This window comes from Folsomia candida, unplaced genomic scaffold (assembly GCF_002217175.1).
Source record: "Folsomia candida strain VU population unplaced genomic scaffold, ASM221717v1 Fcan01_Sc011, whole genome shotgun sequence".
Taxonomy (NCBI): Eukaryota; Metazoa; Arthropoda; class Collembola; order Entomobryomorpha; family Isotomidae; genus Folsomia; species Folsomia candida.
Window position 1 is genome coordinate 4,704,814 of NW_019091203.1, and position 70,223 is coordinate 4,775,036.

Here is a 70,223-nt window from a genome sequence, read left to right on the forward strand (position 1 = left end):
TATGCATGTGTATATGCGTACGTCAAAGTTAGTTATCCAACTTATTTACTTTGAGCTTTGTTCCATAAGTAGAAATTTACTTGGGTATGTAGGCGTCTCATCCTGTAATTTAAATTCATAATATTGTTTGCGTCATATAGTATTAATTTAAACGCATGGAATATCTGTGAACGTTAGATGTAACTTGGGCTGGCTGGGCATGATTTAGCAAGCGGTTTAAGAATTTTAAGAAAATATCCGCAAAAAAATATGCAAAGTTTCCACTGACGTATTCACCAAGTAATCTATGCTTTTTTACAATGTATAAATTTATAGTTTCATATCAATTGATCTCCGTCTGATTGATCTTAGACAAATTAACATGCACTTATTGACAATGTCATACTGGGGTAAATCTGTCAATGGGTTAAGATATTATAGGATAAATTCGGTAAGGTCAATTTGACTGAGATGAATCCTTTATTCATGAATTATGACAAATCTTGGACTAAGCACAAACATAACTGAATCCAACTTACCCAGCACATGGAAATAACTTTTCTCAAAGTTTCCCGTCATATTCATCAAATCCACATACTTCATTGGAGCCCCCAGCAATGGTTGAGCTATGCAAATTCCTGTCGAGAAGCCAAGCACGAACGCGATTATCAGCGCCATTCTTGTCGAGGTGATACCCTTATGAGCAAAAATCATCGTGTGTACCCCATCCAGTAGGAGAATCGACACCGCCACCAATATCAGAATTGCTTTGGGATCGGCTCGTTTTGAATCTGGATACCGAACTACGAATTCACCTCGATTGGCGTCGTACCAAAACGGAATAAACCCTAGTATGGACAACAATCTTAAGTTTACAACAATTGGACTGATCACGGACTGGAACAACATTGCGAGAAATTAAGGAATCTGGATCAGGTCTGATAGCTTGTGCATGTAAAAAAGGATAAATTGAAATTACTAGACTGCGAAGTGTCTAATTAAATAGTGCTGTAGGGATTAAAATAAATTTCTATATTCACTTTCCCGTCGTTATGTAATTTTATTATTCTGCGAAAGGTCATCATGTATGTACAAGTTCGTCTGGGACATGCAATAACGCCGAAAACGTTTAAATAAATGATTATGCTAAGAAATCCTTTGATTAGTCATCCGGCTATGTCTGCCGGAGTTTTTGCCGTATTGGTGGTTTCGTGTTTCCGTGTGATGGCTGAGTACTACCGAGTTGGTGGTGGGTTATTTCCATCCGGTGATCATGCCATCACCAAGCGATAGCGTATGATTGATTGATTGATGCTTTATTCAGGTGTCTAACAAGTTCACAGTTACATACCATGCTCTTCTACAAGTGACACAAAAGATAGACAATTTAAAATATGACCACCATTCACAGTGTTCAAAGAGGCCATTTATTGGAAGTAATTCTCCGAGCACTTTTCTCTTAATATTTTTGCATTTTCCGAGCTCTGGGGGGTCAAAGACGTGCCCATAAAAAATTTGACGAGCCACACCCACTTTGGGTGTGGTTTTTTCCTAGTGGGTTTAGGGTCAATCGCCCAGTCCAAACTTGTGTGCTAAGCGATTCTACGCCTTCTAAAAAAATTTCATCAAAATCGGTGCATAAGCGAAAAAGTTATTGCAGGTCAAAGTTTGGCGAAAGGCAAAACACCCCTACTTTAGGGACGTGGTTCTCCGAAGAGTGCAAACTTCAAACTCTGAAAATGATTGTAAATGATGGCCCCCCTTGGTATGTACATATTCTGAAAAAATGGAGTTATGAAATTTGCACATTTCCATGAAACATGGCCGGGAACATTGATAAAAATCATGTCGAAATTGTCCAAAACAGGCGAAACTCAACATGACGAAAAGTAGTAAAAATCGATATCTAGCTTCAGCTAGGGCTAAGAAGTGCGTCGCAAGTGAAATTGACCCATGTCGTAAGGGAATGGCGTCGACTTGTCGAAATTTCGACATGATCCTATAAAGCTGAAATTTAAAACTAATACTCCCCCAGCATTCAAAATAAATATTCTAGCACTTTTGGCAATGTCGACAGTCAATTTCGCCGATTTTGAAATTTAGACATTTTAGGGTCGACATTCGGCGAAAGTGGCTGTATTATATATTATATTATATATTATTTATATTATATATTATATAGATATATTTATTCAATAAAGGTGTGGCTAATACATAGACTAATTTCTAATTAACGTAGGACTCGTTAAGTTGGATGCAAAGTCATCTCAAAATTGTCTAATTTTGAGTCTTAAATTCGTCTCATTTTGAGTCTCAAAATTGTCTCATTTTGAGTCTCAAAATTGTCTCATTTTGAGTCTCAAAATTGTCTCATTTTGAGTCTAAAAATTGTCTCATTTTGAGTCTCAAAATTGATGAGAATGGATTTAATTTTTTTCCTTGGGCGAAGTTGACCTACATATTTTTCTTCACAGTTTATCATATTTTGTTAATTTACGTATTTAAAATTTTAATATAAAATGGAGATAATTTTTGGATCTAGGAAACCGTTAATTTTAAATCCTTGCTTGTTTTTGGCAGGTTTTCAACCGAGGTGACATGCTCAAGATGGCTGCTGGGTGCTTGACAAAATCTGATGGCGAATTGACAAGCACATAACCATTTTAATAATGTTTAACTAACAATTTTCAGAATTACAGTCAATGGAACAAGTATTGGCAACACCCACGCAAGCTAAATAAAATTAGCTATAACTTTGGCATGCATTATCGAATTAGCATGAAAATTTGTACGCATTTAGTTAATTTAATGTTGTTTTCGATTATAATCATGTTTTACTGCTCAAAATTATATTAACGCAGTTTTTAAATAATTTGCTGGAAAATTTGCAAAATTAACCCGCAAAAAGTATTGGCACCCTCTAACTTAAAAAATCATAGAGCAAAGAAAGGCCAATTTTACTGCGACACACTGCTTCTAGTATTGCGTGGCACCTCCCCTCGACGCAATAAGAGCAGAAATAGGCCATGGAATTGATTCGACAAGGCTCTTTATAACGTTTTTCTATATGGTTGGCCACACTTGTTTCGAACTTTTGACAAGCTCGTTTTTCGTCGAGTGGTTTCCCACCGGTCTCTCTTCTCGCAGCCCAAACAATCAGAATGACATCAGGAGCCTGTGCAGCCAACGAAAGAAGCGTAACCTTTTCGGTCTACAAAAACTTGCATCGTTAATTGGGGTAGCTGTTTGGGTCAATGCATTTTTGGAATATAAAATTCCTCCCCAAGTCAGGTTTTTATCAAATAATTTCAAATTATCGTTTGGAATGATTAATTAGACCTCCCTGGTCATGATTTTGTCGATAATGACCAGGTAAACACGCCGCCACCTGGTCATTTAACCCCAAACCATAATCCATCCTCCTATGTGTTAAACTGCTATACGAACGTTTTCGTATTTCTGAGCCTTTTATGGCATCCGCCAGACTTGAACCAATTAATGAGCTCCGAATAAGTAAAATATGCCTATGTCGGACCAGTAGACTTTATTTCATTCATTGGAAGTCAATTGAGGCTTATATTTAGCCCATCCCAATTTATTGAGGTGGTTCGCTTTGGGGACTCTCTCGTCGGTCGGGCTACTGGAGCCTGAAACCCCAAGGCATAATTTTTTAGTGAAAACCAAATTGAATGATATGTTTGCCCCACAGTTGGTACTGCAATTCAACATGGATTTGGGGGCTAAAATCTTCCGATCTCGAGTAATTTGTTGCTTGATTCATCAGTAGATTTTGGGCGTAGGTGACCTTTTTCGACCGCATCGTCGAAAAGTAGAAACTGAGATCGTCATTTTATATTTCTTTGCTACGTTTTCAATAGTGAATATGGAAAAGTATGTTTTCTCTTTGATTTTTCGATAACAAAGCATTTTTATGGAAGAGGCATGAATATTTCTCGCCGCGCCAAATACAGCTGGTTTAGTGCCGCCATTTTGGCTCCAGACAACACAACTGTAGACTTAAAATGTCGCTAGCGTTATATTTTGTCACCTAATTACCTTACGTAAGGAAATGTGGAAGATGGTTAAGAAAATTGTGTCGAGTAACTAATTTAGCCACATGTTGCCAATACTTTTTGCAGGTTCGTACCTGACTCGTTAAGGTCAAAATCAGGATTGCGTTATGTTTACTAGATTTACATCGGAATCACGATTATAATCCAACACTACATTAGATTTATCAAATGTGTTCAAAGTTTCATGCCAATTTGATAACGCATGCCAAAGTTATAACCAATTTTATTTAGCTTGCGTGGGTATTGCCAATACTTTTTCCATTGACTGTATGTATGTATGTAAAACGACTTTCACTCATAAACTTAAATTTTGTATATATTTAGAAATACTCTGGATATTTGTGCTCGTCTTGTCTGCAGTATCTGGACATCCGAAACCTTTCGTCATGGTGAGACCTTCATTGAACTTTAACGTCCCAAAAATTGGAACTGGGATAAACGTTCGACAACCGCATATCCCTCCTACGTTTCACGTCCCAATTATCCACCGTCAAATCTTAGTTCCCTTCCCACAGTCAAATCCCCTCCCGGGGTCAAATCCCTTCCCGCAGTCAAATCCCTTCCCGCAGTCAAATCCCTTCCCGCACTCAAATCTGTTCCCGTACTCAAAGCCCTCCCAAAATGCGAATCCCCTCAACCGAACTAACCCCATCTGGCGATCCAACCCCTCCTTCCAGCCTAATCCCTTCCAGTAGATGAATCCCTCCCCAACTACCACGACCACCACCTCCCCAAATAATAACTCCTTCCCAATCACTACACCTAAACCCTGTCGAATTTTTGAGAGCTGCCCGGATCGCCCTACATTCCCACCTGGTCTATTTGTCCGGATTACTTTTCCCCCTGTTCCTAAGGCTGCCACCTTGGCTGATGATGAAACGCGGTCTAATAATCCTCGTATTTTGGATGAGGATGATTTTGCTTCCCAAAATCTGACCTCCGTTTCTAAGGGTGCCATCTGTGTGACCCGTTGGACACGATTCGCCGTGTTCTGGGCTGCATTGCATTGGGCAATGGGAACTTTTTCCATCTACTAAAATGCTACGCTACCAGATCCACTGGATAAGTATGGATTAATTAATTAGAATATTTATGTATGTATATACACTCTAAAAAATTCGGTTACGATTTAAACCAGAAAGAAAACATATATTTATGGATCTACCCCCATGTTTACAGATTTTTCACCGAGTGGTTATAAATTTATCACGACTGGTACTAAATTTGTTACTAGAGGTGATGAATATATTTATGACCAATAGGGGGCAAATTTATAACCATGTCGAAAGAATCAATGAATGTTTACTTTCTGGATATGATTGTAACTGCACTTTTTAAAGTTTATACATGTCGGGATGAATTGTTTTCTTAAGAATGGCATTATTTTTAAGGGTGTTGCTTATCATAGCTAAGGTTATCAAAAACTTGGGGCTTCCTACTTATCCATATATTTTCTTATCTACATACTCGCATGCAAAACTTGAGGAGCAAATAAATAACATTCCTCAAGAAATTTTTAGAGCTTGTGACGATGCAAATGATGCAAAAAACTTGGCAGAATCATAATTCCTAATTTAAAGTTGCTAAATAAAATTAATAATAACAATGAGTACTTAGCAAAATAAGCATTTCCAATTTCACGAGTTTAATGAGCTTACACAGGTGATGTGTTTATACTAAATATTTACTTAAGTTTGCCTTAATGGTACATCCTTTCATAGAATAATTAAAGTAAGGTTTGAAACTTATACTGGGATGCAAATTTGATGGACGGTAGAATGGCATAAATATTGATACAAAAAAAATTGATAATAAAATTTTGAATTTATTTATATATGTGTCAAATTTTGTGTCTTCAAACAATTTGTCAGGTTTTACAAATATATACATAATTTTGCAATGTTGGCATACTATTTTGCTGGATTCCTGAGTTAGTCAATAATGAGAAATTTCATACAATGGGGGTATTCATTACGATTTCGCATGTGCACGCACGGGAACATCATTGTAACAAAATTACAAGTCAAATACTAGCCTTAGAGTAAGTTCGAAAATTAATGTTCGAGCTAAAAAATTTTGCGAACTTGGCAACCCTATTTTTTGCTGAGGTGGTGATAGTCGTGATAAATACTATAATCGCTATAAAAATTTCGGTATGGCGACATATCCATTTCTAATTGCTCGTACCGGAATTTCTAATGAATCTCGGATTGAATAATTTAATATTCATTATTACGTGCATGCTAAAAGATATGAATCATAATTATTTGGTAATTTGCAAAGATCTGTACATATGAAATAAATTGACTAATTTTACTAATAAATCATCTCAACTTATCGACACAACTATGTAAAGTGGGTTGTTCTTATCTAAGCACCTTTACATACATATATCAAGATCACGTGATCTTTGGGCTGATACAAGGGTGCTTGGTGACTACATATATTTGTTTATATATGTATGTACCTAGTAGTCGCTAAAGTTATGTTATAAGAACCACTCGCAGTAGCGAACCCAGTTTATGGAATTTCGAAAAACTAATTAAATCACTGAAAAGCCCATGAAATTCTGTATAAGAAACATGATTCACTTTTTAAAGTGTCAATCTTATAACGCTAGGCGAGCCCGCAGTCTTCGTTTCCACCACTCGATCGAAGTACGCACGCGTTCCCGGGAAGATTGATCCCATATCCTGACGACAGAATTTTTTATGGATTCCAAACTTGTGTGAAGTTTAGCACATACATCCAGCTGAAGTTTGAAAAATGTATCATAGTTCAGCAGGATTAGGTTCGACAACAGTGAATTTTTTTCTTGATCCGAAATGGAGTCAGGAATTGAGGATTTTAACCACCGAATTGTTATCTTGACCATATGAACAGGACCTGAGCCCTTGTTGAATGTTACGTCGCTATTTTTGAATAGGTAGTAGTTCAGTGGTTCCACAATTCGCTCGAGAACTTGAAAACATAATTTTTGACACAAATTTTCACCCCCTTGCTAAGAAAAATCACTTTTTAGACCCAATCCGAGTTAAGTCCAATACAAAAATCATAAAAACAGGATGGTGGGCCCCATCAAAATTTTTGAAATTTTTATAAATAGCCTAGACCGGTGGGTTGAAAATGTGGTATTTTTTGCAATTTTATTTAGCCTCACCCATAAAGGTGGGCTCATTTTTTGAAAATATCGGTTTCCATTTTTCAAGCGCGTACCGCGTGATCAGCACCCGGGTTCTGATGGGTCTGTTTTCACTTGGCGTGTAGCTAACAAGCAGTTCTCCTCAAATTTTGAAGATATAAGTCTAAGGTTTACATTAAGGGCCCGGGACTTACTTTTACTTGATCCATTCATTTGTGAGGGAAATTTTCTTAGGGCTCGGCATGGATTCGGGCGAATCCAGTTTTTTCGCGCCTTCGTCAATTTTGGTGACCTTTTTAGCCGTTCACTTCCACGTCTTTTTCCGTCGTCGACACTGCCAGTGTCACTGCATCATTTTATGGTACGGTCGACCATCTTGCAATCAATTCCGATTTTTATTGAACAATTTAAAAGTGTCAATTTTTTACGTTCGCTAAAATGTTGCTGAAAAATTTAAATATGCCATGTTTGGCCATCTATCATTTTTTCACCTGGGGTCACAAAAGTTTTCGAAACATGGTTTCTGACGGTAAATTGCATGGAGATTTCAATAAAAAATAGTACAACCTCCTAAAAAATTGCCTTACCTGCTTAATTTACCCGGGAAATCTTATAACAGAACTTTTGCGAGTACTAGGTACATATTTATGTATGTATACAATTGGATTCTCCACCCGTTTTTATGATTGTACATACATACATCTCTCCGGCCAAAACGAGATCTTCTTCTTTCTCTCTCTTCGGGGCTTTCATTTAAAAAGATTACATTAGATGACTTGTAAATACATAAATACATGCATACCGTGTTACATAATGCGTAATATAATAAGAGTATGTTTATTTACTCGAACCCTCCAGCAACCACCCCGTCCCTACGTGTCTTCATTCCTGGAAGGAAAATGTATTCGGTGATGACTGATGATTCATCTCACCACCATTTTTAAGGCAGGGCAAAAGCTACATCCGTCATTGTACGTGGAGGATGCAAACTGTCTCCGTAAGTTCGTTAACTCAGGCAGCAAATTTTCCCCTGGAAATTGTCAAATAGTTATTTTGCAGCTTTGGAAAACGGTAATATTTACATATTTAAGTTATTTTTTTACTTTATTATTTGAAAATTTTAATTATTTAGAAGGTGAGATTAGTAAGGAATTAAGAAAGTAGAATTATGACACGATTCGAAAAACTTGCTTGAAAGTAAAGTCCGAAAATATAAATAAATTTGCAAGTTTTTACATTTAATAAAGGTTTGGCGAGTTTTTAGACTAATTTATAATTTATGTACCTACGTCTCATTTACTTGAGTCCAAAAGCGTGAAAATCATGTCAAAATTGTCTCATTTTGAGTAGCCCAGTTTCGATTAGTCTCAATTTTTATGAAGATTTTACTTCAACTTGAGATCTACTCCTGGAACAACTGCCAAAATCTGAATGTATACATTTGTTTTAATTGGCATCGATCTGCCATAAAAATTTTAAAATAGTCAGAATTTTAAAATAAAACCCGAAACCTCGGAAATTGTTACAAATTTTCAAATTACAAATTGTATTTTGCTATGTCAGTCAGTCCTATGTACATACGTCCAGATTTTAAATATGTTTCGCTTTTTTATGGCAAAACCTGTGTTTTGCATATTGCAAAAATGCATTTTCTAAATATATTCTAGCAACAATTGAACCTTTTTCCAAACTACGCCTGGATTCGTACAAGTCAAAAATGTGACAAATTTCACAGATCCTCCTAGTTTTTATGTCCAGTGGATGATACATAATTTACCCCAACGCTTCCCCACTTTGACCTCAATTTTCGTACCGGGAACTTTATATTTTTTTCGAAAAATTTCTCTCATTTCACGTAAGAATGTAGTACATTTTTACACGCATATTTTTTTTAAACTGTGGCAAAGTACAACAAAAATATTGACAAAATAATAATTTTAAACTGTTGGAATGAATGCTGCATTTTGTTATATGTAAGTACATATTTTCCATAAATTTTAAAGCATTAAAAACTTTTCGGCTTTCTTTCAAAAATATTTTGGAGAATTTTCCTTTCATAATGGTCATTTAGTATTTCTCTAAAATTATTTCGAACTAGTTTAATTTTCTTCCTTTGGGGGTAAATCTAATTTATATTTTTATTTGCGATAATTAAGGCACAGTGATTACGAAAATGGGGCCAGTTTTTATTTTGGAAAACCTTAATTAAATCCTCGCTTATTTTTTATAGGTTTTCAACCCAGGTCACACCCTTAAGATGGCTGCCGGGTGCGAGATGAAATCAGGTCGCGAATTGACAAGTAAATATTTCAAATAATTGTGTTTAATTAACAATTTTCAAAATTTTTTCAAAATCGCTTTCACTCATTGATTTGAATTGTATACTTATTTAGAGATAGTCTGGATATTTCTGCTTGTCTTGGCTGCGGTATCCGGACATCCGAGACCCTTCGGGATTATGCAGTCTCCATTTAATACCGGGGGTATTTCCATCGGACAGTCTCAGACCCCTATGTTTCAAACCCCATTTATGAACCATCCAAATACTAATCCGTTTATGCAATCAGATCCCTTCGGGCACACGGATCCCTTTCGGCACTCAGATCCCTTTCGGCACCCCGATCCCTTTCAGCCCCTGGATCCCTTTCGGCCCCTGGATCCCTTTCGGCACTCAGATCCCTTTCTGTCCTCTGACCCCTTCCGCCACTCGGATCCCTTTCGGCCCTCGGACCCCTTTCGGCATACTCAGGGCACCAAAGTCGTGCCGCGTGTGGACCCCTCCCCAAAACCTACGCCGGCCAACACCTCTACAACTACCACGCCCTCCCCAAACAAGAATAACTCCTTCCCAACCACTAAACCCGGGTGGGGTTTTAACCCCTGCCGAATTGGTGAACTTTGCCGACGTACTTTTACCTTCCCATCGTCTAAAGACTCCCCGGTTAAAAAACACCCCCTAGTTTCCGAACACATTCCAATAACTCTTCCCCCCACCCAGGAGGACGAACCATCCTTTGCGGACGAATTGTTGCAAGCGCTGTCTAATAATTCCCGTATTTTCGATGAGGATGATTTTACTTCACAGAATCTTACCTCGGTTTCGAACGGGGTTGGCTCAGGAGAGGTGACCGGATTTGCTGTGTTCTTGGGTGCCTTGCTCTGGGCAGTGGGAACCTTTTTTACCGACTAAGCAACCAGTTGCGCTGGAGATGTGTGTCATAATTAACTGATTAAAATATTTACGTGACAGAATCTATTGTTTGCAAGCTTTTCGAATTATTGCTTAGCCAAAATTTTCTAAAAATTTGGCTCGCTATATATGTACATATTTGCTTATTTGCATGCACGACTTGGGGAGGAAATTTGCACAAATCTTGGGGGAATTTTGAGAGTTTGAGAAGCTTCAAATCAACTTCAGAAAAACTTCCCAAATTACAGAATCAATTATTTGCAACTTGTTTGAATTATACATGGGTTAGCTAAAATCTTCTAAAAAGTAGGCTCGCTATGTATGGATGTACATATTTACTCACGTGCATGACCTGGAGAGCAAATATTTATTATTCTTCGAGGAATTTTTTGAGTTTGTGAACCTGCACAAAACCCAAAAAATTGACAAGCGGGGTTAACCAATAATATTTGATTAAATGCAATATGGAGTAATGCATGCAAGTGCAATTTTATAAGTTTAATGAGTTTACACAGGTGATTATTTATGTCAATAAAATAATTTACACGCTTTCATAGAATAATTATTAAAATAATGTTTGACTCTTTTACTTGGATGTAATTTTGATGGGTGGTGGAATTGCATGGACTTTTTTGTCATAAAGTTAAAAATTGATGAGATAATTTTGTATTGGTTATTTATTTAATTTTGTGTTTGCATGATTTTATGTCAATTTCGTGGTATCATTTACTACAATTACATAAATGTTAAATATGCCTGAAAATCTATAGTTTTTAAGGACCGTGCATAAAATATGGGATTAATTTGCCTAAAAAACGGTCAAATATTGCACTTCTTACCAGGTTAATTCCATATTTATACATGTTTGTGTATCTCGATTTGGTTATTTGGTAAAAATTCATGTCCTCCATGCACGTCCCCCTCAATTTAACTTTGTACATACATCGTAACTGCATACATGCATGCATCCTGACGGGGTTTATTTTATACATTCCGACGAAAATATATCTTATTCCGGCCAAAATTCATAATTTCGTCAATGGTGAAATTTGCGATGAGTTTAATTTTGCATTCATAAACCACAGTGCTCCGGATTCGATTCGATTCGAACTATCCTACTCGTGTTTAAGCTTTTTTTCAACTCGAGTAGGATAGTTCGAATCGAATCGAATTCGGAGCACTGATAAACCATACAATGGATTTGCAATTATTTGTTTGGTAAAATCGGAAATGACGAGTTACGATGCCCTACATAATCACATCGCTCCAGATACATATGAAATATTAAGTTGAGCTTTTCTCATCCATATGAAAATACCGTGATCAAGGGGTTGCTAAAACCGTGATTGCTGGCTGACATATATTTACAGGGTGGCTTAAATGTCACGCTACAATGGAAAATATTTCAGTGAGAAAAGCCCCTAAATCTCCATTACTTACATGATTTAGGATTGGGATTTTTATTAATTATTATTATCAAAACTGAAATTGAAAATAATCCTTTAATGTCAATAGATATCAGATTAACTATCTGATTCTCAATCCCTGACGGTCCTTCTCACCATGCATACCTCTGGTGATGAGTTGGATCTTCATTGGTCTGATGGACCACGGATGACAAAATTCTTAAAATATTCAATTTCAGAGAAAAAATTTTGGTAGCTAATGAAAATTTACGAATACACATTTTCTATTGAAAAATTTCAAATTGTAGAATGGCATTTAAATCACCCTGTATATGCGACATTTTTTCTGAGAACGTATGGAACAAGACAAACCATAATTAGGGACCGGGCTACAATTTTGGAATCTTGGTCACCATACACGTCTATTTACATATATTTACATACATTTATTGTTTATTTATTTTTATTTTCGGGGCTATAAATAGAGTATTTATGTACGGTATCATTATTTAGCCCAACGCTCCAGCTACCACCCCGTCCCTGCGTGTCTTCATTCCTAGAAGACAAATCTGTTCCGGTGATGACTCATCACTGATCAGTGATGATTCATCTCGCCACCATTTTTAAGGCTGGACAAAAGCTAAGCAAGGGTACGTGGAGGAAGTAAGTATCTAGTCTGTCTCCGTTAATTCAAGCAGCAAGTTCTCCCTGGAAATTTTACAATACTTATTTTGCAGTTTTGGAAAAAGGTAACAAGTTATTTTTTTACGTTATTATAATTTACGTATTTTAAATATATTGGTACCAAATTGTCGAAGCTAGGAGTAAAGACTTAAATAAAGTAAAATTATGACACGATTCATAAAACCCTTCTGTAAAGTAAAATCTATAAAAATTCAAACAAATATCTAAGTTTTTATATTTAATAAAAATGTGGCTAGTCTTTTAGACTAATTTATAATTAACGAACGTATCGTTAAAATCATTTCATTTTGAGTCTCAAAATTCTCAAAATCGTGGCTCCCCAGAAAGAATGATCTAAATCATTATTTTGTATTTATTAAATTGCTTTACAGAATTAAACAAAAAATGTGTAAAATTTTATCTATTTAATTACATTCCTACGCGAAATGAGGGAAATATTTTGAAAAAATATACACTGTCCATCTGAATGCTGATTTTTGTTATCTTTAAAATAAATTTTAAAACACGTATTTTAAGCTTTTAAGCTTTATTTTGACAAGTTTTATTTCATAATGATAATTTCGGATTTTTCTAAAATTAATTATAATGAATTTTATTTTTTCCATGCGAAAATTGTATGTATTTTTATTTTCTGTGCACGATATTTTGGGCACGGAGGTTAAGAAAATTGCGACAATTTTACCCTTTCGGAAAACGTTAATCAAATCCTGGCTTGTTTATTGTAGGTTTTCAACCGAGATCACATGCTCAAAATGGCTGCCCGATCCACGATAAAGTCAGATCGCGGAATGACAAGTAAAGTTTTAATAGTGTTTAATTAACAGTTCTTAGAATTATGCAAAACCATTTTCACTCATTAATCTGAACTGCATATTTATTTAGAAATACTCTGGATATTTCTGTTCGTCTTGTCTGCTGTGTCTGGGCATCCGAAACCCTTCGTGATTACGAGATCGTCATTCCCAAAAATTGGCACCGGTATAAATGTCCGACCACAGATCCCTACCTTTCACGGAACACTTATCAGCCATCAAAATACTAACCCATTTTTGCGTACTAATCCCTTCCCGCACTCAAATCCCTTCCCGCACTCAAATCCCTTCCCGCAGGCAAATCCCTTCCCATATTCAAATCGCTCCCCGCATTCAAATTCCTTCCGTCAGTCAAATCCCTTCCCGCAATCAAATCCCTTCCCACATGTAAATTCCTTCCCGAACTTAAATCCCTTCCAGCAAACTGATATCTTCCAGCGTACGACCCCCTCCCCAACAACTAAGCCGACCACCTCTACCACTACCACCACCACGCCCAAAAAATATCTCCTACCCAATTACTGAACCCGGCTGGCGTATTCTTAAACCCAGCCTGCATAATTTTACCCTCAGACCTGGTAAATTTTCCCGGGTTACTAAGCGCCCCCTTTTGACCAGCGAGACTCCAATAAGTCCTCCCACACTTGAGGACCATTCATCCTTTGCGGACTACTTGAGGCAAGCGCTGTCTAATAATTCCCATGTTTTTGATGAGAATAATTTTGCTTCCCAAAATTTCACCTCCGTTTCTAAGGGTGCCATCTCGGTGGCTGGTTGGACTCGATTTTACTTATTCTTAGGGGCACTCTATTGCGCAATGGGAACCTTGAGCACCGATTAAATAACTACACAACCAGTTCCACTGTAGCGATAAGTTTGCACTAATTGGCATATTAGAATATTTATGAGTCAATTGTTGGAATTATTTCTTAGCTAAAGTTTTCAAAAAATTATAATTACAAAAGGGGGCTTACGTAAGTGTAAACGTATTTGTCGTTGAATAACCCCGGAACGACTTGTCGTAGCGGGTCAAAATTTTGAAAAGACGAGCATGTTATCCTCAGGTAGTTGTGTGCAAAAATTCAACTCTCTACTTTCAAAAATGCCTCCCCACAGCCCCCAGAAGCTGAGACACCCATAAAAACTCTCCGTAAAATTTAAATAAAATTTAAATAAAATTTAAATAAAAATTTTCCGTAAGGTTGGGGTGTGTAAGCGTTGGGTGAAAGGAGAAATTTAGATTTTGAAGAAACGACGTCGTCGGAAAAGTCGTATGCATCAGCTGACCGAAAAGCAGAAAAAAATCGCGCCCGTGTTTACAAAAAAAATTATTCGAATTTTCTGTGAAGGAATCAGAGTGAGTTATTTGTGACATTTGACGAAGCAGTAATTTCTCTACAAAATACTAATTGGGTTCGAAGTGCTTACTACACGACCAATGTCGAAAACAATTCACGCAAGTTGGTGCTTCCCAGTAAGGAGAACTTTTTTAAACAGTTTATGGTGGAGGGTGCAATGTCCGGTCGTGGTGTCCTCTCACTTATCAAAGTCCCCCAAAAAGTGAAAATATCTGCAAAGTATTATGTGCACCGTCTATGCAAACCACTTTTAGAATAACATCTTCCTAAATTGTACGGTAAATAAACCGTTACAACGCATGTAACCAAGGGGTGAAAGGAGTGTCATACGTCAATGTGAATATCAAATTGTTCGAAAATTTGTTAAGATTGACACTTCTGACGTGTTTTCGACTTTTGTGTCTTATTTGTGTCAAATTTAACAGTTGATAACCCTTATGTGACCTTTATATGACCTCTGAGGTCAAAATGGAGGTCACCATTGAATTTGGGGTTAAATTTCAGTTGAAATTGAAATAGATATGTCCTATGACCTTTACATGACCTCTGAGGTCAAAATGGAGGTCACCATTGAATTTGGGGTTAAATTTCAGTTGAAATTGAAATAGATATGTCCTATGACCTTTATATGACCTCTGAGGTCAAAATGGAGGTCACCATTGAATTTGGGGTTAAATTTCAGTTGAAATTGAAATAGATATGTCCTATGACCTTTACATGACCTCTGAGGTCAAAATGGAGGTCACCATTGAATTTGACATTGAAAAATAGTTAAAACTGATGTGTCACATGTCAAAACTGACAAGTGACACTTTTTCGTCACTTTTCGTCACCGTGACGATGTCATCGTCACAGGTGACGTCCAACCGCAAAATGACATGAATTTTCGAATTCCTCATTGAAAAATAGTTAAAAATGATGTGTCACATGTCAAAACTGACACGTGACACTTTTTCGTCACTTTTCGTCACTGTGACGACGTCATCGTCACAGGTGACGATGTCACAGTGTCCATCTTCGAACTCGTCCTGTCCATTGACGTTAGGAGTTTACGTTCAAAATTTCAAGTGTCTATGTCTTTTCGTTCAAAAGTTATCGGAGCTACGGACAGACAGACGGACGGACGGACGGACGGACGGACAGACAGACGGACATAACGATCTTATAAAGGGCTTTCACCCCTTAATAAATAAGGTGATTTTTCATCATGATGCAGCGTCTTTCCAGACGGCAAAGTTGACCTAAGATTATGCAAAGGACCTTGGAGCTAGATTGGAGAGAAAAATCATTTCGAATAGTGAAATACCTGTACAATCCCCCAATGTAAGTCAAATTGACTTCGTTGGGTTCGTATACTTGAAACGAAAGTTTTTCTGCGCAGACCGAATTTTTTAGACGGAGTTTGGAAAGAGTTGAAATGACTGTTTCAACTTCTGGGGGCTGTGGGGGAGGCAATTTTGGAAGTAGAGAGTTGAATTTTTGCACACCCCCATCTGAGGATAACATGCTCCTCTGTTCAAAATTTTGACCCGCTACGACAAACCGTTCCGGGGTTATTCAAGGTCAAATTCGTTTACACCTACGTAAGCCCCCTTTTGTATTTATACACATATTTACATACATACTTGCGTGCACGACTTTAGGTAGCAAATATGTTCCATTTTTCGAGGAATTTTCAGAATTTGTGAAGCTGCAAATATTTAATAAAAAAATTAATCTATTAGTTAACCAATAATTTCCATAATATGTAAATAAATGCAATAAGGAGAAATGCAAGCAATTTTAATTTCCTAAGTTTAATTAGCTTACACACAACCCAGGTGATTTTTTGATATCAACAAAAGCATGCTTTCATAGAATAATTATTAAACTGACTTATTAGGAGTATTTTACTTAAATTTGATGTATGGTAGAATGACATGGATTTTTATATAATAAAAGTAAAACTTGGTGAGATAATTTTGTATTGATTTACTTATTTCATTTTGTGTTTGCGTGATGTTATGTAAATTTGTGGTATTTATCATTATCATTTACAACAACATGTTTGATCTGTATGAAAATCTGGGCACTTTTAAGGACCCCGCATAAAACATGGCGTTATTTTTTTTGCAAAAAACGTTAAATATTGTAATCCTTAACATGCTAATTAAATACATAAACATATTTATGTTTCCAGAGTTGGATATTTGACAAACAAATCCATAATGTCTTTCACGCACGTCCCCCTCAACTTTATATTGTTCATCTTAACTGCATACATGCATCCTGCCCAGTGATGGGCAACCTCACGAGGCCTCGGCCTCTCGAAAAATTTAATGAGGCCAACGACCTCACATGGCCTCGGCCTCGCTGAGAAAACTAGAGGCCTCGGCCTTTTAATTTCGACCTCGGCCTCACCTCGAAAATCTTAGGCCTCAGCGAGGTCGGCCTCGGCCTCTTCAATTTTCAAAGAGAAGGCCTCAGACCTCACTGGCCTCGGCCTCGTCAAGGAAGCTCCAGGCCTCGGCCTCGGCCTCACACCTTGAACCTCAGGCCTCAGCGAGGTCGGCCTCGGCCTCTCCATTTAAATATACACTGAGGCCTATGACCTCACACGGCCTCGGCTTCGGCCTCACCTCGAAAATCTTAGGCCTCAGCGAGGTCGGCCTCGGCCTCTTCAATTTTCAAAGAGAAGGCCTCAGACCTCACTGGCCTCGACCTCGCTGAAAAAGTTCCAGGCCTCGGCCTCATGATTTCGGCCTCGGCCTCACATCTTGACCCTCAGGCCTCAGCGAGGTCGGCCTCGGCCTCTCTAATTTTCAAAGAGTATGCCTCAGGCCTCACTGGCCTCGACCTCAAAGAGGCCGAGGCCGAGGCCTGAGGTCACAAAAAATGGCCTCAAAGAGGCCGAGGCCGCCCATCACTGATCCTGCCTGGGTTTATTTTATACCATCCAACGAAAATAAATTTTCCGCAAAATTGGCGATTTTTACCCATCCCTGCCCCAAGTTACGGGTTTCACTTCGTTTCTAACGTGTGGGGAGCTTTGTTCTGTAACGCAATACCCCGACCCCACCCTTCGTTACTTATTGCATGAACTATGAATTTTCCATCCGTTTTTATGTATGTGCATATCTGCCCAACAAAAGAATATCTCCTTACCCCGCTGTCTTCGGGGCTTCTTATTTAAGCAAAAGATGTATTAGACGATTTCTGAACACATGCATACATATTTACTTATCCTTCATATGCTATCTACATAAGAGTTTGTTTGATTGAACCTTCCAACAAACGCATCTCTTCCCTGCGTGCCTTCATTTACGTCATTTTAGAGAAGGAAGGTTTTCCAGGGATGATTGATGATTCATCTCGCCACCATTTTTGAGGCTGGACAAAAGTTACGCAATTGTACGTGGAGGACGGAAACGTTTCCATTTCTTTAGCGGAAGAAGTTCGCCTTGGAAATTATTGAAGTATAAATACTTATTTTGCAGTTTTAGAAAATAGTGGTAAGTAAATTCTTTTGTACTTTATTATAATTTGCATATTTTAATAGGAAATATTGAAGTAGTGGTAGATACGCAAACAAAATTTACTTGCAAACGGATTCACAAAAGTGAATTCAGAATTTTTAGTTCTCTTGGAAAAAATTGGCGAATTTTTATTTCATGCAGTTCTGCATGAAATAAACCATTCTAATGGTTATTTCGGATTTTTCTAAAATTAATGAGAACGAGCTTTTAGATTTCCTTTAAAATATTTTAGCTAATTTTTACGTCATTTAGAGGCTTTGTCTAAAATAATAGACATATAATTTCGCAATTTTGATTATATGCATACATCCATGGACTTATGCTATGTATATATGTACATACATACTTGTCCTTGTATTTATTAATTTCGCAAAAATGTGAGATAAAATTTTAGTCTAAAATTGTGTTACTTTGGGACATTAATAAATTATACGATTATTATAACATTAATAAATTATAGGCATAGAATAAAAGAAATCGCGAATTTCTAGACCCCCTCCTTCCACTAATATGGCTAACAGGCACCCTATCACCTGGAGAAGTACGCCCCCCTTTCACCTTTCGCACATGACAAAATTATTTATGTCCTTCTGCAATATTTTGAGAAAGAAATTTTTCAAAAAAAATATCAGTGTAATTATAGCTGCATAAAGTCGAAAATATCGATTTAAAATTAACAATACAATAGTAATTTTAATTTGAGAGGAAACCACAAGTTTGGATAGTTGTGTAAAAAATTAACGTGACAATGAACGGTATCGAGAGAGTGGGGATGTAACGCTATGCATAATGGGGACAATTTTTTTTAGAAACACGTTAATTATTTCCGTGCTTGTTTTGTGTATGATTTCAACCGTGGTCACATTGTCAAGATGGCTGCCCGGCGCTTGATGGAATCCAGTCACGCAGTTACAAGTAATCATTTTAATTGTGTCTGATATTTTCAGAATTATGCAAAATTGCTTCACTCGTTAATCTGAATTACATACATATGTACATGTTAAATATTTATTTAGAAATACTATGGATATTTCTACTCGTCGTGTCTGCCGTGTCTGGACATCCGAAACCGTTCCTCATCATGAAGTCGTCATTTGATAACTTACCCAAAATTGGCACCGGTATCAATGTCGGACAACCACGTTTCACGGCACACTGATCAAGGATCAAAACGCTAATCCCTACCCGGACTCAAATCCCCTCCTGTATCCGAACCCTGCCTGGCAACCCCGGGAGACTAATTTCTCCCTGACAACAACTACTAAACGCTCCCCACGTGCTAAACGCTTCGCAATTGGTAGGCCCTGCGTACGTAAGTTTCCCTTCCCAACTCCTAGACCATGTTGTCCGTCATCAATTTATAACTTCTGTCCTGAAATCTTGGCAGCCATGGCTGCAAGCGGCATTCCTACTCCTACAACTCCTCCCAAGCTTGGCCAAAACGTCGTGCAAAGGGCTTTGAACGATTCAAATAGTTCGAATGGTTTAGCGTCGCAAAAAGTCACCTCCCTTTCCAATGGCGCCATCTCGTTGACTGCATGGACAGGATTCTGCGTGTTCTTGGGGACATTGCTTTGGGCAATTGGAGCCTATCATCCACAAAGTACTGAGCAAGGGAATTGAAATGGCGGGAGGTGAAATGGCCGACCTCTCCATAAGCTATAACATGTAAAGTTTCAAAATTAATTGCACGGTGATTTCTTGATGGATTTTCAAAATGGCGCCCGTTTTGGAAACCTTGGACCTTGGGGAGAAATATATATTTTCAGATTTGTCAAATTCTGCTCCACCCCCTCGAAATCCAGGTCACAAGGTCAAAAAACAAGTAACACTTCTTTATCGGATTTTAAAATTTTACGACTGGATTCGACGGTCCTGAGGATAAACTCTTGGCGAAAATAGTCAGGTCATCATATTCAGCGACTAGTAGGCCGCACCCCCTGCTTTGGAGTCACTGTGGGGGTGGCCAAATGTCAAATCAACACACTTAATTTAGTAAAAAAATTTCCCCCACCGTAGTTTCCGAAATTCAACGTCGCCAATGCACGTAATCTTACCAAGGCCCCCTATGTGAACGACATTCCATTGTCGTAGACCCCATGGCGACAGGGGGTGTGGTTATCGGCGCTTCTGCCAATACCTTACCAATGCACGCCATGCGACATATCATTTTTTTCCGGCGGGTAAGGAGATTTCAGTGCCGTATTTCAAATTTTAATATGCCACACCCCATCTGGGTGTGGCTATTGGTATCCAATGGATTAATTTAAACCTGGTCATGTGACATATCAATTTTCTCAGCTCGCTAAGGGGATTTCAGTGACGTAGTTAAAATTTAGTAAGCCACACCCCCTGTGGGTGTGGCCGTTGGTATGCAGAGAATCAACTTAAACCTGGTCATACGACATATCAATCTTCTTGGGACGTTAGCTAGATTTCAATGGTATAGTTAAAATTTAAAAAGCCACACCCCTTGTGGGGGTGGTTATAAGTATTCGGTGAATCTAACTAAACCTGGTCATGTGACATCAATTTTCTCAACTCGCCTGGTGGAATATCACTGACGTAGTAAAAATTTAGTAAACCACACCGCCTGCGGGTGTGGTTTAAACCTGGTCATGCGATATATCAATCTTCTTAGTACGTTAAGCATATTTCATTGACGTAGTTTAAATTTAAAAAGCAACACTCTCTATGGGTATGGTTATAAGTATCCTGTGAATCTACTTAAACCGGGTCATGGGTCATCTCATGGCTGTATCTCAGCTCGCCAAGGCGACCACGGCGGAAGGCTTAATATATGCTAAGCCACGCCCCCTGTGGGTGTGGTTGTTGGCTTCCGGTGGATTTTGCGAAACAATGCCATGTGATCTGCAAATTTTCTCACCTCCTCAGGTGGATCAAAGTTACGTAATTCAAACTTAAAAAACCACGCCCAAAATGGGTGTGGTTTGAACACATGTGCAAATCTTGGAAACCAGATAATGCGAATTGCGAAATAATCAGTAGCATCGAATTCATCGCCACGGTAACCACCCAAACGACGACCACAACGACGACCACAACCCTTGGTGGTGTGGTTTCCATTTTAAGTTTTCTTGAAAGTGATGACCATCGAGGTATAAAAATGACGCTTTATTATGAGTCATCCGAAATGGTTTTGTCAATCTCGAAAAGTCGTTGCCGGCAAAACAAAGGGACGCAGTTCGCGAATTTTAATTATTCTGAAAAATGATGGAGATGCTGCATTAAATATTTAAAAAATGGCTTTTCACATCGGTTGGTTTTGTAAAACTTGAGCAGCCCAGCCAAATTGGAGGCGTGACTTTGGTTGAATTACATAACTTTGATCGCCGTAACGAGCTTGGAAAATTTACACGCGGCGTGATGACTTGTTTCGCCAACCTTGGTAAGCTGACAAGGGTAAGCTTGGTAAGGTATTGGCAGAAGCGCCGATAACCACACCCCCTGTCGCCATGGGGTCTACGACAATGGAATGTCGTTCACATAGGGGGCCTTGGTAAGATTACGTGCATTGGCGACGTTGAATTTCGGAAACTACGGTGGGGGAAATTTTTTTACTAAATTAAGTGTGTTGATTTGACATTTGGCCACCCCCACAGTGACTCCAAAGCAGGGGGTGCGGCCTACTAGTCGCTGAATATGATGACCTGACTATTTTCGCCAAGAGTTTATCCTCAGGACCGTCGAATCCAGTCGTAAAATTTTAAAATCCGATAAAGAAGTGTTACTTGTTTTTTGACCTTGTGACCTGGATTTCGAGGGGGTGGAGCAGAGTTTGACAAATCTGAAAATATGTATTTCTCCCCAAGGTCCAAGGTTTCCAAAACGGGCGCCATTTTGAAAATCCATCAAGAAATCACCGTGCAATTAATTTTGAAACTTTACATGTTATAGCTTATGGAGAGGTCGGCCATTTAGCCTTTTGGATTTATTAACATTGGCCGATGCTCAATACTTTTAAGATTTTTCATAGTTCACTGACAAAACAACCAGTGGGGCTTGATAAGGATGCACTAATTAATTAACGGCTTAGAATACTTTTATTGCTTACTTAGCTAAAACTTGCAAAAAGAAAGGCACTATTTACATACTTGCATGCATTCAAACCTTGGGAGCAAATAGCATTGGTCAGGAAATTTTTTGAAGTTTGTTCACTTGTACCAAGGAGGAAGCGAAGGAATCTTCGAAGTATTATGTGGACCTTGTACTGAAACCACTTTTAGAATACAATTTTCCTAATTTGCACGGTAAAATAATAATTAAGGTGATTTTTCATCATGACGGAGCGTCCTCCCAGACGGCAAAGTTGACCCAAGATTATGCAAATGACCTTGAACCTAGATTGGGGATAAAAATCATTTGGAATAGTGAAATACCTATACAATCCCCTGATATAAGTCAAATCGACTTGTTTGAGTTCGGATAGATGAAAAGAAAATCTTTCTGTGGGGACCGAATTTTTTAGACGGAGTTTGGAAAAAGTTGAAACGAGTGTCTCAACTTCTGGGGGCTGTGGGGGAGGCATTTTTGAAAGTAGAGAGTTGAATTTTTGCACACAACTATCTGAGGATAACATGCTCTTCTGTTCAAAATTTTGACCCGCTACGACGAACCGTTCCGGGGTTATTCAAGGCCAAATTCGTATCCACCAGGCTGCCCTCCCTTTAGTAATTTACATATGTAAATATGCAAAAAAATAGAAAATTAGTTGTTCAATTACATTATTAATAGGTATGTATGTAATACTTAGCAATGGGTAGTAAAGTATTTATGTATGTACCATTTCAAGAGTTTATTGAGCTTACACAGGTGATTTGCTTATGCATATTAAATATTTCTGTTTAACTTTACAATTCATGCGCTTTCATACTACAGAAAAATGATTAAATTATTGTTCAAATCGTTTATATATATTTATACAATAAATTTTTTAATCGAGGAAATAATTTTATATTTATGTACATACTTGCTAAATTTTATTTGTGCCCAAAATTTGCTAAGTTTTACTAATTGTAAGATTTAGTTGCACATTCTTCATGTCATCGGTATTTTTCGTGTGAATCGCGACACTGGTGTAAATATTCGTGAAAATGGAGTTCCAAGAATCAACAATAATTCGCATTTACAAAAGTATGTAAATATGTATGTAGGAGCAAGACAACCTCTTCTCCCAAAATTTTAATTTTTATACCTTCACTGCATGTAATTTCCAATAAAGTGCAAAATTTATTTCCCAAACAAAAATAAATACATATGTAAGAAGGTCGTGGAAGAAGGCTTGTCTTGGAAAAACTCGTGCCATGATTTTGTGTTATCATTTATGTACAACCACAGATTTGATTGGCATAAAAATCTGTCCTTTTAGGGACCGTGCATACATAAGGCATAGGATTTATATTTTTTGAGAGGTGTAAGATACAGTTTACATCCTTCGAATAAATTAAATTTTGACACGTGCGTATTTTACATGAAGGCCTTCGTGCAAAATACGCACGTGTCAAAATTTAAGGTTAGTCAAATATGTAAATACAGAAATATGTAAGAAGCCTTTACTCTAAATAATGTTAAAGCAGCTTTAATAAAGCTAAAATGATAACAAATTCTTTCATGTATGCAAACGTTATCGAATCGGTGACAGGTTGTGCATAGATAAACTCATGTTCTATATTACTCTTTCTTCCTTTGAAATGCGAAACTCATGTAAATATTCGCAAATCAACGTTACGGCTCATTTGCATATGTACTATATGGATGTATATTTTTATATATTTACGTACGTACATAGGTGACTACACTTCTATTCTCTCATAATTGTAACCTTTCACTCCAACTGATTTCCAATAAAGTGCATGGAAACTTTTCCACACAAAAATACATAAACAAGTCGTAGAAGTATGCATAATGATTTTGTTTACGACTACATGTTTGATCTGCATGAAAATGTGCAGACTTTTCGGGATGGTGCAGAAAACATGGGATTCATTTTTCCAAGAAACAACTGTCAGATGATGCAATGCTAACCACAGTTTGGTCAATAAATTCTAAAAAAAATCCTTCATGCACGACCCCCTCTACGGGATTTTGTTCATCGCAACTGCATCCTGACATGACGTTGAGGATTTTATAATTCGCATAACAAAAAGATCGCGTCAATGTTCAATTGGAAATTGATCGGCACATTAATTAGGGTACTGTGCATGAAGGGTGTGACGGATTTTGAGGACTATTGACTTCCAAATTAACTTCCGATCAATTAAAATATTCCGCCCGTTCTTCTTTTTAGGACCGATCACATTCTTATTGGATGACCCCTTCGCACAATTAATTACTTGTCACACAGTCTGATTTCGTAGAAAGATGATGTTTTCCTCGGGAAAGATGTAAATAATTCATATCATTTCGTGGTACAAGGTACCTCGTGATTCGTCCCGTTGTTGAACATGTTGAGATTCTTGGATATAAAAAGTAGCTCGGATTGAGTCAGTTTCAGAAACGATTTGACTTTACCAAAGTTTGAGAATACTTTTAATAAGGAAGGAAATAAACTCTTCTTTTTCAGTATAAAATCAGGTAAATTGAATAATTCATGTGAAAAGTATTGAAAATTTTTTAACTGAATATTTATTTTCAGAAATTTAGTTTCCACAATTTTTGAATATTGTGGATGGAGTGTGCCCCTATGTTTTTACAAATTCAAAATTATTGCTTTAAACAGTTGAATTTTTACCCAAATTAAGATTTTATACCCAAATTATGGGTGTCTGTTTAAAAAGCTGTGACTTTATTGAGATTTTTTTAACTGGATTAAAAAACTTCGAAAAATGCAACTTAAAAAAATTAGGATTACTTTAAACTGGAATTTTATAATGATATTGATCTCCTTTTTTTCAGAAAGATGGCGTCACCTCGATTCCTCTGCCTTTTCGCGGTTGTTGTTCTCGTGGCTGTCGTGTCTGAAACGGAGGGGCAAGTTGGGAGCACGGGGTGCAGTCGTAAATGGGCTCCGGCCGGGTGGTGTTGGCGTTACTGCTCGGGATCGTCGGGCAGTTGGTGTTACACGGGGCGGCAGGGGCCATGTGAGACGGCCTCTTGCACGGGAGGGTCCTGCTCAGGGATCAGTTGCCGAGGCGCGGCTGCCGGGTGTGTCGGGCACTGCTCGTAATTACTTCAGTGGGGAACATTAAAGAAAAAATTTATTTTTAAATACAGATTTTCACCTGATTAACAATTTATGTCTCGTTTTAACAGGATTGAAAAATAAAGATAAAAATAATCTGGAAAACTTTAGTCATTCCTTGTTAATAAATAAATACAGGGATACCGCATTGACTGCAGAGAATCTGCAGTCAATATACTGCATTGAGTCATCTATTCATTGCGTAAAAAAATAAAGTTAACGGCACAATTAAACACGTAAACCACGCATAATGTATGTAGAATGCAGAATAGTAAGATAATTGATTTTTGGAGTGAGTAATCTTTCTTCCCAAAAATTTTAATTGAGCATAATTCCTACTTTTGGAAATCTAACGTCATGTTCAAGACAAGATGTTCCTCGTATTAATTAAATTAATGGAGAAGTGAGCATGGCCTTAATTTAGGGTGCATAGTCATTGTCATAAATGTTACGACAGAACCATTTTTTATGAACTCTCCCATAAATAGGTTGCTCTCATCAATTAAAGATAGCACCATTCCTAAATATGGACTTAAATAAGTTAAAGGTACGGCAAATAAATAACATAACACCACTTTATTTAATGCTGAAAACTTTTACTTGAATCCGTGAAGATCAGATAATTTGTAACGTCTCACAAGACGATAAACTAACTGAATTATTATGTTCGACCCATTCTGAAAATGATTCGGGGGGAGATGAGGAAAGGTTTAAGACCCTTATTCATCTGCCGTAGGGCAGCTGCCATCCTCATCACTGCAAAAATTGCACCCCGGCGCCGCGCCCCATTTGTTCCCGTCGGAGAGACAGAGCGCGGTTCCGCAGCTCGACTGGTACTTGGCCGCCACGACCGTGCCGACTGCCCCACCACATTCGTAGATGCCACGATCCCTAGAAAATTACAAAGTCCAAATAAACCTTGTCATGGGCAGATAATTAAGAATCAAGTATTAATCTGAATGCATGCTTACTTGCATTTGACCCCACCCATCTCCTTGTTCAGCTTTCCTCCACAGATTAATTTGGATTCTTTGACCTTGGGCTTGCAATTGCAAGTGGTGTCGTTGGTCCCTCCGAAAACGAGGGGTGACGCCACCACCAGGATCATCATAATGGCGACGGAAAAATTTGCAAATGTTCCCATTGTATTTGCAAGTACCGTTTCGCCTTTGAAAAAATTGAGAATATTTATGGGGATGCGAAAGTAGGAATTTTGGAGATTATTTTTTCTAACTGGAACTGGAGAACTGAGAGTGGTAGAAAATTGTGATTTTGTATAACTTTTGTAAATCTAATTTTTTGCATTTTATGAGTCCATTGTTTATTTATAATGCGTCAATGAAGGGAAAGAGAGAGGACGTCAGCATATTTTGGAAGGCCGTACGTCATTACGTAAATAACTTAACGGGAGGGCTTGTGGGTTATAATTGACAAATATACAAAATATGCGAACTATGTATATGTAAAGTAGTTTATAAACCTGTCGAAATGCTGTCAAATCGGATTTTTTTAAATGGTGGACGAGAAGTGATTTCACATACTTGTATAGTCTGGTAATAATCTGGTAACAATTTTAGGAAGAGTGCAAAAATGACCCCACCTTATCCAACGGGGCCACCTTGGTTGGACACGATTCTTCGTGTTTTTTGGGGAGCAATGGTTTGGGCACGTGGAACCTCGTGCACTGACCAAAACAGCCAGTTAAACACGCTGGATACATAATTAATACATAATTAATACATAATTAATACATAATTAATACATACATTAATTAGAATATTTACGCGTGGGGAACAATACAAATTGCTAGAATTGTTACTTAGCTAAACATTTCAAAAAATGGAGCTTGCTAAATATGAGTATAAGTACTTACTTATCTGCATACAAGACTTTAGGAGAAAATATGTAGCATTGTAAAAAAGCTTTGACGCAAAAATCTTAGAAAATGCGTTGATCCATCATATGTATTTATTGATGTGATAACAATACGTGACAAATTATGTATGTATGTATTTATAACTTAATGTGTACAATAAGCTTACACAAGTGATTAGTTTATATTTACATAATATTATTATATTAATATTAATATTAATATTATGTATATGTATATATAACGGCGTTAATATTTGGAATAATTATTATTATACTATCCATGAATATAACTCTAATTGATGGTAGAACGACATGTATTTTTATATGTGCAATAAACTTATTTAAAATTGATACGATACATAATTTAGCATTTATTTATTTATTTATGCATTTAATTTTGTGTTTGCGAAGCGTTAATGAAGTTTTACAAGTATGTATGTACTGTGGTACATAGGCATATTACATGAAATTGTGTGCGATTCTTAACTTACTTAACTATGTATGAGATATTAGGAGTATTCATGTTTGCATTCTGGCATATGCAATGCATTAGAACGATGCAAGTACAAAGGGTGTCCCCGAATTTTTGAGCCACTCCATTTTATAGGTAGATTTTTTTAAATTCAAATTTAATGTCAAAATCGAGTAGTGAAACTCAAAATATAGTTAGTTAGTTGTGTGGATTTTTTGAAAACTTGTTGACGACACGACCCCCCCCCCCCCCCGTGAACATATGCATTTTTTCATGCATTTTTCTGCATGTGAATCTCTCCAGCCAAACACCATTTTCTTACTTACAATGCGATGACGCCAGCCGTCTCGCTCCGATTTTGACGAAACCACGATAATTATGTAACCTTAGACAAAAAATTAAACACGTATTTCGGGATTTTTCATAATGCTCAATATATTTAAACAAAGTTATGATTGTGTAAGTGGCCGAAAGTTTGCATTTTTCTCGTGAAATTTTTCTTTCTTTGTTTTTGAATGAGAAAAATTCGAATTTTCAGCTACATACTTACGCCACCATAACATTGTTTAGACTGAGCATTATGAAAAATCCCGAAACACGTGTTCAATTATTTACCTAGGGCTACATGATTATCGTGGTTTCATAAAAATCGGAGCGAGACTGCTGGCGTCATCGCATTGTTAGTCCGCTCTCTGTGGGGCTTCCCGTTTAAAAAGTTGCCTGATATGACTTCTAAATACATATTTACTTAACGTGTTAACAGCATGGTTAGTAGAATCCTCTAACAATCACGTTTCCTCACTACGTGGCTGCATTTGCAGAATTTTCTAGAAGTAAGATATATCCAGGTATAATTCATCTCGCCATCGTTGTTAAATCTGGAAAAAAGTTGAGCAATTGTAAGTGGAGGACGTAATCTTTTCAAGTTCCTGAATGGAGCCAATTTCCCGTGGAAATTATAAAATTAATTACACTTACATATTTTAGTAGTTTTGGAAAACGGTGGTAAGTAATTTTTTTACTTTGAAATAATTTGCATATTTTAATTAGAAAATGAGTAGTAGTGAAAATTTATTATTAGACAATTAAAGATGTATACTTGACATGATTCTCAAAAGTAATTACCCGCAAGAGCGAATGCTGAACTTGGTTAATATTTTTTTTACAAGCTTTACACTGTTAAAAACTTTATATGTTTTCTTAGAAATATTTTAGCGAATTTAAACTTTGTAGGATGTTTCTAAAATCAAAAATTTTTATAAAACGACTATTGTCGTCGTTACAGTTTAAAGGGTTAACAATAAAATCGAAATTTGTATTTGAGCGGAATCCACAAGTTTTGAAAAGCATGCAGAAAGTTGGAAGGTTACGACATATTGGGCACGATTATTACAGAAATGGGGACAATTTTTTTAAGAAAATGTAACTTAAATCCATGCATATTGCTTGTAGGTTTTCAACTGAGGTCAAATTTGAAATATTAAACATGGCTGAGTGCTGGATGGGGTCAAGTTGCAGAATGACAAGTAAGGATTTTAGCAGTGTTTAACTAACATTTTTAAGAATTATGAAAAATCCCTTCGACTTATTAATTTGAATTATATATTTATTTAGAAATACAATGGATAGTTCTTATCATTTTTCCTGCGGTATTTGGACATCCAAACCCTTACATCTTGATGCCCCCATTTAGAAACGTCCCAAAAATTCCCACCGTGGGGATGAATGTCCGACCAGCTCAGATTCCTGAAATTCTCAGATCACAATCTCAGACGTTTCACGGCCCAATTATAATCCCCCATACTTTCCCCATCTCACATAATAACCTTTCCTTGAATACCAACTACTCATTGAATAGCAACCCCTCTTTGAAAACCAACTACTCCCTGAATAGCAACTACTCATTGCATACCAACCCCTCCTTGAATAGCAACTACTCTTTGAATACCAACTACTCATTGAGTACCAACTACTCACTGAATGCCAACCCCTCCTTGGAAACCAACTACTCATTGCATACCAACCCCTCCTTGAATAGCAACTACTCTTTGAATACCAACTACTCATTGAGTACCAACTACTCACTGAATGCCAACCCCTCCTTGGAAACCAACTACTCATTGAATAGCAACCCCTTTTTGAATACCAACTACTCACTGAATGCCAACCCCTCCTTGGAAACCAACTATTCCTTGAATACCAACCCTAATAATTCCCGTATTTTCGATGAGAATGATTTTGCTTTCCAAAACCTAACCTCCTTTTCGAACGGTGACCGCTCTGTGACTGGATGGGCACGAGCCTTCTTTGTGTCCTGCATTGTATTGGGCAATTGACTGACTTCGTAACCAGTCACATTAAGAATGCAGTAATTATCCAGTTAAAATATCTACGTGTCAAAATAAATTGTTGGAATTATTGCTTGGCGAAAATTTTAAGAAAATTGGCTCATTATGTAAATATTTACTTCTTTGCGTGAAAGACTTTGACAGCAAAAAGTATCCCTCGAGAAACTTTTAAACTGTGCGGAACTGCAAATGATGCCAACAATTTGGAAAGTGAGAATTCCCTTAATCAATAACCGTACTCTAAAAACTGTACAAAATGTGCCCAAAGTTGAGAAAATAAGAGGAAGACACAACAATTATTTAATTAAAACTTTTCCAGCCATTATGTAAATTTTATCCAATTATTGGATCTACTCTACTTTGGGTAAATTTTGCACAACTTTGCTTAAAGTGCGCAACAAGTTGCAACGTACATGTGCAAGAGGAATTTCATGAGTTTAATGAGCTTGTGCAGGTACACTCTAAACAAAATTGAGTAAAAAAGAGGATGACACAACAGTCGAGGTAAAATTTGTCCAAAATTGAGTAAAATTTGCCCAACGTTGTGCGAACAAGGTGCATCATCATCATAATTTTACTCAATGTTGGACAAATTTTACCTCGACTGTTGTGTCATCCTCTTTTTTACTCAAGGTTGGGCAAATTTAGTACAACTTTTTTTAGAGTGTACATACATATTTGTTAATATATGAAATATTTATACATATGTTTAACATTACTGTAAATATTTACACATATATTTATAGCATGATTAATTATGTAAATTTGATGGATGCCAGAATGACGTGGATTTGAATGCAATAAACTTAAAATCCATTTGTATTTATTTATTCGTTGAATTTTGCGGTATAGTATATAGTATATGCGGTATGTAGATACTCCGCCTGGTAATAACTTAGGATTCCCGGAAGTTTGGGTATGGAAATTCGGGTCTCGGAAGTTTCCAAAAAGTTTCGGAGACTCAAATTTCCACACCCAAATTTCCGTACACAATAACTTATGTAGTTACCGGGTTTCTCAGAGTGAACGTTATCGAGTCGATGACAGATTGTACTTATTTTCCTATGAATACTCATTCATTCATAATGAACGTTGCTACGAATTTACATATTAATGTGGCTACATAAATATGTAAATTTCCATTCTTCCCAAATTTTAACCCTTTCACTCAACGTGATTTCCAATGAAGTGGAAAAATTTGCAAAATTTTCCAACCAAAAGTGAATAAATACATCGGTGCATAAACAAGTCTTGGAAATACACTTGTCTGGAATACTGATTTCATAGCTTTGTATATCATTTATGTACAACCACATGTTTGATTTGCATGAAAATCTGTAAACTTTTAAGGATCGTGCATATGCAAAAGGTGGGATTAGGAAAAAAACGTCAAATTGTGATCCTTTATCATGTTAATTGGATGTATCCCAAGTTAACAGAAATGTGTGATGTGGCGAAAATCTGTAAAATCCTTTATGCACGGCCCCCTCAACTTGACTTTATTCATAGCAACTGCATCCTGACGTGGGGAATTCATCGCAATTAATTCGCATAACAAAAAAGATCAGCGTCAATGTTCAATTGGAAATTAATCGGGATATGAATTACGATACTGTGCCTAAAGTGTGTTCGATTTTGAATTTTTCTTAAATTTTCGAACTATTTATTCCCACAAAAAAGAACACATTTCAATCAATCGAAATGTGTAGGATTTGCCACCCGTTATTTATTCCACTCCTTTGTTCAGGACAGGTCACATTTTTGCTGCATGTTCCCTTCGTGCCGATTTATTACTCGTCACACAGTCTGATTTCGTGGAAAGAAGATGTTTTCCTCGGGAAAGATGTAAATAATTCATTTCAGTTCGTGGTACCTCGTGATTCATTCCGTTATTCAACATGTTCGGATCTTTGATATAAAAAGTAGCTCAGATCGAGTCAGTTTCACAAGCAATTTGACTTTACCAAAGTTTACAAATATTTAAGTACCTTTTAATAAGGAAACAAGTCTTCTTTTGCACTTGTGCTACAAAATCAGGTAAATTAAATAATTCATACAGAAAGTGTCGTTATTTTTTAGCTGAAAATGTTCAGAAATTTAATTTCTAAATGCTATAAATATTGTGGGGCGAGTGTGCCCTAATTTTTTTTAGGAACGCAAACCCATATTATTTCTTTGAAAGATTTTAAGTTATTACAACCAAACTATCGTTGTCTCAAATGTTATAACTTTTTTTATATTTTTGGCCCGAATTAAAAAACTTTGAAATATGAAATTTAAAGAAAAGCAAGATTCATGTAAACTGGAATTTTATAATTATGTTAATCTCATTTTTTCAGAAAGATGGCGTCATCTCGATTCCTCTACCTTTTCGCGGTTGTTGTCCTCGTGGCTGTCGTGTCTGAAACGGAGGGGCAAGTTGGGAGCACGGGGTGCAGTCGTAAATGGGCTCCGGCCGGGTGGTGTTGGCGTTACTGCTCGGGATCGTCGGGCAGTTGGTGTTACACGGGGCGGCAGGGGCCATGTGAGACGGCCTCTTGCACGGGAGGGTCCTGTTCAGGGATAAGTTGCCGAGGGGCCGCTGCGGGCTGTGTCGGGCACTGTTCGTAATAAGTAAATTCAGTCGGATATGTTTCGCAGGAAGTAAAAAGTTTAAAATATGTATGTATATGTATAAAAAATTAATTTCAAAATTTGAATTTTATTCGATTTGTAACGTATTTATTTGAGATCACTCATAAAAATAAAATTTTGTCGCAATTTCCAGAGACTGAAAACTTTTACGTGTATATTTTAATGAAATTCAGGTCCAAACGTTCAATTTTATCTGATTCGAAATCGTCTCGCTTGAAACGAAATATGCGTAAATGCACGTTTTTATTCATTGGAGCTTATCATTTGACTTTTTGCATTTGACATTTAATTGGATTTTGTCTGATTTATATCAAATTTTGATTGGAAGTCTGTCATAACTACAACTTTTATAAATTTGCCTGGCTGACTTTCTACTTTCTCACGTGTCCAGCAAACAATTACATATCGTTTGGACACAGTGGATTTTTTGGAAAGTACAGTATTGGAGCACAAAAGTATGTACATAAATAGTAACAAAAACAGGAGATCGTTGACTTCAAAAATCGCTTCACGAAATACATATTCGTGACGGCGTTCAAGAAAAATGTTACAGATTTGAAATTGTAACGGACAATCTAATTATAGAGAACTGCCAACACCACAAAGTATTTTTCGGGAATATATAAGTAAATATGTCTTATACATTAGACATATGTATGAAGAGCCTTCGGTCACTTTACATAATTTCTGCTGCATAACTACCATTTTACATAATGGCCATTTTACATAGTTATCAATTATGTAAATCCAGATTTTGCATAATTACATATTGCATAATTATTACCAATGTGAGATGGTTATACTCTCAGAAATCCAGCATTAAAATACTACCAAGTGGTATTCATTCACTAAAATGACTCTACGCTACAAAGGTAGTAGTGATTACAGAATAGTAATACGTTGTAGTAATAGCTCCGTATTAAAGTTTTACTATATAGGTAGCAAATTTTTACGGTTCGGTACAATTTTAATATGAAGTGGTACTTTAATACGGTGTACCTTCCCTCGCCTCGTACAACTCTACTATAGTTCTGCGTAAAAAATAACTCAAAGGGTTCCATTGCCTGCTAAACTTGCAACAGACGGTATTGAGGATGTAGTGCTCGGCTAACTATATGGCGAGAAATGCAATTTTAAAGGTGCGTTACAACACCACCAGGGTTAGGAAACCCTGAAAACGAAGTTTGCAGAAATTATGAAATTAGAATCTTTTCTCTGCAGATTTAGAATTGTTTATTTCGAATTAAGTATTTACTTTACGCCGTTCAGGAAGTTTCCCCATGTCCAATTTCATCTTAATCTTTATTTCGAAACAATTATGCAATATATATTTATGTGATAAGGCTTATTATGTAAAATGACTTTTATGCAATAAAAATTAGGCAATATGACCGTTATGCAAAAGTACGTTATGTAAATTGACCTAGGACCGTATGAAGCTATTATACTTGAAGTGAGTTAGTTATGTGCTGTGCGAATGGAGCTAAACTCACGAGAAACCCTAGTCTCAGCACAAGGTACTTCAGGAGGCCGTAGGTTTAAGCTCCACCCGCACAGTACATAACTCGTTCACTTTATGTATAATATGGGGCCTATATCTGAGAATTGGACCTTTTTTCAAGCTGTGTGTATTGTCTGGCGAGTTACATATATTAAAAAATCAAGCCAAAAATTACACTAGTAAAAACCCGGTGTTAATCGTCAAAGGGTGGTGTGCATATGTGACTTCACCAAATGGTTATAATGTTTTTATCGCATAGTGACAAATCTTTCCGGTATGATGCCATATGGCTGGTATTATCAGTATTTTTCTCGCCATTAATTGAGAAACGATATCACCGCGCAGTGAAGTCATAGATATATGTAAATAAGTATGTACACATTTCGGTGACGATATGAACACCGGGTTTTTAAAAGTGTAGGACTCTCATGGCACTTGTCTTCCCCTTTGAAGAAAAAAATTGGGCGACAAAGTTCCCACGTGCGTCTTGGATTTCGCCACGTGGAGGAAAAAGCGAAAGATAATTCTGCCTTAGCGTTAATATTTTTCTCCAAAGGGGTCATTCAAAAGAAACATAAGTGCCATGTGATTCTCCATTTTTGACTCGATTTTTGGCTATAATTCGCTAGAAAATCCTGGTCTGTGTAGCTTGAAAACAATTCTATTGTAAAACTACACAATTCCATAAGTTCACCTTGTTACGTAAAATTTCGATTTTTTTCGTTTGAGTTATCAAGTGGTTTCTTTGTTGAGATGAGATAGTAGTACTTCACTGAACAACGGTACCTAGACAGGAGTCGTGGGGGATGTGATCGATCGAAGAGAAGATTTATAGCGTTATAAATGTATTTAGGCATATGCACGGAACGTACCTATCTATCAATAATTGGCTAATAACTACATATATGTAGGTATATACATTTCAAATTTTGCTTACAATGGAACCTTTTTTCAAGCTACACCTGGATCGACTAGCGAGTTATATCAAAAAATCAAGCCAAAAGTTATGAGTCACGTGACACTTCTCTTTCCATTGAATGGCCCCTTTGAAGAAAAATATTGGCAGTTAAGTTCAATTTTTTAGCAGATTTTCCCTTGGTTTTTCCTCCACGGGACAAAAACCAGGGAAAAGTTCGAACTTTGACCCTCAATATTTTTCTTCAAAGGAGCCATTCAACGGAAATATAAGTGTCATGTGACTCCTAATTTTTGGCTTGATTTTTTGACATAACTCGCTAGTTGATCCCCATGTAGCTTGAAAAAAGGTTCCATTGTTAGTTTAATGCAGTTAGATTTTTCAGCACTCTACAAAAGTACAAGCTCGTGGAAGGTAGAAAGTGACATTAAAATTCTGGGCAACCCTCAACATCGACGCTTGAAATCGTTTAACTTGATCATTTTGATTGTGTGGGGTGACCTTGGCCGCTTGCACGCAAAGGCCCTAGTCCGAGTCCGTACGACAACGCCATCTTTGGCCTGTCGAAGCAAAAGTGTTCAAGTAATTAGAACATGTTTATGACATCAATTTGATGTAGTGAGGACTAAATAAATATGTATGAGTTGATTTAAAATGTGCAGTACTGACTGACCGTCGTGGGTATGCTACCCCGGGTTTTGGACGTTAATCCGCGTGGTGAAGACAAGAGCCAGCCAAAAAAGCAGGTCTTAATTAATTTGGATCGCGGGAAAAATATTTTCCTTTGATAAAATCATGAAAACCATATATTCTGACAGTTTATTCGTAAAACCATTACTTTTTGACTTACTGTGGGCTTAACGTCGACTGCCGTTTTGTTGTGGGTGTAACGCCCCTGAAAATACTAACCGTAAGAAGTACGGAGCTTAAAATATTGTATTTTTTAAACTACAAAATATTTTGCGCAGTCCTGTAGGTCAGCCAGAATTGCATATAGCATACACGGTTGAACTTTACAGAAATTTGGAATTCTAAGAAACTCCACGACTATTTACGAGTCTCGAATTTTCAACGGAGAGTGGCCTGGTTTCTCAAAATTTTCAATTTCTGTAAAAGCTTCATCCTGTGTGAATACAGAGTACGTTCGTAAGTATTTTAACTCACAACTTTCTCCGTCCTCCTTGCGCTAAGAGTTAAAATGATAAACTTCGAGATCAAATTTCTGCTCCAAATCGCCCGCGTATCTCGACGTGAACCGGGACACTGACTTTTTTTCCAAACATTGGACCTCGCTGGCAATACAATTTTAAAATTATACAGTTGAACTTTATAGAAATTTGGAATTCGGAGAAACGCTGCCACCAACAGTCTTAAAGTTCCCTTTGAGCATTAGTTTAGTGAATTTTCGGCTGATAGTGGCGTGGTTTCTCAGAATTTCTAAGTTCTGTAAAAGCTTCATTCTGTGTGAATACAGGTTCCGTAAGGTCTTCTAACTCACAACAGTTTCCATTTTCCTTGAGTGAAAAGTTAATATGATAAAGTTGCTGAATCATTTTCTTCTCCTAATCGCCCGCGAATCTCGACGTCAACTGAATCACTGACTTCTTCCCAAATATTGAAACTCCTCTCCACGAATGTAAGGTCTTGACTGTGGGGCGTGATCAGCCGGAAGGGTTTCTTAAGTATCAGGTCGTACTCTGCCCAAAAACAGTGCAGAATTACGTAGGATTAGTACCTTTAGTAATTTACTTCATTAAATTACTACCTGCCGATGAGGGCACTACTCCAGAGCATCGTACATACATACATATTTGGCTAGCGTAAGTAGCGCAAATGGATGATAATTACTGTATACATCAAGAAATAGTAATCATCAATAGTGAAATTAAATGAGTTTGAAAGAAAATGGCTGACAAGGGACACTCACGACCTGTCGTTCGAGTCCAGGGTACCCACTATGTTTTTCAGAATCTACTAGAACCCCAGATGAAGGATCCATTCATATTTCCGTGTAAAACTCATATTTGGCGCCATGGCGTGGCGCCAAACTTAAAGATTTTCATTTTCGACCAATTTCAAACCCCCATAACTTTTGCAGTTTATGTCGGATTTTCAAAATTTTATGCTTAAAATGATCACAAAAGTCGAACTTTTAGAGAAAAACATAAAAATACAAAAATTATAATTTTAGATATATTTAGCATTTTTTCGACGAACCCCCATTTCAAAGAAAATTACGAAATTTTGCGAAAAGTTAAAAGCGACAACTTTTCGAAAAATTTGATTGGATACGAAAGTTTAACTCCTTGTCATGATTTTTGCCAAATATTTTGAAAATCCGTCCAGGATTACAAAAGTTATAGCGGTTTCAAAAATAAAAACATTCAAATTTGACGACTTTGGCGCCACGGCACGACGCCAAATATGAGTTTTACACGGAAATATGAATGGATCCTTCATCTGGGGTCCTAGTAGATTCTAAAAAACATAGTGGGTACCCTGGACTCAAACGACAGGTCGTGAGTGTCCCTTGTGAGTGTGAATGAAAATCTTCAGTCAAAAATCGGGATAAATGAATGAAGAAAGTTTTTTTTGAACAGGTATGGTTTCACTTAAAATCTTGAAGGACATAAATAGATTTTGAATATTATTTACTTGCTTCATTCTAGTCCAGCTTGTCCTACAGTGAAAGTCGAACTGACTTGAACTCGCCAAAAATAAAGTTACTCTTGAGGGATGGAAATAAGTAATGAAGGAGAAAGCTCGATATCTTGTTTATGATGCAGTAAACTTGGCAGTTATGGCTTGATTGAAAGGAAATATAAATAAGATGGGAAAAAGGAGAAATTTTGCAATGTGGACGTAGATAAGCCATGTTCAACCCAGATTATTTTTGACCAGCTCAGTCAACCCTGTAGAAACATCATTTTATTGCGAAAATTGTGCAGAGGCGCAAAATTGAGACTGTAATGGCTGCCACAAATTCTCGAAAACTTTCAGGTTTCGAGCGGAATCTTGCGGCAGCAGGTGCACAAACTTGGAGCATTTAAATCTGGCCAAAATTTCTGCAAGGGCCGAACTACATAAATATTGTGACTAAAGAGTTACCCCTTCAAGGCAACATGGTCAGCAAATAATCTGGTTTGCGTCCTCATTGTATGTATTTAATTACCAAGGAACTTATATTTTTATGACTTTAAGGCAACAGCTCAGCCTTATGTTACATTAATTCGTCAAGAAAACTACTTTCGCGAACTTTCGGCACCCGGAATTGAATATCCATGCATACAAGTTCCGCACTAAATGCTGTTTTTAAAGAGTTGGTCTTTAAAACTGCGGTGGTCAAAAATAATCTGGGTGGAACATGATTTGCGACCCCATTATCGATATGCATGTTTACCGCTGATTACCAAGCTTTAAGCATTTTAATTGCCCAATGCGAGCTCAATAAAGTGCATGCAAATATTTTATAAAATCTGGAAAACACGCTTATTTTGATTCCTACCATCCACATTCTACGAAGAATTTCTTAGCACCCAGTATACATAGTCTATATGCCTTAATTGGTCATAAAAATCGATCGATTATTCCTCCATGATACATAATGTCAGATGCATACATACGTTCAAATTGTGTGGCACACATTGTCTGTTTGGTTGATTTTCTGCGAATGGATCTACATAGTTCGTCGAACCTTGTCTTTAAAAAATTATGATAATTGAATGATAAATTGGGTTAAAATATCTCGCCTGGAAAGCAATTAACCTCTTTCACACCATTTATTTTTTATTACAATTTCCCTTGGGTATGATTTAAATTTCATAATTACGCTTGACGGCAACCAATTAAACTTTTACCGTATTGATATCGAATTTGTAATGTGTTTTTACAAAAAAAACACCTTTTAACATTTGTTTGCAGAGGAAAATTTCCAGAATTTGAGAATAAAAATATTCAGTTTGGTCCACTCCACTGGAATCCATTTTATGCATTCCAAGTAAGTTTCACACATTAATGCATGTATGTACATAAATGCAATTTCTGTAGTTTCTTTAATTTGAATTTTTCACTAATTAAGCCGCAAAATAAACTACACGAAATCGATTTTCTTTGGTACATACGTATGTACATATATAGGGTTGTTTAAATTTCACTCCACAATGGAAAATTTGATAGTGGGAAAAGCCCCTAAAACTCCATTAGTTACACAATTTTGGATAGAGATTTGTATTAAATAATTTATTATAAAAACTGATGACAAAATTCTTAAGATGTTGAATTTTTCAAATACAAAATTTCGGTAACTCAAGGAAATTTGCGAATTTTTCCTACTAAAAAATTGTCCATTTTAGCGTGACATTTAGACAACCTTGTATAAAGTACTGTTTGGGTTAATGTACCCATCGCACCATCAGATCGATTCATTGCGCAGTTAATTTATCGACTCGAGAAGCAGGAGACGAACCAGAAAGGAACAAATAAAAACATGCAATCAATATGTACAAATTGGTTGGGTTGAATAATACCTATTGGCAAATATTGGAAGTTGAGCCTTTCCTGGCCATATAAGTGGAGTAGGTTTTGCGTTATCAGACGATTATCAGGACCACATAAAGATAACGATTTGTCTACGTCGGACATAATTAATCAATCACAGAGTCGTCATTTCTCCGACAGACCTCATAATCATTTGAACTATTATTATTGTGAATTATTTTTCGAAAAATTTCATAACGTAAAATATACACTCTTAAAAATTGTGTTGTCCTTTTGAAAAGTAGATTCACTCTGAATTCTAAATTAAGCAAGCTTTACTACACTGTTAAAAATGTTGTGAAGTCAGAAATACTCTCCATGCCGGTATAGATTTGGGAATAAATTCCTCCCTGATTGGTAATAATTTTTTTCTGAGTGGTAAACTTTCATTACCACGCCCGATAATGCCAATTGTTGGTGAAGTCATACATATTCTACTCCTGTCGGTAATGATTCAACGCCACTTTGCTAAAGGGTATAAATCCAGAGTAACGTTACCTTGAATATAGAGCAACGTTTAGTCTAGATGTCGTATACTTAACTTAATTTTGAATTCAGGGTGCATTTATAATTCAAAAGAATAACATTATTTTTAAGAGTGCGCTTAACCACTTCGCCCCTATAACGACTATGTGGCGTATTTGACCTTTACGCCGAGTACGACCATGTGGCGTAAGTTCCCTTGGCACCGGAATACGACGATGTGTCGTATTGACCCTTGACAACGGATACGACTATGTGGCGTATTTTCCGTTCACACCGGCCTACGACTATGTGTCGTATCCGGAAAAAATTAGGTCATTGCCTCTCCAAGCAAAGCAAAGCAGGAGTTATGAGTCAACAACCCGCCCTTTAGGCGGGAAGATAAATTGTCTCTTAGGAAATAACATTGGAAAGGGATGCAAAATAAATTTATAGCCAAGTGGCTATATCTAGCCAACACGCCGAGTTGTGAAAACTGTTTTTTGCAAGGAAATTTCGACACCGATTTATTTCAACAACGCTTTACGATAAGATTAGAGAAATTGTTTTGCTCGCATGTAGCACAAACGGGCGTTTTGGGCGAGAAAACTAAAAGTTTGATGAATTGCATCATCGCATGGATTTAATTATATATCACAAATAATCTTGCCGGTAGGGTAAACTACTTCAAAATTAATGACTACGTATCGGGTGCCGCTGAAATATCTTTTGGGCGGGAAAATTAAAAATTGAGAGATTGCCAGGAATTAGTAGAATTTAATTTTCCCGCTTAAAATTGATTTCTATTCACCAGATGCGCCATAGTCTAGTTTCGAGCAATTTCCTCTCACGGGATAATTATTCATTGTCATTGCTGTGTATTTAAAGTCATTGTAAGGATTTTTGGTTTTCCCGCCCAAAATCGGCTCCTAAGGCGCTTTAGGCGCTATAATCAATATTTGCAAGTTTACGTAGTAATATGCAAGTATTACTACATGCTTGTCTAACTTTTCATGTAATTACAATCATTTTTAAAATTCGGCGTGTTGGCTATTTTCGGCTATAAACATTGGTGGCTCGCCACAACTCAAAAATGCAAATTACAACTCAAAATCCCTTCTTGAAAGGTTATTCACATCAATTTTCATAAAAAAGTGTCCAGAATAATTCCGGTGGGAACACCATTTTTTAATTCATGGCCCAGGAATTAACGTCATGCAGTAGATAAAAATTTCGGGGTCAAGGGAGGTAAAAATTCGCGGTTACTAGGGGTGAATGGTATGAAAAAACTCGTCTCCTAGGGTTGAAGTGGTTAACATACAATTAGTATCAAGCTATTAAGGATGGGAGACTACACGGGAAACAGTTTTAATCTAAATGTTCCCGCGAACACGACGGTGCCTCCACAATTTCTGAGGTGCGAAATAACATTGGAAAAATCAGTATTGGTGCAGGCTCCTCCGTAACAGACTGCTTCAGCAACTTGGGGCTAATTGATGTCGAAAATGCGGTAACGTTGGAAAGAATGAGAGCAAACAAGGGGACCATTAGTGTTGGGACGGGGTCAAAAATTTCTCGCCTTTTTGACAACACGGGTACAATTTTTGTCTCGAGTGGGGGGCAAGTAGAAAATATTCGGGGGAACTGTAAAGAAATTCATTTCGGACCGAATTGCACGGTCGAATTGATTGAGGGGAACACGGGGACGATTATTTTTGGGGAGGGGGGAATTGTGAGGAATGTGTCCAGTAATTCTGGGACTGTTTTTATCGAGGGGCACGTCGTCCATGGGAAAAATTGTGAAGCGGTGAAATCCCCCCCGCCAACTTCTGTAGCGTCGATTCCTAGTCCTTCATTGGCGACTAATAAGAAAGGTCACATAATACCAAATTCGGAGTAGAAAATTCGATCGTTTTTACGCAACTGAAGAGAATAAAGCTTTAATAAAAGTATTTTCACATTGCCAAAATTATGCAAATATAAAATTTTGCAAAATACTCATTTATACAGAGTTGTATTTACGCCCAACCCTGACAACCTTGACAAAACCGGTCACTCGGGACATAAACAAACTCAAAGCTGCAATGTTGACAACCCTTCCACTCGAAGAAAAGTTCCCTTCGACAGCCAGCAAGTTGGGAATGGTAAGAAAAATTTCCGAATTAAAGTGACCATCCTGTTTTCCCAGCATTACATATGTAACGTCAGAAATTGTACTTAACAAATTTGCACCCGTTTAGAAATCCAGTTCTTAAATGACACCATGTAGTATTCAATATTGAAGGTAGCAAAACGGTACTTATAAGGAATTTGGTGGTAGTAATTATAAGATTTCACACATCGGTAGTGAATTTTTAGTAGGAGCGGTATAATTTTAACACCAAGCGGAGGCAACTTTAATACCGAGAAATCAATACCTGCGGGGATTTCTAGTTAACAGTGCAAACATACATAAATCTAATCTATCTCTGTTATTCTCCAGACTCCAAGCACTCCTGGACCGCAAGAAGATAAGGCATCGTTTCTTAAGAAGAATAACCTGCCCTCGTCTAAAAACATCTTTACCTGCACAAGCCAAACCGACGGTGAGAAATTGTTGGTTAACAAATTTGGTGGAATTGATCTTTCTGCTGAGCACAATCCTTCCGCTCCTCCGGAAGATCAGATCTATGACAAGTTTCAAGACTCATCCAGGATGACATTCTACTTTGCCCCATTTGCATGGTCCACCCAAAAAATATGGCCTTCCAGTGTGGACACCTTTGCTGTTCGGATTGCTCTCTTGGACTGCTAAATTGCCACTTTTGCCGTAAAGAAATTACACAAAGGATGAAAATTTTTATTTAGTGGATATCCATAAATATGTACATAGTCTGCAAAAGATATGTTTAACTTTTAAATTTACAAATTTACGTAAATCGTACACTTTTCGTTTCAAATTTCTGCTAAAAGCAGTTTGTGCAAAATTTGTAAAATGTATTTATACAGTGTATCAACTTTGATACATATTATCTTTACGAAAATGATAAAAAATCGAATATAAACGAATACATATGTATGTAAAAATGTTAAATTCATATTTTGATAGTTTAGACTGCATATTTCCATATAAAAATAGAAGTTCCACATTTTAACAATTATCTGTACAAAGCTGTCTGAAATGCATATATGTATCAAGCCATGCATCCCCTAAACATTAACATGTGCAACACCAAACATTTAACACTTCGCAATATTTACAAGCACAATATAAATATATCTATAGTGTTCATTAAAAATATATATGTAGGTATTAATATTTATTTGCAAAAATGCATATTTTCATAAATGTAATTAGCATGAAGTACGTATTTGATAACCATTTCATTTCTCTGAAACAGGGAAAACTTACATTTCACTCATTCGTAGAATATTTCATATGCATTTCCGCTTTAAGTTTTCAACAGTAAACACAAATCGAGGCATAATGCGTGTGTTAATATGTAAATACTTACACACATGTACACGAACAGACGTAATCAAACTGCTGATTATAAATATGTAATTTTGGGGCCGTACGTAAAGAATGGGCTTGACTATCTGAGAGTTTTGACCCCTATTAGTGGTCATCCTTGGAGTTACTAATTAATATAATAGCATGGTTTGACCCCTACCCCCTCTAAATCGATCACATCCCTTTCGCACAGTCCCTTAAGAGTCTCAAGTTTTCCATCTAAACTACAACCGGTCAACCCTTGTAAATCCAGCAAAACAGATCAACCCTCATCGCGAATGGACATTCAAGCTTTGTATGTTAGGTTAAGTATCGTTCATAAAGGGTGTGCTTTTTTAAGAGTTACATACATATTTACCCTTTTGAGAGCAGTATGAATTTTTTGCCCTTGAAGTACTAATTGTAAGAAGGACTTTCTCCTCCCCGGAAAGAAATGGGTGACATTCCTTGTGCACGGTAATTCTTTCCCCTCGTTCATTAAGGAAGTGAGAAATGCACGTGGAAAAGTCAACCCTCCGTGAAAGTTTGCACCAGATAAATCTCTGTTTACATTGAACGGGTTGATTAATTTGGGAGCGAAGGGTTCAATGCCCTCATCGATACCTTCGGACCTTTATCCATTCCCCCTGTTTGCACACTTCTACCTGGTATGAAAAATCCCAGGTGCGTGTTAACCATCTTGTTGCGAGGGTGGGTTTGTAATAAAATTCGTGCAATCTAAATATCCATCTAATAAATATTATGCGGATTTGCATTGTGCGTACATACTCAAAAACAGAACTACATAGACATCGATGTCGTGAATGACTAATGCCAAGTTTAAATTAAAATCTGTACATAAACTGAATAAATTAGACGGGAAAATGAAAATTCGCGTGACACGACGAAGGTGATTAAAGTAAGATACGAATCGCCACAGTTTCAAATCCCGAATCCACACACCCCCAGCGTTCAATCTTCTACCCCACAAGTCCCTGGTAACAAAGGGACCATCCATAAAAAATGTCATAAAATTGGGACAGTTCATGGTAAAATACAAGATTAAATTGAGGTAATTTGACCAATTGAAAAGTGTCCATAATCAGCTTAAAATAGGACCTAAAAAGGTGACAATCTTTATGAATGTTCCCATTTGAAGTACAAAATCGACGCTACTTTCCCACTCTTCCGCATTTCGTGGTCTGTCCACTTTCTCCTGTACTCCTGGACGGTCGTCATTTTTGAGTCGTGTCCCAAAAATGGGCCCTGTTTTTTCTCTTGTATTTATAGTTTTACGCTGTCTGGCTTAATTTTTTGAGAAAATGACCACCCTTAACCCAACCACTATCGGTATCCAACTTTTGATTAAAATGCGACAGGTTTGTGCTTCAAAATTTTCCAGAAATATCACTACCGGAAACAATATATTTCTTCTTTGGAAAGTAAGTACAATATTTGCAGACTTATTGCAAAATGTAGTTTAGGAAATTATTCGAAAATTTCATTTTTTGCGGTACAATTCACATGGTAAAATATGGAAAAGGATGGCTGAAAAATGAATAATTAGCAAACTTCTGTGTTGGATAAATTCAGTCTCAAATTTTTTTTGAGGATATTTTTCAGCTAATAAACGGTGGAGAAAGTTAATTCAAAGTTTGAATTGTTTATTCCAAATTTAAGATTATATTATTTACATATCCAAACAATGTCAGTTATCAAGTAAAAAAAATATTGCACACATTTTTTTGTAATTAGTTTACTTTCAAAATAATTGGTTCTGTACGTTTACGGATAAAAACTGAATTGATAACGTTCTAAATGGATAATTACAAATAGAAATTTAAATCTTTTAGATAAACCCGACATGGTGAAGTTGTACAAGAACCCATCCAGCACTTTGGCACTAGATTGTCATCAGTTTTGTAATTTATGGTACGTTTTAAAACTTAAAGTGGGAAGTAATTAGTTATTAAAATTCAGGTACAGATTGTCTTGTTGAATAGGAAGGAATCCAAATTCAACTGGACTTCCAATATACACAAATGGATACTCACAAAAAAATTGGCACATTTCAACCTCGACAAAATGATCGCCTTCAAATTCTACATTTCTTCAACATCAACTTTGTTACATACTGAGCCTTGCCCGCTGCTTGGAACACATCTGACTATTTAGCTAAAAAGGTCAAACCCTGTAAATCTAAATGTGATTGGATATCAATATTAATTATGAGTTCTCATCGTTTGAAAAAAGTTATATAGTTCTAAAAAATTGGATTGAAAGGTCATTTGCGGCTTTTTTAGTATTTTTATTGCAATTTTTTTTAAAATTATTTTGTAAAATTAACATTGAACTCGTAATGAATACCCCCATTACTTAAGTAGGTCTAGCACATTTACTCTAGTATCCTTAGCTGGATGTTTTATATTCAACCTGATTCCTTACCATTGACGTGTCCAAATAATGAGATGAGGTACTATATAATACTTAACTATCTATTTTCTAGCTTGTTCACAAGGTATATACTTGAACAGGTGAATGTGAGTTTTAAATAATTCGTCAGATGTACTATAAGATCCTATAACTTTTGTTCGTCAAAACGTGAATTTGCTGCAAAAAAAGGTGCAAGACGTAACTCACTTTTTCTTACCTTCTTCTTGATGAATGAGGAATAGTGCTGTAGCGGTGGGCGACACTCATTATGCGGTCAACTTTTATTGTACATATGCTGTCTAAAAATCTTCCAACTTGTAAACTGCTGCTACTAGATGTCTGATTATGAGACTACGTATGTATGATGTATACTGATGTATATGATGGCATATGTGTATATGTAAGGTGAGAAGGAATCGCGTGCTGCATTCTCAATTGCTGTAATTATTGAGCAGTAGCCAGCGCCAGGCGCAATTGACGTTACTGGACTTGAAAAAAAACTTGAGAAACACTCAGGGTCGATGACTAAATTTACCTGTCAGGTGATGATGGGGTTGCAACAGATTCAAAGAAATTGTGCTCGGCAATGAACCAATCATTCCAATAGATTTTGAATAGGCACTAGTAGAGTATCTCAAATTTTTGCAGCAGAATTTACAATCATCGTCTCTACCAGCAGCCAGCAAGAAGACGCTCCTATCCATGTACTACGCGGTTATTCGAAAAATGAATAGGATCGAACGCATTGGACCAATCAAATAATCCGCTGTTACGCGAAGGATATGACCGATTGGACAATTAAAATGAGAGAATTGTAAGCAGATGTCAGCGGCACCAATATTTGAGACGAACTAAAGTATCTAAAGAATAATCGGTACACGACCGTAGACGACTTAAGCAGTGAGTACTTGTGGTATAAGTCATTCACTGTAAAGGATTATAAATTGCTCATTTATCGAACTGATATACATAATTCCTGTAATATCTAAGAATTTCACGTCTACCCTTAGCAGCACTAGCAGTTATAGCTAGTCGTAGGTGTTCTGTGCCAGTGTGAAAGTGTTTTTTAAAAATACTAAATGCCACTTTCTGCGAGGCAGGCAATCTACCATTGTGCTCGCATAATGTTTAATCGACAAAATCTGCATATACATAAAACTAAAAATTATTGGTGATATGGTATACTTATGGTATATTATAAATACATATATATTGATTAGAATTATTTACTTTGTAAAAGGTAAATAAGTGCCAAATAAACTGTCTAATTGTAATACTAAATTATGTCTTTGGAGTAAGTTGAATGCCTTCACGATGCCTCTCGCCGGGTAAATGGGAGACATTGCCCAGGATTCTGCTTGCAAAATTTTCAATTTTTCATCTCAGTTATTATGACATATATAATTATGAATTGTCTAAACATGATTTTTCTATAACATTATATTATATTCTTACATACGCAAGAGACTGTCAATACCGTAGAAAACACACAGACTAACTTGGCACGCACATAATTTTTTGTCTGAAATCTTTTGAAACGCACATAAAAATGTGATAAATTTTTACTCTGCTTCTGCTTAAGATGATATATATAAAAAAAAAAAAAAAACCTTTATTACAACCACTGGACCCCACGAATGGGCCATTACCCAGGGAGGGAGAAGAGTACCTGTATATATGTATGCATATATGTATGCATAAGAAAAAATTGTACTTGTTTAATATTGTATTTATGTAATACAATTGTACGCAAATGAATGAACGATTTTCCACAAAATAATTAAGAAAAATATTGCTACTTTTGTATCATAGTCTGAATTTATAATATTTATCTAGACATGATGAAAAATATTTTTTTGCATCATTTATGCACATTTATCATAATAAGCTAAATAGGTTTTACCATATACATACTATACATAGAAACAGAATATTTAAGTGCATTTCCGACCAACCCGAAAAGAAATAAAATCTTATAAGAAGATCGTATTTACAAATAACAAAATATGTACATATTTACGTAAACATTTACATTATGCATACAAAATTTGCAGTACAAAATTTGAAGAAACAGGCTGAAATGATGCATGCTAATTCTGCAGTCACGTACATAAATATAAATGCTACATACGTAAATACATACTCCTCGTAATGTGGTAAAATCCAAGCTGTTTTTCTGTATTTTGCATATACCATTATTGGGTTATATGTAAATGCCTCTAAACAGACTGACATTATGATCCGTAGCGGATGGGCAAATGGGTCATTTATGTACATACATATTTAAGTATAAATGCATAAAGAGTGTAGGAACGGAGTAAATATATATCACTTTAGATTCCTTTCTTCCACTACTGTAGCGTGCAATCCTTGCCTTATTTCTGACAGGATAATGTAAACCTTTTAATAGTTACTCAGAATTTTCTGATCCTCAACCTTACAATCACTTTACAATCGAGTCCAAATTCCAGGTATAAAAATAAATTTGTGTCTGCACAATATTTAGAACATGACGTACATAAGTAACGTGCGCAGCACACGACATTACTTTTTCACAAACCCGACTAGTCATATTACTCAATGAACGATAATTTGGGGTGTCAAGGTTAGCGCTGTTTCTACAAAAAAATATGCAAAACTTACAAAGATTTCTGTAGATTTGAAACTTGACCATTGCCAAATAAGGAATTTTATGAAGGACCCTGAAAAGAGAAAGGGACGCCGTCATGACGATTTCTACTTTTATTTCTGTCATAGACTTACATTCAGGATGTAAAGAGGTAAATTTTTGTAGCCCCTAGTGTTCAAAATTCTAAAAGAACGTGTCCACTTAAATGGCTCATCTTGTCGAAAAAATATACTTAACACAGTGTAATTCAATCGAGTGAAAAATACACGAATTTCTTAAATTCATACTCGATGTTGGGCTGGATGTTGGGCTATTATCTCAAACCGCTAAGCACAATAACATGTTGTTTGTAAATCTTGAGTAAAATATGCATTCTTAGTGAAATGCAAAAAGTTTTTAGACCATAAATTAATTATTTTTTTGAAACAATTGTATTTCGCGATTTAAACTTGATAAGTGACTTGAATAATAAATTAAAGAAATCTTTTAAATATTTTATGTGTTTAGCTTATGACGAAAATGCCAATTATCGAATTATTCAAGCCAGTTCCCCATCCATGTTTGCTATTCCATGTATATAAGTAAGTTTTCCTGTTTATTGATACATAATCAACCAATGCGTGAAATATTTGGGGTATTTATGACGAGTTGACAAGTTAGCATTGCGGCACAATTTTGACAAAAATTGGCAATTGCATAAAAGTACTAGCCAAGTTCGAGAATAAGTTGCGAAGCCAATTTTTTTGGAAACTATTTTTTTGCCGGCGTGGCTAGCGATGTGAACTCGTAATGAATATCCTCATTATTTTTCACCTTATTTAAATATTCCTGCAAAAATTAGTTTGAAGTATGTATGTACATCATTGTATTTATTTTAATTATTTTGGAAAGTGTAAATAAATATGTATAAATACAACAACGAATTATATGTATATTTTATAGGTCTGCCATAATTGCGATTTTCACTATGCAAATGAGCACGTGTTCTTCACCGTCACTCTATCCAAATTGTCGGAATCCTCATCAGAGCAAAGTTTTCAAGTTGCTTAAATGGGAATCATGCCCATCAAACGTAAAGGTTCATTAATTAATTCAATTAAAATTTCAGCTACAATTAAAGAATTGATTTATAATTTCAGTCATCCCAGAAAATGTGTTCTTATTTGGATTCAAGGCGCTCTGTTTCTTATCTTGGAAATGAATCACGTCAGGTTGGTTACGAAATAAGAAAACATCTTAATAATCACGAGAAGAAAATTGGAAATCAAGACTTGTCTGGATAAGGATGGTATCAAATTTTAAGGTTTTGATTGCTATTATCTTGCTATATTTTCTTATTAATTCTAACTGTGCACTAACAGATTTAAATAAGCACAGTACTTAAAATTTAGTACCGACTTCTTTTCTGTGTCACACTGTATAGTCGTGAGCTTTATTTTTACTCGCTTTCCTTTCATATCTCTCGTTAGATCGGATCCCATTTTCTGTGTGCTATTTCATACTGTAGGTCATAGGCCTTTTTGTTAATTGCTTAGAATAAGTAGTGTCAATTTTTGCACGTATTTTGGAAGAAAACGTAAACGAGACAGAATCTTTGACTAATGGGAAATATTTGAAAGTGTATGAGATTATTTTCAACGATTTTATAAAATTTGGGAATTGTCGTTAGTAAGGGTTGCCCCGTAAGATTGTACACGGTTGTATAAGTGTAATTTTTATATCAATTACTAACATGAGCCTCAGTGAATTCAGTTTAGAGGAAACTAGGTTGAATCAAAATTTTATGGATTTTTCATTAATCCCTACTGAAAATCCTATAATTCTCATTGTTACGGTTATACCTCTACTTCACAGACAAAGCTTTGCTTGTTCCTTGTTCAGAACAATTATCATTTAAGGGAATACCTAGTTTATCGTTTGTTGGTTGTTCTGCTGTAATGAGCTAACCAAACACCACATCGATTAATTATTTTGTTTGAGAATAGTCCAGAACGTGTCATTTTTAACCAATTATCTGGTAGAATTTTCCTTGAATTTACTACATAGACTCATGCGAACAATTATCCGGTGGTGACATTGGTATAAATGTAAATGCACTTTTCTCAAAAACCACAAATGATATTCAAGTGATTCTTTTTGCATTTAGTAGATAAATTAAGTGGGTAGATCATACAGGAAAACCAGTTTCGAAAAAAATTCTAAATGGGGCAAAACAAGATATTCCCGCGGCGATTTAAAAACAAAGTGGGAACAATTATTTGGTATTTTTGATTTTCCAATGAAAACTTACTTGTCTTGAGTTGATAAGCACTTTTTTAATTTTGCATAGCTATAAGATGTATTTTTCTACATTTCTTCGTAATTCCGGAATTTGACAAATAGTTAAAACCAATCCCAGAGATGCTTCATTTGACCACTGCATGTGGGTCATTAAATATTTTGTTGGGGATCATACCGGCAGTCGAAAATTTCGAAACCGCACAAAATGCGGTTTCGAATACTCCTTTCACCTAAATAAGGTGAAAGGAGTATTTAACCGACGTCTTCTCTTTTCCTTAATGGTTTTTTCATCCTGTAGAGTAGAAAAAGCAATAATATTAACAGGAAGGTCAGCCAGTACGGTGGCGCAAATGGGATATTGAGTGGTTATAATTAGCAACGAAAATTAAATTAATAAGCGGCTTTGTTGAGAAATTACTGAAAAAGCAGACTTTTCAAAAAACCTACTAAAGACATAAGCAGTTTATTATTTGTTGGTTGGTTCTGTTGTAATGGAATAACTAAACTCCACATTGATTAATGAATTTGTATTAAGAATAATCCAGAATTAATCATTTTTACATACATAATTCATCATTGCTGGAGTTTTCCATGAGTTTACTATATATTTGCTGCATTCTTGTTTTTATGCTCCTCAACTGACCACCGAGAAGTCCGAGGTTTATCCTTGGGATTCATGTTTATGAAGTAATCTTTCACGGGTAATTTCGAAGCAATTCAGTCGTTTTTGTGTAATATTAACTAATATGTATTTATAGTATAGTCAAATTAAATACAGTATTATACATACATATGTAACAAAGATATCTTGTATTGTGTCAGGTTAGATTTTAAAGTTTATGTGTAAAAAATATTAAAGCTTAAAATTAGAATGCCAAAGAGGCATAAACTGTATCCGTTTTAAGAGAAAAATATACTTCTGTTAGACCGTTCTCGTATTATTCAGTCTCGAATACTCGGGTTTTGAGTTTTCTTCCGATCTGCTTACATTTTTTTCAAATTTTCTGTCAGTAACTACTTCTGTATTCACATTTGAAATAATATCTAGACAGTCTATGTCCAAGGATTGTACGTCTTGGGCACAGGTAGCGTAACTAAATTATAACCAGCAACGTACATAATATATATGTGGTGACTAACACTTAACAGGTTTATGTAGATTCGGTCATTATCCGTAGTACAATTTTTTCATTTTGTGTGATTGCAAAAACGTTTCGGTTGTATAGCACAAGTGTGTAAGGTGGTAAGAAATTTTTACCATTTTTACTGAAAATCATTTTTACTAAAATTGACTGAAAGGATTAAATGAATTATTAATATAATTCAGGTACTTTAAATTCTTCCTATTTATATAATTAAAAGAAAATTCCTTCTATTATTCAACTCTTATTAAGGTAATAAAATTCATTAGTTCATACCTCATTTCAAAATTCCATAATATTTCAGTTTATCATGTACATATTCTGAAGCAAAGTAATGAAATGCGATAAGTGTTGAAGCTCTGCAGAAATATTGCAAGGAAATGTTAGACTTCATTCTCATGTCGTTTGCTGAGAATTATTATGCATAATAATGACCGTTTCATACAAAACATACATGTTGACACTCGAATAAGGTTATGTATTCAATAACTGCGTATTATTTGCGTATTACTTGCTATCTGTAGGTTGAAAATGCTCCGTTTATTGATACATACATGGCTGAATTTGTCGGCATTTATAATTACGGGCTGGAGATACTTGGCCGGAGCTGGAGTTAATCACGGGCTGGAAATGGTGGGGTGGGCTTCCACGGGCTGGGTTCCGTGGGCTGGAAAAATCCGTAAATCAGAAAAGGAATAGTTGTGGAAAATAATTATTTAATCAAATTTAGAAATATTATAAAATCTTACATTTTATGTACCTAGTTTAGGTTTTCTCTGGTAATTGGGCAACCAAAAATATTCAGCGGAAAGAGATATTCTAGAGTGTAAGTGGAAATCTAGAGGTAATAATTTGTAACAAAATGTGTCGTGGCTTAAACTTTGCAACAATGAGTGAGGTTGAATATGTTAGTACATATACTTCACAGGATATTCTAGAGTAACAGAAGAAACATAAATCACCACGTAAAGTGGATCTACGTGACGATTTTATTCATATCGTCCTTCAAGAGAAAGAGCTTTATTGCAATCGATCCTGTTTCTGTCATGCTGATTTCGAGTTTTAATTGTTGCGTACAACACGTGAATCGGGTAATGTTTAGGTTACATAATATCCGTTAATTATTATCATCGGCACTTTTGAAGTTTCGTTCAGCGAGTTCATCGCTGATTATTTATGAAATTAATTATCTTTTCTCTCGCCGTTCTTTGCACCCACCACTTTTCTATATATGTGAGTCTGATAATACCATAAGAATTCAACTTGTGAACAGGATAAGCAATATTCCTTGGTTTTAATATCGGACGATTCTATTACAGACTTTAGTTAATCTCGGGCTAGAAATACTAAAATTAGAATGTTTAGTTTTGTCACTTTATCTTTCAAAAGAAGTTGTTTCAACAACATCTTCTCTGTGTTCGGGTGGTTTTTAGATTTCCTGGCATACCGTAGAGTGGGCGGCATAATATTGACAAAGATGTCGGTACTTTCTGTTCGAGATACGTCCAGGAGCTTTAGTTAATTCGTGAAAATTGTAAATACTCCACGGTTTTACATGTTACATAATCATACAAGAGTTAATAGGAAACTGTTAAATTACTTGATTCATTTTGGAACTGACAGCTTACATTTTTCCTCTACGTTTGACGTTTTAGGAGTTTAATCGATTTTGTCGAAGCGACGTAGTATTGCATTATCTCTGACTTGTTGCGACCTTCCAACGTCGGATAAGCAAATTGAAGTTAAATAATAATTCGTGAAAATGGTAAATATTGTGCAAGTTTGTATTATCTGAAATACAGAAGAAATACGTTCTTGTTAATCTACATATATTGGTAATAATGTTATGTCAAATTCAATGCAGTATTTATTATCATACTCAATAAAGATGCGTAGTATTGTCTTAGGTTACATTTTTTTAAATTTTATATATGTACAAAATATACTTAAATATAAAATTAGGTAGGATGCCAGACAGGAATAAACGTCAATCGTTTTGATATAAATAGGAGAAATATAATTTTGTCAGACGATTCTCGTATTACGATTCTAGAATTGAGTTTTGTGCCGATCTGCGTATTACCATGTCCTTCTGCAAATTTCTCCTAAGTAGCTACTTCTGTGTTCACGATTGAAATCATATTTCAACATTCTGTGCTAAAGGATTGTAAGTGTTTGGCGCAAGTAACGTAATTTGGTCCTTAACAGTAACATCAAACTTTGTGAGTCACACCTCAGATGTGTGGATCCACAATCCTAGGCATCTAACAAAAGATAACTGGTGTCATGTCGTTTGTTTTCGTTGATTAGGTCCATGTACTTCAATGGTGTTTCATTTGTAGTTTGGAAGGTCCTGTCAGATTTTTTTGAATTTTTTTTTCGCATTATTATTTTCCCGCCTTCAATAGTAGCATGCTCTACTTTGCATATTTCCTTTTGATGAATGGGAACTGGGAGATTTCGAATAGAAATTTATCTAATGACCCCATCGATGGCTCGATTCACATATGTTTGTCGGACATCCCTAATCGAAACAATGGAGGAGGGTTGGTCCCCCTTCGCAGTAGATGCCGCTAATATCTAACCCAAGTCTTGTATTTGTAGCAGAGAGGTCCATTTCATTCCAAAAGTTAGGTTCTCGTAGATCTCGTAGGTCTCGTAGGTTTAGGGTGGATTTCTGTTTAAAAATTATGGTAAAAAATATGCAAGTTTGCAAAATACCTAGTTTTACTGGTAATTATTATTGCATCGCTGTAATCTGAAAATATCTGGCTTGAATTGTCTCCTGAATTCTTAAATTAGTATTTATTTATTAGCCGCGGGCATTTACGCAAACATACCTAGTACTCTCTCAATTGCTGTTACAAGATTTCCCGAGTAAATTAAGCAGGGAATGAATTTTTTTAGTAAGTTGTGCTATTTTTTATTGAAATCTCCATGCTTTTGTTTATCAGAAACCATGTTTCGAACTTTATAGTGACCCAAGGTCAAAAAGTGACAGACCAGGAGAAACAGCGTGTTGACATTGTTCAACAACATTTTGGTTAACAAAAAAATTCGTCATTTTTCAATGGTTGAATAAAAATCGGAATTGATGGCAAGGTGGTCGACCGTACCATAAAATGGTGCACTGACACTGACAGTGTCGATGACCGAAAAAGAAATCGAATGAGACGGTCAAATAGGTCACCAAAATTTATCAAGTCATGAAAGAATGGATTCGTCCGAATCCATGCCGAGCCCTAAGAAAATTTACCTCAAAAATGAACGTATGAAGTAAAAGTAAGTCCCGTGCCCTTAAACTAAACCTTGGACTTATGTCTTCAAGTCATGGGGAGAAACACTTCCTAACAACTCGCCAAGTAAAAATAGACCCATTAGAACCCTGACGCTGATCATGCGGTACGCGCTTGGAAAATGGAAACGGATATTTTCAACAGATGATCCCAGCTTTATGGGTGAGGCCAAGTAAAATAGCAAAAATACCGTTTCTACACCCCACCAGTCTAGACTATTCGTAAAAATTTTAAAAATGTTCATCTTACCCACCATATTGGTTTTACGATTTTTTGATTTTGAATAAGTTGAATTTCGCCGAGAAGTGATTTATTTTCCTTTGGGGGTGAAATTTCATGCCAAAAATTATTTGTTCAAGTTCTCGAGCGAATTGTCGAGCCACTGATCCAGTACCTATTAAAAAATATCGCCGTGACATTCAAACATGGCTCAGGTCCTGTTCATGAGGCCAAGATGGTAATTTGGTGGATGAAATCCAAAATTTTTGACTCCATTTCGGATCAAGAAAAAAATCATTGTCGCCAAACCTCAACCTGCTGGAGCATGATATATTTTCCAAACTTTAGCTGGATGTATGTGCTAAACCCCACACAAGTTTGGAATTCATAAAAAATCCAATGGTCTAGAAATGAGGCCAGTCTCCCCTGGAACGCTTGCGTACTCCGATCGAGTGGTGGAAACCAAGACTCTGGGCTCGTGTCGCCGTAAAAGATTGACATTTTGAAAACTGAATAATGTTTCTTACACGAAATTTCATTGGCTTTCCAGTTCTGTACTTATTTTTTCGAAATTCAATAAACTGGGTTCGCTACAATAAGTTGTTCTTGTAACACTAATTAAGGGACTACTGGGTATATCAAAATGCAACTATCAATATTTACCCTATAAAATGACATTAAATTCAAATTTTCAAGAAATTAAAAATCTAAACCAATAATACAAAAATTTGTATTCATTTTTGTAATATTTATTTTTAAAAATATTAATTTAAGAATTTTCACGAAATAATAACAACAATTGTAAAATTGTGAAAAAATGGCAAAATGAAGTAGAAAAAAATAAGTAACAAATTTTGATATATAATTCTGAACAATTCTGCAAGATAGGATTTTTTCTTGTAATCAACAGTCTCGTCACTGTCATAATAATACATGGATTCTGGGTCGGGACGCATAAGCCTCGAATTTTTTCGACGCCCGTGAAGGACGGGGTGCGCGTTTTTTGAATCCTGCCCCCTCCCTGGAGCGATGCACTATCGCTGCGATGTGAACAAATCGCTATTATTTATAAATATTATTAACCTTATCTTCCTAGTTTACATAAGTTTTGTCTGAGCACAATTGGTTTGCAATATCGCAACCAAAAATTTTCAGACGATAGAGATATTCTAAAGTGTACATGGAAATCTCTGGGTAATAATTTATAACAAAATCGATGCTAAAACCAACTATGTGTAAGTTTGAACATGTTGGTACCGGGCTTTATTATTCGGTGTTGGTCGTTTACCTAAGAAACATGTACTCCTATATTTATATGCATACACATTTAAGCACTTATTAAGTCTCCACGCTAAGTGGATCAATGTAAATATACCGTCCTTCACGAGTAAGAGCATTATTCAAATCCTACATCTGCCATGCTGATTTCGAGGCAAAATCTTTTCGTTCAACACATCTATGAATTCATTTCATGTCATTTTGCGTCTATGAATTGTGTAACGTAAAAGATTTCATCATTTCTGTTAATTTTATGGGCACTTTTGAGGTTTGTTTCGGTGAGTTTATCACTAATCCACCTCCAAACAATTATGTATCTTTCATTCGCTGTTCCTTGTACTACTTCTCTCTGTGAATCTGATAATACCATAAAATTCAACTTGTGACCAGCGTAAACAAAAATCCTAGGTATTCATTTCCTAAGGTTATATTACAGATGGTCTAAGGGTAGAAATACCCGAATTAGCAATTACAATGGAGGCGCAAACCATGTTCAGCCCAGATAATTTTTCGACCTTATTAGTTTGAAAGAGCAAGACTCTACAAACAACATTTGGTTCGGCACTTGGACAGATGCGCAAATTTCAGCACGTTATGGGCGCCACAAGTTCGCAAAAACGCACGATTTTTCAGGCAATGCCCAGCGCGAGCTCAACTTCGTGCGTTTTTGCGATCTTGCGGCGCCCATAACGTGCTGAAATTTGCGCATCTGCCCAAGTGTCGAACCAAATGTTGTTTGTAGAGTCTTGCTCTTTCAAACTAATAAGGTCAAAAAATTATCTGGGTTGAACATGGTTTGCGCCTCCATTGTTAGACATGAAATTATGTATCTGTCACTACACAGTCAATGGTGATTTTTACCTTCCCCCAATTTGTAATAATTAAATAAGAAGTAGACCTGTGCCCCCAATTTGTTTTACAATCGTCAGTCACTTTATCCATAGTCATTATTGTGCTACCTTGATTATCGATGTTAATTTGCATTGCCGTAAAATGTTAATTCATAAAACTGCCACTTTATTTCGTATTCGTTATTTATGCTTAAATTCAGTACCGCATTCACTGGTGCAGAATCTTTAGGCCACCAAGAGGAAGGCTGAAGTCCTGGTCCAACATAATTTTGTTTTCGGGTCACATCCAATTTGTTTGATTATTTTTTGTTGATTCATTACCTTGTCTTTCAAAAAAGGTTATAGAGGGAGTTGTTTCAATAAAGTCTCGTTGTGCTCGAGGTTCTTAGATTTTGCTGCTTTTAATCGAGTGGAGGGCATAATACATACACTTCCTGACAGGAAGCTCTATACTTTCTATACAAAACGTTCCATGGGCTTCGGCATGACCTAAGCTAAAAATAACCTAAGGGGCCATTCAATGGGAAGATAAGTGTCACGTGATTCCTAATTTTTGCAAGGCTTGTATGTGACCTTATCAATTTTGGGATACTTTCATATCCGAAATGCGACCCATATTCATTTTTCATACATATGTAATACTATGAAATGCTATAACTTTATTCCTAATTTGATCTTTTCAAGATTACGTATGTACCTGTCGTGAAATATGCTCAAATGTGCAAATATAAGGTCCACAATGCAAATATATCCGATAGAGTTATATTTTAAGGTGGTTTTTAGTTCATTTTCATAGTAATATTTTTCATTAATTCTAACTGTGCATATCTCAAAACGTAAATTCTTATGTAAATATGTACCGTACTTCTTGCCTAACTTTGTCACACTTTCTCCACATTGTTATATTTTATTGGCTTGCCACCCTAATAATCCCGATAATCTGAGAATTCATACGATTTTGATGTAGGATGGCTTAAAACGTGTGTCATTTTGTGTGCATAAAGAACCCGTAATACCTTTGGTTCGTCCTTTGGTACAAGATAAAACGTGCGAATTTTTTTTGCTAATTTTGCCAAAAGTCTAGTTCATTTTTACTTTTACAACCAGGTCGATTAGTATTCTCCATTTTCAGATATATGAGTGCAGAGTTGTCCCAAATTTTGTAAGCCAATGCAAAAAAAACTTCCGGTTAAACTTTGTACTCAAATATCTCAAAATGGAGCAGCAAAAGCGACCTCGTTCATGTATTAAGCAAATTATACCAGGATTAAATGAATTATTAGTATAATTCAGGTACATGAAATTCTGGCCTTCGGTCACTTTACCTAATTTCTCCTGCATAACTACCATTTCACATAATGGCCATTTTACATAATTATCAATTATGTTAAACCCAACTTTGCATAATTACACATTGCATAATTTGAGCCAAATCCCATTACCCAACTCATTCTGTGGTCACTGACCACTTATGTATGTACATATACTAAGCTTGACTAAAAATGTATTTCCGAGTGTACAAACTATATAAGTACAAACAGATTTATCTACCTACACCTACATATGTGGAATGGTTACACTCTTGCTATTAGAAATCCAGTATTAAAATAATACCCAGTTGTCTTCATATATGGCTAAACCAGGATGGTACTGATAATACCTTCGTGTCATAGCTCGGTATTTTTTACGGGCCGGTAAAATTTTAATACCAAGCGGTAGCAACTTTAATACCATAAATCAATAACTGCATGACTAGTAGGTATATCAGATTTCTAAGTACATTTGTTCGTAAAAAATAACTCCAATGGTTCCACCCACGACTATATTTGCACCTTATATGTAAATAGTGCTCGGCTACTGTACATATATAACGAGAAAGGAAATTTCAAACTTACGTAAATACACCAACTTCTAGCCCTGATAATTAAGCCTGTAGAAATTACGAAATTAAAATCCAGTTTACCCTGCAGATTTCCAAACACACGCCATTCAGGAAGATTTTAAGATGTGCAAGTTCCTCTCAATCTTAATTACGAACAGGGTATTCCGACCTGGGTTTTAATGGGTTGGGTTTTATTGGGTTTTAATGGGTTTTAATGGGTTGTAAATGAATAAAACCCACTGGGTTTTACCATGTTAAGTGGGTTTTATTTGGGTTTTAATGGGTTTTAATGGGTTTTAATTGAGTTTTACCTTAGAACTACATTCTAAAAGTTAAATACATCTACTATACGTTAGAAGACGTTATCTCAATTCATTCTAAAGCAGTTTATTTCATTACTATTCTAACGTATGAAAATTCGGAACAAATCAACAATTGACTCCATCCTTTAGCACCACAGATTTCAAGGGTTATAAAACAAAAATAATTTCCGAATAGATACAAATTCCGAATTATTTTTTGTTAAGTTATTACTTAAAACTAATAAAACCCAATAAAACCCATTTAAACCCAATAAAACCCAATAAAACCCATTAAAACCCAAATAAAACCCAATTAACATGGTAAAACCCATTAAACCCCTTGGGTTTTATAATTTTAGAATAAAACCCTGGGTTTTTCCGAACCCTGATTACGAAACAATTATGCAATACGTATTTATGTGATAAGGCTTCTTATGTAAAATGACTGTTATGCAATAAAAATTAGGTGAAATGGCCATTATGCAAAGGTCCGTTATGTAAATTGACCTAGGACCGAAATTCTTCCTATTCATGTAATTATAGGAAGAGTCCTTCTATTATTCCACTCTTATTAAAGTAATATAATTCATTAGTTCATACTTCACTTCTAAATTCCATAATATTTCAGTTTATTATGTACATATTCTGAATCAAAGTAATCAAATACGATAAGTGTTGAAGTAAGGTAGTTTTCTGCGGAAATATTGCAAAGAAATGTTAGACTTCATTCTCATGTCGTTTGCTGAGAATTATTACGTGTCATATTGACCATTTAATACAAAAAATACATCAACTCTTAGCAACTTGGTAACAAAACCCAGAATTTTGTTAACACCAACCGCCGGTGTCAACCTCAATTCCATTAAATGGTGTCAAAACGTTGTGGAAAAATGACACCTGAGAAGAAAAAACGCATTGACACCCTACCGGCATAAGCGATATTCCTGCAATGGTGTCGAATTGACACGGTGCGATGTTACCGCAGTAAACAAAACTTGGACCTAACACAAAATTGTGTCAGTCGCTTCGTAGTGCACGGTTCTGTTTGGCGGCCATTTTTCTTCTCCACAAAAAAGTCAACAATTCATTTCAGTGTGTTGAATTGATTTCGATAGAAAAACTAGTTTTTTTAATATTTAAGGACTACTTCCAATTTCTTGACTCAGGTGGGTTAATATCTGTAACACATATTAATTTGCCCTCATTTAATTAAAATAATTTTATTGTGTGTATTTTTATTTTGAAAACTTATTGTTTCCAGTACAGCTAAAATTCAACGTTGGACCCAACGAGGGAGCCGAACTTGACGAATAAAGGATTTGTCCACCCGGCAACCCATTTAATTATGCTTAAATGTCTTGTTGCAAAGTTACATAATTTAACTTAAAGATTTACTCATATTTTAGATCATCATCGCTATGTTCAATATAAGCTTTTTCTGTAAAAGTACATAAGGTATGAAGAAACAAATATTATTTAAGTTGTGGGAGTATAGTCACTTGTTACTTGTGAATATGTTTGAAATACTTTAATTTTTTAACTGCTTAATATAGTTGAATGTACAATAAAATATTTGTTACCAAAACTTATAGTTCAGTTGTCACAATCTGGGGATGATTTGTCACCGGGTGGTGACATGCATATATTAAAATGCACATGTATCGTTACCTAGCCGTGTCGAATCAACATAACTGAGCACAACCTCTTTTCCATTCGCGGTGTTGGCATTGTAATAACGGTATGTTGGGCTGACACCGCAACGGTGTGAAACATAACTGACACCGCGCTGTGTTAGTTTGACACCAAACCGGTAGAGTCATATATAGACACCGGGCTGGTGTCAATTCGGTGTCGATTTTTCTGTGAGTGTACATGTTGACACTCGAATAAGGTTATGTATTCAATACCTTTGTATTATTCGCTATGTGTAGGTTGAAAATGTTCCCTTTATTGATACATACATGGCAGAATTTGTTGCCTAAGTACATACTTGTTGTAGACGAGACTTGATTTTAATTCAACACACAAAACAAAAATTTGTCAAATCAACACCGCCGTGTGTCAATATATGACTTAACCGCCTCGGTTACAATTGTGGTTCCGGGTGGTAGTGAAATTTTTCCGTCCGGTCATAACTTTATAATTACCGGTATAAAAATTATCATAACTCGGATTCAACATTGTAACCAAGGCGGTTAAGTCATATATTGACACACGGCGGTGTTGATTCGACAAATTTTTATTTTGAGTGTATATTTCGTGCTCGTTATTTGTCTAAGAATGCTGTACCGCTGTTAGTGGGTGCTTATTAGGTACTACATACATACATATGTCTTTGAATACCATATTATGGCATTTTTGTGGAGCTTCGTTATTATATTTTTAACAAAAAAATTCAACCATTACATGAGTTATTTTTATGCTACACTAAAATAGTATTCGGGTCGTAGGGTGTGATCCGTCGCAATGGATAAACTGTTATCAATTTTGTACCAGGGTCCTACATACGCTTCACTAATTACTAGAATTGTAGTTAGAAATGTGGTGATAGTCTTTTAAAAGATGGGATTCATAGAAAAGCTTCTCTGTGGCCTTATGAATTTTGGGACACGTTCGTACCCGAAAGGCAACTCGTATTCATTTTTCATGCGTTGATAATGCTATGAAATGCTATTCTTAATTGTGTCTTTTTCCTCAAAATCAAAACGTGGTTCTCGCTAAATATATTCAATAAATGTGCAAATATAAGGTGCACCATGCAAACATATCCGTCTATTATTTTCGAAGATAACTACGTTCCGGGTAATAATAGATTAGAAAGAGTGGATCTCTTACATTAATATTTGCATTTTCAATCGTTCTTATATTTGTACCGGGAGATAAATAATTGTATCAAATTGTATGGGTGGTATTGGAATGCGTTGTGCATTTCAATGTCGTTATTATCTATATTTTTATTAATAGTTTGCCTTAAATTGCGGTACAATTAAGTCATTAATCGAAAAACGTTTCATACTTGTTCATTTAAAATTTTCAAACCTAAAATGAATTTCTACGCATAGAAAACTTAAAAAGTTAAAATTATGGAAAACTATACTGGGTAATGTATACCGCAAAAATATATCAAAGTGCAACTTCAATTTTTATGTAGCTTATCATTTGATAAGATGAATTTCTTAAGTTGAAAATTTAAATAAATTAATGACCTCATACCATCCAGAAAAGGTCGAAGATCTTATAGAGCACAGGTCACTTTGGACATTTATATATTTTTTTATATCTGTCACTTTATCTGTCAAATACGGTTTTGAAAGGAGTTGTTGTTTCAACAACGTCTTCCCTGTATTCAGGTGGGTTTTAGATTGCCTGGCATCCCATAGAGTCGGCGGCATAATATTGGCTAAGAGGTCTGCACTTTCTGTCCAGGAGCTTGGGTGTGATACAAGTTAATTCGTGAAAATTGTAGATACTTCACGATTTTACATATTACATAATCATACGGAAGTTAATAGAGAACTGTTATATTACAAGATTCACAGCCATTTTTCATCCACATACGTTTTAGGAGTTTAATCGATTTATCGAATCTTCTCAGAATAGTATTGTCCCTGACTTGTTGCGTTCTTACACTGTAGGATATTAAAGAAGTTAAATAAAAATTCGTGACAATGGTAAATATTTCACGATTATTTTACATAAAAAGATAGAAATGAATGTAAAACTGTTCCTTAATCCAGCTTGGATATAAGGTCGAATAAAGTATTAATTTCAAACGTATAATATAATCCACACTTTTTGGGTGGTGATTGGTTTTTGGTTTTGGAATGCGAAAATGAGTTCAAGTGGTATGTTGCATGAAAACGGTACATTTTAAGTTTATTAAATTATAATTGTGTTGCTTGTATTACCTGTGTTTATACTAGATACACATACATATGCACATATGTGGAGCATTTTGGGACATTGTTTTTACCTAGACTCCACTATTCAAATCTCTTTTAGCAATTACTGACTCACATATATCGTTTAATCATTTGTATGAGACTGTCCATCATAAGCTATATACCTATGTGCATATGCATGTAAAAATGCCTCTTTCAAGCCAAAGTCATTTCTCCTCTACAAATTTCTTAATCAAGGCGGAAGTAAAATTATTCAACATTTTAAAACTGCTGCATTATTTGTGTAAGCTCGTAAATCTTAATAATGACATAAAGGCGATGCAAAAAGTGTAGAAATGTGTACAGTGATTTTTAGATGATAGGAAATAATTATCGATATAGAAAACTGATAAATCAACTTATATATATTTCGAATATGTGGTACAAGGCTATTGAATAGGACTTTTACCAATCAATAAGTAAATTTAATACAGATACGTATGTATAAGATCAAGACAAGATTTTAAAGTCATTGATCTGTTTATCGATTTATTAATTGTGAATATTTATGAATAGTGCAATTGATTTTTAGTTAGGTTAGGTCCAGTTTTCGAATGTGCTGCAAGGACCACCACAATTATCGCTTGGCGATTTAATTCATAACTAGACTAAAATTGTAAAACTATTGAAAAGATTCCGTACTCCAGCATCAATCATAACGTGAAATCTTCAGAATCCTCAAAAATCCATTGCACCTTTTCCAGAGGAAGTTGGGACAAGACTAGTGTATAAGACTTTTACCATGAAATTAATAAATTTAATGCAGATATGAGTTCAAGATTTTAAGAACATTGATCTATCTACTGGTTTAATAAATCTCTAATGGCTGGTTAGGTTAGGTCCAGTTATTAAAAGTAGTGCACGGCTCTGCACAATTATCTTTAGGCGATTTAATGCGTAGAATAACGGATGCAAACCAGACCAAGAGTACTACAAAGCTCTTTTCCATATTTAGCGTGAGGCAGAGTGAGATTCGGGTTCTGGTGGGTATCCGCGATTATCGCGCGTCAGTGCCGTATCCGTCTCACTTTGCCGCGCTCACACAATCATGCGTCTTATTTAATTAAGTATACTGGGTTATCTAAATGTTGTCTTATTAAAATACAAAAAACTTAAATGTTGGTATATCCCTCATTAGCCCTCGTTTGTTACGGCACTTGCCGTATAAGTCACTCCCACAGACACTTTGACCCCAAAAATCTCATGGTCCCAGGCATTTCTCGTCGGGCAACAAAAGCTGAAAATGTAGCCCTTCATAAGGAGAAAATTCTGGCATCAGGTTGTCAGACTGAAAATGGCTGGGACCATGACTTTTTTAAGGATTTATGTGTATGCAAAAAAACCTCCAATTTTCGAATTTTGAAACTCTTGATGCATCAAAATGTTCGTATTCCAGGGGGAAGTCAAATTGCAAATGCAACTTGGGGTCTTATTCTTTTTGTGCCGAGTGTACATTGACTTTCTCATTTTTCACGATTTCCTTTAACAATTTTTGAAGGGGGGGTGGTTGCATATAATTCGAAAAGACCTATGGTATATTGATGTTTCTACCCGAAAATAAATTTTGGATTTTTTCTGGGAAATTCGGTGAAATCGACGCGAAAAGAGCTTGTACTTTTGGCTCATTTTGTACCAACGTTGTAATGCAACACGTTTTGAAAAGATTCTGTACCCCAACATCAGTCATTGGCATCACCCTAAATCTCCAAAATCCCAAAAAAATCCATTAAATTTTATCGTTAAGAGGTTGGTGCGGGGATTACAGCCAGATTGTTTGATTTTTTTGTTTAATTTCTATCAGTGCAAGTTTTTTTAATGGTGATTTATGTGAAAATGAAAAATGGTGAATTTATTGGCTTAAACATTTGCATTACCATGTATGTATTTGATACATACATACCTAGTAAATACATACCTAGTCGTAACAATGACATTGGGGCGATGCAAAAATTGCAGCAATTTGCACTTTGTTCGATTATTAGGTCTTGGGAAATAAATATTTAGCGATAGAAAAGCGAATAAATCATGTTGGACTGAACTGAATACGTGGTACAAGATTATTGTATAAGACTTTTACCAATCACCCTATAAATTTATTAGAAATATGAGTTCATGATTTAGAAAAACATTGACCTATTTACCTATTTAGTTAGTCCGGTTGATCTCTAATGGCTGGTTAGGTTAAGTTCATTTATCAAACGATCCACACAAAGAGGCGCATTTTTTTCTGGCCGATTTAATTGAATTCAAGAATAAAATAAAATTGAATGCAAGAAAAAAATCTGTACTCAAACATCAATCATCACCCGAGATCTTCAGAATCCATAAAAATCATTATACCATGTCGCGAAGTTGGTTCGGAGGTCACAGCCTGAGAGCCAGATATTACGGTATTCTGATAATAATTTGCCAAATTTAGAAAATACATGTGCATCAGGCTGAATCCAAGTTTTGGTTGAAAGTGAAACTTAACATTTATATTATTTTAGGTAAAAATTTTATAAATTATTTAAATACATTTACCAGAATATATCAAGTGTAAGAAATTGCTATTTCTTTCGGATGGTTCCAAATTAAATTTCATATTAGGAATTTAGATATACGAGTGATGTTGTTAGGAACCCGTCGTATTCCTGCGAAGAAGTCTAGTTGGATGAGTGCAAAGTCGCCGACCGTGTTCCAGGGGGCATCAGATTGATGGATAGGGACGACCGCCCGAGTCATAATTGATTTTTTACTGATATCGCATATCTGATGTGCTGTGCCATGAAATTGTGCCTCTTATTTTTTTGTACGTATTTTTTTGTATTATGTTTACATGATTGTCCAAAATTGGGATAGTATTTTGGTTAAATTTATAATGTATTTAAATCAAACCTTTTTCTTCCCGAAGCTCTAACACCAAAGGTTGTTGTTGTAGTTGTACCTATGTTTTGCCATGTGCACTGAGAGAATTTATATCGAATTGCCTTGTAGGTGGAGGTGCTACGCGTGGATAAAGAAGTAGATTGGTTTTATTATAAAAATTTTATTTATTTCACATGAATCAAAAATATTATTAACCTTATGTTCCTACCTTTAAGTTTTGTCTGGCCACAATTGGTTTCAGTAGTGCAGCCAAAAATGTTCAGAGGATAGAGATATTCTAAAGTGTACAGGGAAATCTCTAAGTAACAATGTATGTGTATAACAAAATGTGCCGCTGCTTAAACCATCTATCTATGAGGTTGAACATGTTTCTATACACTTTTGAGCACGTATTATCTGACAATGCGATGGTGTGAAGTGTAACCCTCCGATTTGGTTGAAATTTTGAAATTATGTGGTCCATGTCAATACAACCAACGTTTCTGCAGGCAGTTTATGCGATGGTCAGAATTTGGCAAAATATTTGAGGTCAAAGTTGAAAAACGTGCGATTTTTAGCACGGGAAGAGAATGGAAGTTGAGTTTGCTTCCTCCGCCTGGTAAAAATCGTCCGTTTTTTAACTTTGACCACAAATATTTACCATCGCACAAACTGCCTGAAGAAACGTTGGTTGTATTGACATGGACCACATAATTTCAAAATTTCAACCAAATCGGAGGGTTACACTTCACACCATCGCATTGTGAGTCTCCATGTAAATTGGATGTGTATATGTATGTACATCCAATACGACTAAAAGTACGACTTAAAGCTTAATTAAAATCGATTCTGCTTCCGCCGTGCTGATTTCGAGTTCTAACCTTTGGTACAACACGTGCCCCTATGAAAAGTTATATCATTTCGGTTAATTTGATCGACACTTTTGAATTTGATTTCTTTTGAGTTCATCACTGATTCCCTTGCAAATAATTATGTATGTACCTTGCAATCGCTATTCCTTGTAGTCACTTTTCAAATGAATCTGATAATAATATAAAAATTATACTTTTGAACAGGGTAAAGAATAATCCTGGATCTTTATGTCCTACAGTTCTATTACACGTTTTAATTGATATGGGGATAGAAATAATGAAATTAGCATTTAGACATGAAATGATGTATTGTATCTGTCACTAAACAGTCATTGGTGAGATTAACCTTCCAAAAATATTTAATAATTAATTTGGCCTGTATTCAAATTAAATTACCCTCAGAAGTAGACCTACAAACACCCCAAATTTGATTTATAAGCGTCATTCACTTTAGCCATAGTTATTATTGTTTTGCCAAGGTTACTTTTTAATTTTCCTTGATATCTTTAAACACTATTTTGTGGCATTCATGTGGAGCTTGAGTATTATATTTTCAGTGAAGAAATACAATTATTTCATTACATGAGTCATTTTGATGATATACTTATATAGTATTCGGGTAGTAGGGCGTGATCCGTCGCAATAAACTGTGATCCAGTTTCTACTCAGATCCGACGCCTGCCTCAGTGCTACATACATAGGATTGTAGTTAAAAATTTGGCGACAGTCTTATATGAGATGGGGTTCACAGCAAGGCTGTATGTGACATTATCAATTTTGTGATACTTTCATCTCCGAAAGGCGACTCGTTTTTCTTACGTATGTAATGCTATGAAATGCTATTCCTAATTTTTTATTTTTCATCATAATCAAATCATGGTTCTCGTGAAATATGCTTTACAAACTTGCAAATCTATATAATATAATAATCTTTATTGCATATATAGCCAATAGCTCTTGCAAGTCACAATCATCATTTCAAGTATAGGTACATTTTAGTCAAATTTTAGTTTAGAATAATTGTGATAGTAGTCAGGGGAGTAGAGGGAAAACCAGACTATGGTGGTCAGTTTGGAAAACCTCTACCTGAACTGGGAAGGTTACCCAGTTCACCATTCGGCCCTGACTACCTGTAAACCCAGGTTCGGCCAGTGAATGACAGAGATTATAGGCGATTTACATATCGGAAAAATGGTGGCATCCAAATGAGTAGGCGCCGTGCCGGTAGGGATACGACGGGTATTAGGCTGGAGTGGAGCATCCATGGACCACAAACTAACCAATGACCCATTTCAGGGTTCGGCCTAAGTGACCCCATAAAGGGGCCATGACCCCATAAAGGGGCCATGACCCCACAAACTAACCCCTCCCATCGCAGCACATGACAAAGTCATGGGAACCCCGTAGACCTAGCCCAGCCGCCCCCACCAACACCGCGCACACTCACTTTTCCGCCGACCACCCCCACATGTTCACCACCCCAATTTATCAAACAAAGGTCTCACCTGGGGGAGTCCTCCATGGCGTTGATCCTCCCGTGCACAGAGTCCGACGAGATCCATCTTCGCCTGATGGTTCAGCTTGTCGTTGCTGGGACGGGTGTGGCAGGGGGTGTCACTAGGCACGCAGGTGGGGGGTGTGAGTGGACGAGGCTCACGTGGTGTAGAGGCCTTAGCACACACTTCACTTGCCCTGGCACACCCGCGACCCAGATGGAAGAGAGAGAATCCAGATGCAGAGGGAGAGAGAGATACGTGATGCACGGAAGGAAGCCAAGAGAGAACTTGCAAATCTAAGGTTCACAATGCAAGTGTACCCATCAATAATTAAGTTAGATAACCATGCACGTCCCTAGTAATAATAGTTGGAAAAGGTGATCTTTTACAATATTTATATTTGTAATTAATATTTACAATTAAGCCGGGAGTTAAGTAATTGTATTAAATTTTGTGGGTGGGTGGCGTTGGAATGGAATGCGGTTGCTACAGAGGGTAGGGCAAGAAGAAGGAGCCACTCTAATTTTTGGGGTGGCGTGTGATGCACAGTCGCGGCATTTTCAAAATTTGCATATGTCATACCCAGATAGTTAACGAAAATTTAGCACTATTCAGATTTTCCCTACGGTTAAAAATGCCCCTACAGCACCCCCCAGAGTGCGAGGCACGCATAAAAGTGTTTTCCAAAGACATATTGTGCCAGAGAGCGATAGTTAGAAGACTTGCTGCAAATGGATTTATTGTCGGTCGAAAGTACGTTTAGAATGTACTTAAAAACGTTGGAATCAAGCGGAGGGAAAAAGCGGTTAGAGCTCCACCCCCACGGAAAGGATACCCAAGATCCGCCTGAACCAAAAAATTGATCCGGAAAATCAATTTTTTCGCCAAAACGGTAAATCCAGCAACTAAAAGTTGCATGGCGAAAATGTTAACCGTTAGTAGGAGAACATTTCTAGAGTCATTCACAATGACCTACTACGAGTGACTCGTAGGAAATCCCGAGATCATGCTCTCAACCCAACTTATTTTTCACAAAATAGCAGCCTACACGAAGGATTTTTAAAAAAGTTTGGGTATAAGGGGCCGTTCATAAATTATGTAACGCAAAAATCGAGATTTTTCAGACCCCTCCCCCCCCTCGGTCACACTAGTGTAACG

The 70,223-nt window shown here is 36.2% G+C and overlaps 4 protein-coding genes and 7 long non-coding RNA genes across 11 annotated transcripts; 8 read left to right on the top strand and 3 right to left on the bottom strand.

Moving 5' to 3' along the window:
• The first annotated feature begins 8,156 nt into the window (after positions 1-8,156).
• Positions 8,157-11,024, top strand: LOC118436944. Its single transcript, XM_035855659.1, has 3 exons — positions 8,157-8,265; positions 9,425-9,494; positions 9,588-11,024. Exons 2-3 carry the CDS (start codon positions 9,452-9,454, stop codon positions 10,382-10,384), a joined length of 840 nt encoding a protein of 279 aa, XP_035711552.1. The 5' UTR covers positions 8,157-8,265; positions 9,425-9,451; the 3' UTR covers positions 10,385-11,024.
• Positions 11,025-12,469: 1,445 nt separating this feature from the next.
• LOC118436979 lies at positions 12,470-14,301 on the top strand. The gene is made up of 3 exons (XR_004835823.1): positions 12,470-12,539; positions 13,221-13,290; positions 13,378-14,301. It is a non-coding gene; the product is annotated as an uncharacterized LOC118436979 (long non-coding RNA).
• A 10,312-nt stretch (positions 14,302-24,613) lies between these two features.
• LOC110854942 lies at positions 24,614-25,486 on the top strand. The gene is made up of 2 exons (XR_002548390.2): positions 24,614-24,774; positions 25,096-25,486. It is a non-coding gene; the product is annotated as an uncharacterized LOC110854942 (long non-coding RNA).
• Positions 25,338-27,359, bottom strand: LOC118436931. Its single transcript, XM_035855639.1, has 2 exons — positions 26,353-27,359; positions 25,338-26,272 (listed from the first exon to the last, which is right to left on the bottom strand). The coding sequence occupies exons 1-2, from the start codon at positions 26,523-26,525 to the stop codon at positions 26,101-26,103; spliced, it is 345 nt and encodes a 114-aa protein (XP_035711532.1). The 5' UTR covers positions 26,526-27,359; the 3' UTR covers positions 25,338-26,100.
• Positions 27,360-28,390: 1,031 nt separating this feature from the next.
• Positions 28,391-29,521, top strand: LOC118436932. Its single transcript, XR_004835785.1, has 3 exons — positions 28,391-28,733; positions 29,181-29,254; positions 29,343-29,521. It is a non-coding gene; the product is annotated as an uncharacterized LOC118436932 (long non-coding RNA).
• A 2,433-nt stretch (positions 29,522-31,954) lies between these two features.
• Positions 31,955-32,800, top strand: LOC110854943. The gene is made up of 2 exons (XR_002548391.2): positions 31,955-32,113; positions 32,416-32,800. It is a non-coding gene; the product is annotated as an uncharacterized LOC110854943 (long non-coding RNA).
• A 53-nt stretch (positions 32,801-32,853) lies between these two features.
• Positions 32,854-37,047, bottom strand: LOC118436933. The gene is made up of 6 exons (XR_004835786.1): positions 36,893-37,047; positions 36,626-36,824; positions 36,292-36,419; positions 35,978-36,031; positions 35,801-35,909; positions 32,854-35,687 (listed from the first exon to the last, which is right to left on the bottom strand). It is a non-coding gene; the product is annotated as an uncharacterized LOC118436933 (long non-coding RNA).
• Positions 37,048-40,389: 3,342 nt separating this feature from the next.
• LOC110854909 lies at positions 40,390-43,183 on the top strand. Its single transcript, XM_022103340.2, has 3 exons — positions 40,390-41,999; positions 42,136-42,269; positions 42,608-43,183. The coding sequence occupies exons 1-3, from the start codon at positions 41,651-41,653 to the stop codon at positions 42,917-42,919; spliced, it is 795 nt and encodes a 264-aa protein (XP_021959032.1). The 5' UTR covers positions 40,390-41,650; the 3' UTR covers positions 42,920-43,183.
• A 1,626-nt stretch (positions 43,184-44,809) lies between these two features.
• LOC118437078 lies at positions 44,810-47,773 on the top strand. Its single transcript, XR_004835869.1, has 3 exons — positions 44,810-45,039; positions 45,451-45,529; positions 45,601-47,773. It is a non-coding gene; the product is annotated as an uncharacterized LOC118437078 (long non-coding RNA).
• An 833-nt stretch (positions 47,774-48,606) lies between these two features.
• LOC118436907 lies at positions 48,607-52,328 on the top strand. Its single transcript, XM_035855569.1, has 4 exons — positions 48,607-48,810; positions 49,167-49,240; positions 49,602-49,731; positions 49,799-52,328. The coding sequence occupies exons 1-4, from the start codon at positions 48,757-48,759 to the stop codon at positions 49,940-49,942; spliced, it is 402 nt and encodes a 133-aa protein (XP_035711462.1). The 5' UTR covers positions 48,607-48,756; the 3' UTR covers positions 49,943-52,328.
• A 14,059-nt stretch (positions 52,329-66,387) lies between these two features.
• Positions 66,388-67,099, bottom strand: LOC118437031. Its single transcript, XR_004835851.1, has 3 exons — positions 66,927-67,099; positions 66,728-66,835; positions 66,388-66,609 (listed from the first exon to the last, which is right to left on the bottom strand). It is a non-coding gene; the product is annotated as an uncharacterized LOC118437031 (long non-coding RNA).
• Positions 67,100-70,223: the final 3,124 nt, after the last annotated feature.

Excerpts from the sequence above, each read along its gene's own strand:
- LOC118436931 (XM_035855639.1), bottom strand. The coding sequence starts at position 26,525 with ATGGGAACATTTGCAAATTTTTCCGTCGCCATTATGATGATCCTGGTG. Across the intron at positions 26,273-26,352 it reads ATGGGTGGGGTCAAATGCAA|GGATCGTGGCATCTACGAAT; the intron begins GTAAGCATGCAT and ends GTAATTTTCTAG.
- LOC110854909 (XM_022103340.2), top strand. The coding sequence starts at position 41,651 with ATGAGAGCAAACAAGGGGACCATTAGTGTTGGGACGGGGTCAAAAATT. Across the intron at positions 42,000-42,135 it reads ATTGGCGACTAATAAGAAAG|AGTTGTATTTACGCCCAACC; the intron begins GTCACATAATAC and ends TCATTTATACAG. Across the intron at positions 42,270-42,607 it reads CAGCCAGCAAGTTGGGAATG|ACTCCAAGCACTCCTGGACC; the intron begins GTAAGAAAAATT and ends GTTATTCTCCAG.
- LOC118436907 (XM_035855569.1), top strand. The coding sequence starts at position 48,757 with ATGACGATTTCTACTTTTATTTCTGTCATAGACTTACATTCAGGATGT. Across the intron at positions 49,241-49,601 it reads TTGCTATTCCATGTATATAA|GTCTGCCATAATTGCGATTT; the intron begins GTAAGTTTTCCT and ends TATATTTTATAG. Across the intron at positions 49,732-49,798 it reads GGGAATCATGCCCATCAAAC|TCATCCCAGAAAATGTGTTC; the intron begins GTAAAGGTTCAT and ends TTATAATTTCAG.
- LOC118436944 (XM_035855659.1), top strand. The coding sequence starts at position 9,452 with ATGGCTGCCGGGTGCGAGATGAAATCAGGTCGCGAATTGACAA. Across the intron at positions 9,495-9,587 it reads ATCAGGTCGCGAATTGACAA|AGATAGTCTGGATATTTCTG; the intron begins GTAAATATTTCA and ends ATACTTATTTAG.